Genomic DNA, 60,998 nt, shown 5'->3' with positions numbered 1-60,998 from the left:
CAGCACTCCTGTATCCCTTGGGTAAATTCCTAGCAGTGCTATTGCTGGGTCATAGGGTAGACCTATTTTTAATTTTTTGAGGAACCTCCACACTGTTTTCCAGAGCGCTTGCAGCCCTTTGAAGAACCAACAGGAAAAGATTTACCTTGCATTCCCAACGGGAATAAGCCTATACCTTACTACCCCAGTCAGGAGAAAGAAAGATTTTTTTCCCTTCCTGGCAACAGCCTAGCCAATGAGAGACTGTCGCAACTCAGCCAATGAAGAGCCACTACAGTATGGACTTTTAGTTTATAACATCCTTCCCAACTAACCTTTTTCTCCATAAAAACAGGGTCCCTCTCTTCTTTGTTCTCTGAACTCATCTACATTTATGCCGTAACTCTTTGTCCCACATTGCAATTCTGTTTTATTACCAAATAAACCCATTTTTTTTCTGGTACAATAACTGGCAGGATTTTTTTTAAGATTAACATTACTTAATGATCAGAACCAACATCCAGAGAGGACCCTCCAATGACTGCAGGGTTTGTAAGCTAATAGGTACAGAACCCACAGACCTAAATGGGTTTTCTCAGTGACCCTGGAGTTTGATGGTAAATTTTCTCCAGGATTTCAAGTTCCAGGCCTTGTTCTGAGCTCTCCATGCTTTGTTCAGAACATATCTTAAGGCCTTGGTTGTGTTGTTGTTGTTGTTGTTGTTATCTCTGACAGTGCTTGTTTGGAGTTTAGATGGACTCCTTTCCAGAATCAGACTGTTCCTGATGGAATTGTGCTAGCCTTCAGCTTAATTCCTGCAGGGAATCAGACTGGTCCTTCCAGAACTGTACTAACCTTCTGTTTGGATTCTTTTTGGCACTAGGATGTTCATGTTAGAACTGTGCCAATTGGCAATGAGAAAGAATGAAATATGGCCCTTTATAGCAACATGGATGGAACTGGAGAGTGTTATGCTAAGTGAAATAAGCCATACAGAGAAAGACAGATACCATATGGTTTCACTCTTATGTGGATCCTGGGAAACTTAACAGAAACCCATAAGGGAAGGGAAGGAAAAAAAAAAGGTAAGAGTGGAAGAGAACCAAAGCATAAGAGACTCTCAAAAACTGAGAACAGATAAAACCGCCAGAAGACTAGCAGAACGGAGTCTCTACAGCGAAGCGCAGACGAGAGGCCCACGGAAGAGGGTAGGAAGGGCGGCGAGGTGGTGCGCACTACACGGACTGGCGGGAGGGAGCCAGGGCGGAGGGGCGGCCCGCCGGCTAAGCACAGCCCCTGAGTGTGGCTTGCAAAACCGGAGGGGCCAGACGGAGTGTGTTCCAAAAGCAAGCGGGACTTAACATCTGGAAGGTTATAAGTTAACAGCTCTGCTCGGAGAGCGGGAAGGCTAGAGGACAACGGGAGGGAGAGTTGCTGAGCCCCTGGACGACAGAGGTCAGTTTAGCGGGGAACAAAGGTCCTCACCAGCGCCATCTCCCTCACCCATTCCCCAGCCAAAATCCCAAAGGGAACCAGTTCCTGCCAGGGAACTTGCATGCAGCGCACAAACGTCCAACGCTGTGCTTCTGCGGATCCATCCCTCCGGCGGGTCTGACTCCCTCCCGGTGCTGCAGGGCCCCTCCTGAAGCAGATCTCTGAAGGAAAAGCGAGCTGAGCCTGCCCCTCCTGCCCCTGTGCACCTTGCCGATCTACCCCAGCTAATACGCCAGATCCCCAGCACCACAAGCCTGGCAGTGTGCAAGTAGCCCAGATGGGCCACGCCACCCCACAGTGAATCCCGCCCCTAGGAGAGGGGAAGAGAAGGCACATAGCAGTCTGACTATGGCCCCAGCGGTGGGCTGGGGGCAGACATCAGGTCTGACTGCGGCCCCGCCCACCAACGCCAGTTATTCAAGACTGCACAGGGGAAGTGCCCCGCAGTCTCCCACCACTCAAGGGACTATCCAAAAAGACGAAACGGAAGAATTCCTCTCAGAAAAACGTCCAGGAAATAACAACAGCTAACAAACTGATCAAAAATGATTTAAACAATATAAGAAAAAGTGAATTTAGAATAATAGTCATAAAATTAATTGCTGGGCTTGAAAACAGTATAAAGGACAGCAGAGAATCTCTTGCTACAGAGATCAAGGGACTAAGGAAAAGCCAGGAGGAGCTAAAAAATGCTATCAATGAACTGCAAAATAAAATGGAGACAACTACGGCTCGGATTGAAGAGGCAGAGGGGAGAATAGGTGACCTAGAAGATAAAATTATGGAAAAAGAAGAAGCTGAGAAAAAGAGAGATTAAAAAAAAAATCCAGGAGCATGAGCAGAAAATTAGAGAACTAAGTGATGCACTAAAGAGAAATAATATACGCATAATTGGTATCCCAGAGGAGGAAGAGAGAGGGAAATGTGCTGAAGGGGTACTTGAAGAAATAATAGCTGAGAACTTACCGGATCTGGGGAAGGAAAAAGACATTGAAATCCAAGAGGCACAGAGAACTCCCTTCAGACGTAATTTGAATCGATCTTCTGCACAACATATCATAGTGAAACTGGTAAAATACAAGGATAAAGAGAAAATTCTGAAAGCAGCTAACGATAAACGTGCTCTAACATATAAAGGGAGACCTATAAGACTCGTGACCGATCTCTCTACTGAAACTTGGCAGACCAGAAAGGAATGGCAGGAGATCTTCAATGTGATGAACAGAAAAAATATGCAGCCAAGAATCTTTTACCAGCAAGTCTGTCATTTAGAATAGAAGGAGAGATCAAGGTCTTCCCAAACAAAAACTGAAGGAATTTGTCACCACTAAACCAGCCCTACAAGAGATCCTAAGGGGGATCCTGTGAGACAAAGTACCAGAGACATCGCTACCAGCATGAAACCTACGGACATCACAATGACTCTAAACCCATATCTTTCTATAATAACACTGAATGTAAATGGAATAAATGCGCCAACCAAAAGACATAGGGTATCAGAATGGATAAAAAACCAAGACCCATCTATTTGCTGTCTACAAGAGACTCATTTTAGACCTGAGGACACCTTCAGATTGAGAGTGAGGGGATGGAGAACTATTTATCATGCCACTGGAAGTCAAAAGAAAGCTGGAGTAGCCATACTTATATCAGACAAACTAGACTTTAAATGAAAGGCTGTAACAAGAGATGAAGAAGGGCGTTATATAATAATCACAGGGTCTATCCATCAGGAAGAGCTAACAATTATAAATGTCTATGCGCTGAATACAAGAGCCCACAAATATACAAAACAATTACTCACAAACATAAGCAACCTTATTGATAAGAATGTGGTAATTGCAGGGGACTTTAACACTCCACTTACAGAAAAGGATAGATCATCTAGACACAAGGTCAATAAAGAAACAAGGGCCCTGAATGCTACATTGGATCAGATGGACTTGACAGATATATTTAGAACTCTGCATCCCAAAGCAACACAACATACTTTCTTCTTGAGTGCACATGGAACATTCTCCAAGAGAGATCACATACTGGGTCACAAAACAGCCCTTCATAAGTTTACAAGAATTGAAAGCATACCATGCATACTTTCAGACCACAATGCTATGAAGCTTGAAATCAACCACAGGTAAAAGTCTGGAAAACCTCCAAAAGCATGGAGGTTAAAGAACACCCTACTAAAGAAGGAATGGGTCAATGAAGCAATTAGAGAAGAAATTAAAAAATATATGGAAACAAATGAAAATGAAAATACAACAATCCAGACGCTTTGGGATGCAGCGAAGGCAGTCCTGAGAGGAAAATACATTGCAATCAAGGCCTATCTCAAGAAACAAGAAAAATCCCAAATACAAAATCTAACAGCACACCTAAAGGAAATAGAAGCAGAACAGCAAAGGCAGCCTAAACCCAGCAGAAGAAGAGAAATCATAAAGATCAGAGCAGAAATAAACAATATAGAATCTAAAAAAACTGTAGAGCAGATCAACGAAACCAAGAGTTGGTTTTTTGAAAAAATAAACAAAATTGATAAACCTCTAGCCAGGCTTCTCAAAAAGAAGAGGGAGAAGACCCAAATAGATAAAATCATGAATGAAAATGGAATTATTACAACCAATCCCTCAGAAATACAAGCAATTATCAGGGAATATTATGAAAAATTATATGCCAACAAACTGGACAACCTGGAAGAAATGGACAAATTCCTAAACACTCACACCCTTCCAAAACTCAATCAGGAGGCAATAGAAAGCTTGAACAGGCCCATAACCAGCGAAGAAATTGAATCAGTCATCAAAACTCTCCGAAAAAATAAGAGTCCAGGACCAGATGGCTTCCCAGGGGAATTCTACCAGACGTTAAAAGCAGAGATAATACCTATCTTTCTCAAGCTATTCCAAAAAATAGAAAGGGAAGGAAAACTTCCAGACTCATTCTATGAAGCCAGTATTACTTTGATTCCTAAACCAGACAGAGACCCAGCAAAAAAAGAGAACTACAGGCCAATATCCCTGATGAATATGGATGCAAAATTCTCAATAAGATACTAGCAAATCGAATTCAACAGCATATAAAAAGAATTATTTACCATGATCAAGTGGGATTCATTCCTGGGATGCAGGGCTGGTTCAACATTCACAAATCAATCAACATGATACGTCACATTAATAAAAGAAAAGATAAGAACCATATGATCCTTTCAATCGATGCAGAAAAGGCCTTTGACAAAATTCAGCAACTTTCTTAATAAAAACCCTTGAGAAAGTCGGGATAGAAGGAACATACTTAAAGATCATAAAAGCCATTTATGAAAAGCCCACAGCTAACATCATCCTCAATGGGGAAAAACTGAGAGCTTTTTCCCTGAGATCAGGAACACGACAGGGATGTCCACTCTCACTGCTGTTGTTTAACATAGCGCTGGAAGTTCTAGCATCAGCAATCAGACAACAAAAGGAAATCAAAGGCATCAAAATTGGCAAAGATGAAGTCAAGCTTTCACTTTTTGCAGATGACATGATAGTATACATGGAAAATCCGATAGACTCCACCAGAAGTCTGCTAGAACTGAGACATGAATTTAGCAAAGTCGTAGGATAAAAAATCAATGTACAGAAATCAGTTGCATTCTTATACACTAATAATGAAGCAACAAAAAGACAAAGAAACTAATCCCGTTCACAACTGCACCAAGAAGCATAAAATACCTAGGAATAAATCTAACCAAAGATGTAAAAGATGTGTATGCTGAAAACTATAGAAAGCTTATGAAGGAAATTGAAGAAGATATAAAGGAATGGAAAAACATTCCGTGCTCATGGATTGCAAGAATAAATATTGTTAAAATGTCAATACTACCCAAAGCTATCTACACATTCAATGCAACCCCAATAAAAATTGCACTACCATTCTTCTCGAAACTAGAACAAGCAATCCTAAAATTCATATGGAACCACAAAAGGCCCCGAATAGACAAAGTAATTTTGAAAAAGAAGACCAAAGCAGGAGGCATCACAATCCCAGACTTTAGCCTCTACTACAAAGCTGTAATCATCAAGACAGCATGTTATTGGCGCAAAAACAGACACATAGACCAATGAAATAGAATAGAAACCCCAGAACTAGACCCACAAACGTATGGCCAACTAATCTTTAACAAAGCAGGAAAGAACATCCAATGGAAAAAAAAGACAGTCTCTTTAACAAATGGTGCTGGGAGAATTGGACAGCAACATGCAGAAGGTTGAAACTAGACCACTTTCTCACACCATTCACAAAAATAAACTCAAAATGGATAAAGGACCTGAATGTGACACAGGAAACCATCAAAACCCTAGAGGAGAAAGCAGGAAAAGACCTCTCTGACCTCAGCCGTAGTAATCTCTTACTTGACACATCCCCAAAGGCAAGGGAATTAAAAGCAAAAATGAACTACTGGGACCTTATGAAGATAAAAAGCTTCTGCACAGCAAAGGAAACAATCAACAAAACTAAAAGGCAACCAACGGAATGGGAAAAGATATTTGCAAATGATCTATCGGACAAAGGGTTAGTGTCCAAAATCTATAAAGAGCTCACCAAACTCCACACCTGAAAAACAAATAATCCCGTGAAGAAATGGGCAGAAAAGATGAATAGACACTTCTCTAAAGAAGATATCCAGATGACAAACAGGCACATGAAAAGATGCTCAATGTCGCTCCTCATCAGGGAAATACAAATCCAAACAACACTCAGATACCATCTCACGCCAGTCAGAGTGGCTAAAATGAACAAATCAGGAGACTATAGATGCTGGAGAGGATGTGGAGAAACGGGAACCCTCTTGCACTGTTGGTGGAAATGCAAACTGGTGCAGCCGTTCTGGGAAACAGTGTGGAGGTTCCTCAAAAAATTAAAAATAGACCTACCCTATGACCCAGCAATAGCACTGCTAGGAATTTACCCAAGGGATACGGGAGTGCTGATGCATAGGAGCACTTGTACCTCAATGTTTATAGCAGCACTTTCAACAATAGCCAAATTATGGAAAGAGCCTAAATGTCCATCAACCGATGAATGGATAAAGAAATTATGGTTTATATACACAATGGAATACTACGTGGCAATGAGAAAGAATGAAATATGGCCCTTTGTAGCAACGTGGATTGAACTGGAGAGTGTTATGCTAAGTGAAATAAGTCCTACAGAGAAAGACAGATACCATATGTTTTCACTCTTATGTGGATCCTGAGAAACTTACCAGAAGACCATGAGGGAGGGGAAGGAACAACAAAAAAAGAAAGGTTGGAGAGGGAAGGATCCAAACATAAGAGACTTTTAAAAACTGGGAACAAATTGAGGGTTGATGGGGGGTGGGAGGTTGGGGAGGGTGGGTAGTGGGTGTTGGGGAGGGCACCTGTTGGGATGAGCACTGGGTGTTGTATGGAAACCAATTTGACAATAAATTTCATATTAAAAAAACAATAACTTTTCCTAAGCCTGTTGATCAGAACAAAATTCAGGCTTGCACACCAAAGCTTGATGAATGTGTTAATGATTATTACAATCAACTCCAAATTGTCTTTAAGTAAAATTCTGATCTTCTTTTAGATGTTGAATCCACCTAGGTAGCATTTAACTCTATGTTTATCAGAGGGTTAAGCTTTTCTCTTTTAGTTAAAGAGGAGCAGAATGGAATGGGAAGTAACCCACTCCAAATATACTTAATATGGCAAACCAACTCACGCCCTACATGAGGCAACTAGAAGAAAGATTGCTAAAATTCTCAATGTTCAACTCCAGAAAATGAAGACCCTTGAACAAAACCAAATAGCCTTTCTGCTATTATTGAATTTAAAAAAAGAGAGAGATTGTTCCAAATTTAAATGTTCCATGCATCCTCAGCCCTCTGGTCAGTCTTTCCAAAGCCCTCTGAATTGCCGGTGACATGGTCCAGGGAACTACAAGGGCTCTTCCCAATCCTTCTTCTTAATCAGCTCAGAAAAAAACACTTTTCAGATTGGTAATTAATCTCTCCCTGTCCTTATTGACATCAGACCTACACTCTCAGCGCTTAACACCCCTGATATAAAGCAGTCCCTGTCTTGGAGCACTAAAACAGCTCAAATACTGGGGGTGTCTAATAAGCGTCAATAGTTTCCTGCCTCTGAGCATATTTTCTTTTATCTAGGCCCCTTGAGAGACACCCATCCTTTTTTCTCCTTTGTTCTTATGCCCTTGTTCATTTATCGGACCAAGATTTCTTAGAAAAGTATCATAGCAAAATCTCTCCCAAAAGGGGGAAATCATTCCAGAACTTGACAGTTGTAACCAAAATAGCCAACTAGGGGAATTAAATGACCATTCGACATCTTTTGTTTGTTCTGTCTCTGACAGCACTATTGCTGAGTCTGCGGACACTGATTATTTATTCTTATTAGATCTGATACCATCCTCTTTATGCAAGAAAATCCTCAACTTATATGGGCAGAATCTACACTGCATCTCCCATCAGGATTTAAATAGATCCTTTAAAGGCTCCTCCCATAATAATCAATACCTTATAAAGAAGTCCTTCAAGGCATCAGGCCCATTATAAAAGATTATAAAGCTCAGGGTCTAATTACCCCTTCCAATGGTCCCTGCAACACCTCTGTTTTACCTGTGAGAAAACCCCATGGCCACGGATGGAGGTTTCTCCAAGACCTCTGAGCAATAAATACAAATAACCACAGTTATCCCTCAGTACCCTAAAGTTCATAACTCCCGTGTGCTAACATCCATTCCCACTGAGAGCAAACTCTTCACTATAATTGTTTTATGCAGTGCATTTTTAGTATTCCAGTTGATAAAGATAACCAATATATTTTTTGTCTTTTACAGGAAAGAACAGGAATACACCTGGACAATAATGCCCCGGGGATTCACAGAGAGTCCTTCCCACCTTTACAAATCTTAAAAGCTGATTTAGATGATATAAAGTCTTCTACAGTCTCTAATTTATTACGGTATACAGATGATTTGCTTCTCCCTTCCCCTTCCTCAAACCTCTTCACAGAAAAGTTCTTGGCCTTAAAGGACACAAAGTCTCCAAAGAAAGATTACAGTTTACTCAGGCTCAGGTTAGATACTTAGGGAATTGGATCTCAAAACAAGGACTGCATTTGATCCAGAAGAAACTCCTCACAACTGCTTAATACTGACAGGTTACCTTTTCAATCCCAATGAAAATTTACAGATAACTCCTCTAACCAATACACGTTGTTCATAGTTTCCTGATGGTTCTTATTTAAAGGATAAAAATGGTAAATATTGTCCTGGGTATGCTATTGCAACTCTCTTTGAAGTCATTGCAGTCATTGCAGCACTTTTACCTTTGGCTATTACAGCTGAATTATACACCCTTACTCAAGCTTATACTTTAGCCAAGGATAAAACCACAAATATTTATTTTTTTTAAACTTTTAAAAAATAGCTTTATTGAAAGAGGATTGACAACTAATAAACTACACGTATTTAAAATAAATAACTTGATAAATGTATTTGGTCATCTTACCCATTAAGTGTGCAAACCACAAATATTTATACTGATAGTCAGTATGCCTCTGGAGTAGCTCATGATTTTCAAATATTATAGAAACAATGAGGTTTCTTTACCCCCAATGGGGATAAGATTTAAAATGGCTCCTATGTACAACATTTATTAGATGTCATACTTTCGCATGTGGCTCTAGCTGTTATTAAGGTTCTGGGGTATTGCAGACTCAACTCCATAGATGCCAACAGAAGCCACCTCACTGATATATGTACCAAAAATGCTGCTTATAATGAGACCAATAGCCAAATCTCTGTCATGTTCCAAAGGGATGTTCTCCCAAATGATAAGTTTTGGGAAAATTGACCAGAAAAAAATTGGGGAAACATGACCACAGAAAAGGAGAAGCAATATTGGAAATTTATTAATTTTTGGTTTGATAAAAAGAGAAAGAGAGAGAGAGAGAGAGAGAGAGAGAGAGAGAGAGAACTCTGGTTTCAGCCAGATAACAATCTGGTCATTCCAGTAATTCTAAAATTCTCAATACTTGTAATTGTAACATGCATTAAGCCATTGGTGTACTGACAAAATGACAGCATTCGTGGACCCATATTGCTGGAGAACAGTTAATAAGACCATAAGAATGGCCTACCTTACTTGTGCCACTTGTCCAAAGCATAATCCAGGAAAAGCTGTTCATACGGATGGATTTCATACAACTTCTCCATCTCGTAGTTTGTATGTTTTCTCACTGGACCAAATCTTTTCCTTCGTGGATAGGCTTGCATCTCTTCCGTGGCTAAAATTCTGTTAGAAGAAATTATCCCTACCTGGGGAACCCCTCTAAAACTTCATGGTGATCAGGGAACCCATTTTACCGGTCAGGGGGTTTGACAAGTTTGTGCTGTTTGGCCAGTTTTACAACACTTTCACTGTGCAGTGATAAAGGTATCTTCTGTTACATTGCTGAGGTGACTTTGAAAATCACCTAAGGGTAGGGGCTAGTTGCCAGTAGGTACAACAATGTGTTCGGAACTTTCAGGTCCACCCTGAAATAACAACATCCCGGGAAGGAAGAGGGGCTAGGGTTAAACCAATCACCAACAGCCAATGATTTGATCATGCCTATGTAACAATGCCTCCAGAAAAACCCAAAGGGGTGGGTTTGGAGAGCTTTTAGTTGGTAAACACACAGAAATTTAGGGAGAGTGATGAAGTTGGAGGTGGTATAGAAGCTCTCACCTTTTCCCAAACCTTACCACATGTATTTCTCCTGTCTCACTATTCTTCTTCATATCTTTTATAATAAATCGGTTACCTGGAAAGTAAAATGTTTTTATGAGTTTTGTGATCTGCTCTAGCAAATTAACCCAATGGGGGCGGGTTGCTGAAACCTCCAGTCTATAGTCTGTTGGTCAGAAGCACAAATGATAAACCGGACCTACAGTTGGCATCTGAAATGGCAGTAGAGGGCAGTCTTGTAGGACTGAATCCTTAATCTGTGGAATCTCCAGGTAGATAGTGTCAAATTGAGTTGAATTGTAGGGCACACAGTTGGTGTTGAAGAATTGCTCATTTGTGGGAAAACATCACACACAAACTTCATTGGGATTGGGATGCTCAGAACCATTATAGCTACACTTAAAAAATAATTAAGCAACACATTTAATAATTTTTTCAAATCAGTGTGAAGGAGGATGTGTTTCCCATCTTTCACCAGAATGATTTCTGCCTGCCTCAGTAATGGAAATCATGCCCGCAGGTCCACACAACTTAATTTCCACATCTAGTGTGTGTGTGTGTGTGGGGGGGGGGGGGGGTTGGTCCCTACTTTTTATTTGATTAAACGAGAAAATCCTGATGAAAATTATAAGTCAACAGGATAGTAGCATGTGTTGACAGCTGTGTATATTTCTATATTTTCAGATAAAATGTAAACCCTAAGTTATGGAGAAGTCTCTGAGATCGCTTTCAGAATTTTCTTAGGCTTTAAGTCAATGAGAATTCCAAAGAGAGAAGTTTGGGTGCTGAGATTCAAGGATAGTAGCAAATGGATTCCTAGCCCTGTCTTTGATTGCATTTGATCAAAGATTCTATGCTGTGCTGCACCATTTGGATGTGTGTTAAAATATGTCTAACAATGCATCACTTGTTTCTTTGTCTTTCTTTGATGAGTAAAGAACATCTTAAAGTCAGGGGGAAAGTTTGTAACACAATTTGGTCTTAAGAAATTCCCAAAGCTTTTCCTTAATATTTAAAATTGTGCTGTTTTGGTCCTAGCGGGACAGGTTTAGTCTCTTTAATATGTGGAACAATATATTGCTAAGATGTGAAGCTTGAAAAAACTACTTGAAATTTTAAAACTGGACCTACAAGTTATCTTCTGACTCTGATAAAATGCTTTAAGCCGCATTAATTTTTAAATTCCATATGATTACAATGGAATACTACTCAGCAATAAAAAGGAAAGAAGTATTGATACCGACAACAATATGGACGAATCTCAAAATAAAATCTTGCCTTTTGCAACAACGTGGATGGAACTAGAGTGTATTGTGCTAAGCAAAGTAAGTCAGTCAGAGAAAGACAAATACCATGTGATTTCACTCATATGTGGAATTTAAGAAACAAAACAGATCAACATAAGGGAAGGAAGAAAAAACAAGATGAAACAGAGAGGGAGGCAAACCATAAGAGACTCTTAAATACAGGGAACAAACTCAGGGTTGCTGGAGAGAAGGTGGGGAGGGGGGTATCTGCTAACTGGGTGACAGCATTAAGGAGAGAGGTTGTTGGGACGAGCACTAGGTGTTATATGAGCGGTGAATCACTGGGTTTTACTCCTAAAACCAATACTACACTGTACGTTAACTAATTTCAATATAAATAAATAAACAAACAAATAAATAAATAAAGGTAATTATCTTGAGTGAAAGAAGCCTAATGAAAAATAACAAATTCTATGTGATATGATGTATAGAAAGTCTTTTTAAAATGCAAACTAACATATAGTAACAGAAATAAGATCAGTGGTTGCCTGAGGATGGAAGAGAGAGGATTAAAAAGAGGCACAAGGTTGCAAAACTGGATACCCACATCTAAAAGCTTGAAGCTGGCCCCTTACCATTGCCTAAGTGGCCTTAAAAGGGGTGAACTTGATGGGGAGTGTGCTCTCAGAGCCAAAGATTGGCTGGAATAAATGAAGACCATGGTGCAAGGTCTTTTCCCCTTCTGACATACTATCATCCTTTGATTGTATTATATACTCAAATTTTGTCTGTCTATTGCTTTACAAACTAACCCTACTCAAGAATATTTCTTCAGCTAGCCTTAAGAAGAAAAAATATATTTTATTTAATAAACAAACATGTGCCCAGATGCAATGCCGAGGAGACAATTATTGTATATCTTTATAATTAGCTCAAAATGGCTCAAACATGTACAAAAAATAACTCAAATGGCTCAAAGACCTAAGTGAGTTAGTTAACCTACAACACCCTTTGAAAATAGGAGAAGCTGGATTCCTGAAAAATTCATTACATTGGATTTGGCAATCGTTTCATGGATATGACACCAAAAGAACAGACAACAACAACAAAAAATAGATAAATTGAACTTCATCAAAATTAATTCTGTGCATTGAAGGACACCATCAACAGAGTGAAAAGATGGAATAGGAGAAAATATTTGCAAATCATATATCTGATAAGGGGTTAATATCCAGAATATATAAAGAACTCTTACAGCTCAACAGCAATAACCACAATTTTTTAATGGGCAAAAGACATTAAATAAATATACATATATAATATATTTATAATATATATATTTAATATAATATATAGTATAAATATATTTAAAATTTATAATATATAAATATATATTATATATTTAATAAATTTAAATATATTTAAATACATTAAATATTATATTATATTATATTATATTATATAATTTGTATATAATTTGTATATAATTTGTATATAATATAATATATATTCCAAAGATATACAGATGGCTATAATATATATATTATATTATATTATATTATATTATATTATATTATATTATATTATATATATTCCAAAGATATACAGATGGCTAACAAACACATGAAAAGATGTTCAACATCACTAATCATTAGGGAAATGCAAATCAAAGCCACAATGAAAAACCACCTCACAACCATTAGGATGAACATTGTCTTTTTTAAAATAGAAAATAACAAGTTTGGGGAAGGATATGGAAAAGTTACAGCCCATGGGCACTATTAATGAAAATGTAAAGTGGTGTGGCTTCTATGGAAAGCGGTTTGGTGGTTCCTCAAATAATTAAAAATAGAATTGCCATATGACATAGGAATTCTACTTCTGCTATGTACCCAGAAGGTATTGAAAGCAGAATCTTGAAGAGATATTTGTACACTCATGTTCATAGAGATATTATTCACAATAGCCAAAGGATAGAAGCAATCCAAGTGTCCATCAATGGATAAATAAAATCCTAATGAAATCGTGCTTATTCAGCCTGAAAAAGAAAGAAATTCTGACATATGCTATAATGTGGATGAAACTTGAGGACGCTATGCTAAGTGAAATAAGCCAGACACAGAAAGACAAACACTCTTTGATTCCACTTAGGTGAGGTACCTAAAATAGTCAAATTTATAGGGACACAAAGTAAGATGGTGGTTACTAAGAGCTGGGAGTTGATGGGAATAGGGAGTCATTGTTTGATGGATATAGAGGTTCAGTTTTGCAAGACAAAGAGAGTTCTGGAGAAGGATGGGAGGAATGGTTGCACAAAAATGGGAATGTGCTTGATACTACTGAACTATACACGTAAAAATGATTAAGATGACACATTCCATCTTATGTGTACTTTACCACAATTTAAAATAAAAATAAAAATTCATGGGACTGGGGGCGCCTGGGTGGCTCCGTAGGTTGAGCGTCCGACTTCAGCTCAGGTCATGATCTCATGGTCCGTGAGTTCGAGCCCCGCGTCGGGCTCTGTGCTGACAGCTCAGAGCCTGGAGTCTGCTTCACATTCTGTGTCTCCCTCTCTCTCTGCCCCTCCCCCATTCATGCTCTGTCTCTCTCTGTCTCAAAAATAAATAAACATAAAAAAAAAAAATTCAAAGGACTGTATTTCTCCCTAACATTACTTTAGTGTGAAAGGAGTCTCCTACTAACGTATATTTCCATACAGCGCTGCAAAGATGAACACCAAGAGGCCATGATTTTATCAGATTTAAAATTTTCTCTCTCTCCTTCAGCACTTAATCAAGGTTAAAAGGTATATTGTTACAAACTGCACCATCCGCAACAAATAAAGTATATGTAGACCAACCTCTTTAGGGAAATGCTCCATCAGCAGTGATCCCACCCAGTTTTCTGCCACTCACAGGGTGAGCATTAATTGCAAACAAACAACCAAACCTCATTTTCTGTTACTTGGGTTTTCAGCAATAAACAAAAATTCATCAAGCACGTCTCCCTCATATATGCACTGCAAAGAACCTAGGGCTGATTCAGACTTTCAACATCATTGATTTAATCTAATCCAAGTATAAAGTGGTGTGTCTATTCTGCCACACATGATTTAGTCATTGATATTCCACCATATACTTCTGAGACTATACAATGTCCAAGCTGTTCCTTGGTAAAGGGATTTTGGCCTTACCTTATTCTTCAGGCATAACATTTGCCAAATGCTCAGGGTAGCCTATTCAATAGCCATCAGTCCTGCTATTTCTTCCTGGCTAGCACAATTACTTCTATTATTAGGCTTCTAAAAGGCAGGTGACTACTCTCTCAGCACTCATGTAATCTAGGGATGGAACTTACTTGAATCAAGGTCCACAGGACCTAAGGGGGAATCTGAGGATCTATGGAAAAGATTTATTTCCCTAGTAATAAAGATGAGAGGAGAAACTGCATGGGTTTTCAAACTTGGGAATCGCCAGGATGAACTCTGAAAATTGCCCCTGTGCACAGAGGGTCAGGAGAGACTGAAGAAAGAGGTAGGCTGCTCCAGACTGGTAGGTGGCAGGGTTAATAAGCAAGAGATTGTTTTGGCAGCCACAGGACAAGTATATCTCCACACCCACCTGCCATGATTTAAGAGTTTGTGTACAGAGGAGGGAGTTAAGATGGAGGAGTTGTACAGGGACTCTGAGTTTGTCTTGTCCCTGAAACATGGCTGGATCAGCATCAAACCATTTTGAACACTTAGGAAACTTATCCAAGGATTAACACAACAATCTTGCATAATTTGAGTCACAGAACTTGACAGGTATGTGGTGTGAAGGGTGAGTTGGGGGAGAGAAATGCCACAAAGATGCGGAGGGTAGGGAGCTGTTTTTTTCAGAGAGAGGACGAGACAGAAAGAGAAAGAGGGGGAATGCAGTGTATCAGGATCGTGCAAGAAAATCACTCCACCCAATAGTGCCTGGAGAGAAAGTGAGAAAGTAAGAGTGAAAGCACTTGCAGGGGACTGGACAAGAAGGGTCCAGTGATGGGGATATAGGAGAGGGTTTCAATACCACCAGGTTTTGTTCTATTATTATTGTTCTATAAGCAGTGGAGTGCAGAGTCTTCAGGTTCAGAGCTTAGTGCCTGGCAGTGCTCTGGTAAGGAAATAGGTTGAATCCCCAGGAGCAGGCAGTGTAGTCTGAGGGGTCCAAGTGTCACATGGGAAGTGATTAGAGTGCATTTGATAGAGGCCATACATCCTCCCCTTGGGCAAAATCCTGGCGGACTCCTGAGAAGGACCACGTTTGCTGATATTGGGACAAAGACGTCAGAGTGTGGCAAAACTTGGTGCCAGCTGTGTGTTGCGATTTGCCATGAACTCTGAACCTCTGCCACTGCACGATCATGCAAATATTTTCTGGGACAAGCTGGCACCTGGCCATTGCTCCACAAGACCCTCCCCCAGAGAATCAGCACGGGTCTAAGATGCGGGTGGCTCTAAAGTGTGGGGTTTTGAAACACAGCCCCATCTGAGATAAAATTCTGGAGGGAGGTGCCACTTGGCAGGGAGACAGCTTGGACATGGAGAAGGTAGATGCGGGGAGTGGGTGGCGGTCTGAGACAAGCGAGGGGTGCTTGATCACAGATCAGTGAGAGCACAAAGTTCCTGTACCAGAGACTAGGGGGCTGAGTGAATCAAATTTCACCCTGAGCACATGTGGGCACATGTGCACCCACATGTGTACTAGCACACACAGATGCACCACAGTAGCTAAGCAGTGCCACCAAGTGGAAGATGGAGCTGTTACACCAAGTCCTTCCCAACTTCACCCTCTGAGCACATCCTCAGAAAACCAGCACAAATCCCTCCCACCTGCTTAGTCTAAGACTATAGTGTGCTTCAAAGTTTCAGTCCTAGGGGAAATTGGATGTAACTTCATTCAGGTCTCATTCTGTTTTTTTTTTTTTAATAAAATTTATTGTGAAATTGGTTTCCATACAATACCCAGTGCTCATCCCAACAAGTGACCTCCTCAATGCCCGTCACCCACTTTCCCTCTCCCCCACCCCCCCATCAACCCTCAGTTTGTTTTCTGTATTTAAGAGTCTCTTATGGTTTGTAAATTCTGTTTGCTGGTTCATTTATTTGTTCATTTTCTTTATTTCTGTTTTTGCTTAAATTGTTTTCTTTTTTCTTTCTCTTCTTTCTTTCTTGGATATGGAAAGAGCAAATTCTTTTTTATTTTTATAAAAATTTTTAAATTTTTAAATTTTATTTTATTTCCTTTATTTTATTTTATTCTTTTCTTTTCTTTTTTTTTCTTTTTTTTTTCAATATATGAAATTTATTGTCAAATTGGTTTCCATACAACACCCAGTGCTCATCCCAACAGGTGCCCTCCTCAATACCCATCACGCACCCACCCCTCCCTCCTACCCCCATCAACCCTCAGTTTGTTCTCAGTTTTTAGGAGTCTCTTATGGTTTGGCTCCTTCCCTCTCTCTCTCTCTCTCTTTTTTTTTTTTTTCATTCACCTCTCCCATGGTCTTCGGTTAAGTTTCTCAGGATCCACATAAGAGTGAAGACATATGGTATCTGTCTTTCTCTGTATGACTTGTTTCACTTAGCATAACACTCTCCAGTTCCATCAACGTTGCTGCAAAAGACCATATTTCATTCTTTCTCATGGCCACGTAGTATTCCATTGTGTATATAAACCACAATGTCTTTATCCATTCATCAGTTGATGGACATTTAGGCTCTTTCCATAATTTGGCTATTGTTGAAAGTACTGCTATAAACATTGGGGTACAAGTGTCCCCTATGCATCAGCAAGCCTGTATCCCTTGGGTAAATTCCTAGCAGTGCTATTGCTGGGTCATAGGGTAGATCTATTTTTAATTTTTTGAGGAACCTCCACACTGTTTTCAAGAGTGGAAACAGTTCCCATTTGTCCACATCCTCGCCAGTATCTGTATTCTCCCGATTTGTTCATTTTAGCCACTTTGACTGGCATGAGATGGTATCTGAGTGTGGTTTTGATTTGTATTTCCCTGATGAGGAGCGACGTTGAGCACCTTATCATGTGCCTTTTGGCCATCTGGATGTCTTCTTTAGAGAAGTGTCTATTCATGTTTTCTGCCCATTTCTTCACTGCATTATTTGTTTTTCGGGTGGGGAGTTTGGTGAGCTCTTTATAGATTTTGGATACTAGCCCTTTGTCCGATATGTCATTTGCAAATATCTTTTCTCATTCCGTTGGTTGCCTTTTAGTTTTGCTGATTGTTTCCTTTGTCGTGCAGAAGCTTTTTATCTTCATGAAATCCCAATAGTTCATTTTTGCTTTTAATTCCCTTGCCTTTGGGGATGTGTCAAGTAAGAAATTGCTGCGGTTGAGGTCAGAGAGGTTTTTTTCCTGCTTTCTCCTCTAGGGTTTTGATGGTTTCCTGTGTCACATTCAGGTCCTTTATCCATTTTGAGTTTGTTTTTGTGAATGGTGTAAGAAAGTGGTCTAGTTTCATCCTTCTGCATGTTGCTGTCCAGGAGACCTTCTTGACCATAATGATTTGTCCTCTGTATCCATCAAGGATGCTGAGGTGGGGCAGAAAACTCCTGAAGGTTACCATGTAACAAAATACATTTAGCTCCACTATAACTAGAGCCAACACTTTTTGTTTATTTCTGGGGAGCTATTGTAAGCTCAACATGAGGTCTCCAATTGCCTCCAATGGCTCTGACCTGGAGGCAGTCTTGTCCTGATTCCTATACCTGGAGAATAGGATGCATCAACCCTGAATATGACAATATTCTTGAGGCCTCTACTAGAGTAGACAGGGCTTCAAAGATGGTAGGGGACAGGTCTTAACTGGTGTCCAGGTTTTAAGGCACAGTATGATGTTTCCTGAGGTTTCCAGTCTCTTTTCAGGTGTGGTCCTAGCAGCAGTGAGATCAAACCACATTTGTTTCTGGGTTATTTTTTGTCAGAGTCACTATGGTTATATTGGGATAGTCTTTTTGCTTTCTGAGTTCCCTCTCTGTCTTGGGTCTTTCCCATAAACTGTACCTGTTCCCAGGATTTGTCAGTTTTCCCCAGATCAGCAATAGATTGTCCAACATCATCAAAATATCTTGTCTTATGACTGGACTCTGCATGGATATCAGTGTCCCATACCAGGTGCACTGAGGGTGGACTGTGTTATCCTGGTTTTAGTTCCTGCAGTGAATGTCACCTAATCAGAGCTTTTAAAAACTGGTCAAAAACAGCCTGTCTCATTCCCAACTCCTTACGAATTTGTTGTAACTCCTCCATAGATCTATAGATTACCAGGATCCCACATGCCTAGGGAGATTCCCTTTCATTGGGCCAAGCCTCCCTGCAGGCTAGAATAATCCAATCTATAAGGGAATGAGTAACTTTAAACCCCTGAGCACCAGGCCAGCACTGCTGGAAGACTGTGTGTGTGTTGTTGTTGCTCATTTTCTCTGTCTCCTACCCGGTCAGAGAAATGCCATCACCCACCATATCCCATAGCTGCAGTAACCATGCCAGGATAGTTTCCCTGGTCTTTTCCTAAACTTAGCAGCTACACCAATAAGCTCAGGGGGAGTATATTCTCTCATCATGAATGTTTCCTGAACTGTGGGCTGCCCCACTGCCTGGGATTGCTGTTGCTCTGCTTTTGCTTTCCTGTGTATTAAGGATCAAACAGCACCAGGTGTTTCATTCATTTCACTGCTAATCACCATAAAATCGTCCTCCTCATTTTCCTCACTTTCCCAGGTATTCCACCTCTTTGTGTCCCAATCAGGCTTTGTCATAAGCACTTGGACCTTACTCCATTGCAGCTTGTCATCTCCTAGTTTGTAAAGAAGAATGCTAGGATCTCCAACTAATTATCCTGCTCTTGCATCCTGTCTTCCAGCCCTCAAAGCCAGCAGAGTAGTGGAAACCTGCCCATCTTTCTCTAACCTCAGCTCTTCTTCCAACTTTATAACACAAGTTTCAGCCTCTAGTTGGGTACTAATGGCCAGCCCACAGTAGAAGCCAGCCAACTACACAGCTGTGCATTTCTCTTCTCTGCTGCACTGCACTCTGCACGGTTCCTCAAACAAAAGTATCAGACCAGTCACCATTTAGGGAACATCCTTGTACTCATGCACTGGTCCACAAGCCTCTGACCTATGTCTCATCCCTCCCCACAAAAAGGTCACGAACAACTCCCAAGACCCATCTTTCAGTCTCTTGGCTGGCTAGCAAGTTGTTGGTTTGCAACCTCGGGTATTCCCAGAATGAAATTTGAAACCAGCCCCCATATGGAAAGCAGACAGAAAGAGGCAGGCTTTAGCAGGGTTAATAAGTGAGGGAAGTAAGAGGCCTGACTTGGGCAGCTTCAAGAAAAGTAGATCTTTACACTGGCCCACTAGAATCTTAAGTTTATATAGAGGCTTTAACTAGGTTCAGGTACATGTACCATCCAGATAGACTCAATAATGCATTGTTCTCTCAGGGCTGTGTCTTTCAAAATGGTTCCCACTTTGGAAATGGTAGGCAGAGTATACATTCCAAGGACAGGGCAGGGAGTGAGAAGCCTCTATATACCCAGAGCCAACCAATGGTCATGTCCTCTCGATGACCTCCTCCAACAAACCGCTCCTCTTGCTTTTAGGTGCTATTATCCAAGGACAAAATGCCTGGAACAATGGCAGTCATCTTGCAACAATGAGGGGCATGGTCTAAGACAAAAGCATCACAAGATGGCTGCATCTTAATGTCATTATCGAGGAACTGAATTAACCAATGACTATATCTGAACTTCATGTGGGAAGACTTTGGATTGTCCCCTGTTACTTATAGCCAAGAGCAACCTTCCAGCATAAACATTAACTTTATTGCTGCTTTTATAAGCTTCTTTGAAATTATGTGACTTGTACATACTTTTGCTGTAAGAGCAACTTTGATTTATGCCACTGTAGTTTTGCTGTCTTCTCTGTATTTAATGATAAAATTATTGCTTTGGGATGGGAAAGCAATATGTTGCAATCATTCTAAGAAGTCTCTGTTGCCTTGTCTGTGAGGTCATTATGTCATGTGTGAAAATGACACAAAAGCTTTGATAGCTTCAAGCCATCTAACAAAGTTTCATAATGGACAACACCCTAGGAGAAAAAAGATATGTGATCCAATAAAATACAGTTTCAATGGTATAATATATTCTAGATATATTTAAATTTTGCTCAGAACCACTCATCCCACCATTTACACATCCCGATACTAAATGTGCACTGGAACCTCATTGATTTTGATGATATTATTCTAAGTTGAAGCAATTTACTTTTTTTTTGGAACCTCAACTTTTATGCTTCAAAGAAAAATTTTTAAGCCATTGATCCATTTTTATGATTTGGGGATATAACACAACACAATGGCAACCCTGAAAAATGTTAATAAAATTAATGTAAGCAATAATATGCACAGAAAATATGTGAAAATAACACCTGTTGCCTTCATTTTATTTTTTTAAATTTTTTAAACATTTATTTATTTTTGAGAGACAGAGAGAGGCAGAGCATGAGCAGGGGAGGGGGAGAGAGAGAGACACACACACACACAGAATCCTAAGCAGCCTCCAGGCTCTGAGCTGTTTGTTAGCACAGAGCCCGACACAGGGCTCGAACTCACAAACTGTGAGACCGTGACCTGAGCTGAAGTCGGAAGCTCAACTGACTGAGCGACCCCGGTGCCCCTGTTGCCTTCATTTTAGACAAGAGATTGCTGCAGTCCTTAGAGTCTAGGAACACCTTTAGGAACATAATTACTTAAGTATATGGCAGGATTTCCATGAAAGTCTATTCATGGAAAGGATTTCTATGAAGGGTTATTTTCCAGCTTCTCCTAAATCACTCATCAACTGCTTCACCCTTCTGTGTTTCTAATGCAACCATACACATGGCCCAAACACCTAAGGGGTGGCAGCAGCAGTGGGATCTCTCCAGGCAAGGAATGGCCTGCTATGTGTTGACCCCCAGCTCAGTGCCATGCACCACTTTGTGCTTTATGCTAAGATTGGTGGCATAATAGTAAGAATGGCCTTATTTGGGGCAGCAGGTCTCTGATATAAGACTTCAAAGTGCTCTCCAATCACTTACCATATGCAAACAATGTCCCCTTCACTACATCCTAGGATTTGTAAGAAACACCTGTGTGTTGATCCACTCTAATGACCTTTCCAGGTAAGCCCCTTCTTCATGCCCCTGTCACAGCCCCATCAGCCTCCCATCAGTGACAGCTTTGAGAATCGAGTGAGTAGATGAAGAAGTCAGGTTATCCAACATAAGAACATTAATAATCCTCACTCTATTTAACTTACTTGTCCTGGCCTCAGGCTTCAGGGCTGGCAGGTGTCCACCATGGTTAGGGGACACCATGGACTGACCACTATACATGACTCACATCCCTAAAAGGCCTTAATTTTATACCTTTGACATATTTTCCAATGAAGGTGCATGCATTGTTTTTGTGCAATGTGTTAAATTGTTAATGCAAACTTTAAAATACACAATTTTTAGAATAATGCTTTAGCGTTTCTTCATTCGCTATATTTGGAACCTCAAAAAAATGGAAGTATCCTGGGCATCTTGATCTCTTGAGAGATGCTGGAGCTAGTTGAGCCAGAGTGACATTGGGGCAATACCCCTGCTGGGGTTCTACTTCTCCCTCCAAGCCAGCAATGCTGACAAAGGCTGGAAGCCATGTTTACAAATTTCAATGTGTAGACATTTTATTCCCAATTCAGTTTCAAAATGCGGGCTGAAATTTCTGAGACAAAAAGCTGCTTTGACAGTATTTACTAGGAATGAGGATGATAGGAAGGCACAAAGCAACTCATGGTGTGTACATCAAAGCCCACCTTCTGGAAATTCAACTGGATTCCTAACTTCAAGTTGGAGAGTTCAGGAGTTATCCTATGTTAATAGGGAGCCACCAAAGATAGATGAGGATTGTGGCTTGTTTAGTATTGTATTTTAGAAAGATCATTGGTAGCTAGTGAAGAGAGACTGGAGCCTGAGGCTATTGTTCATGTACTTCTAGGTAAAAATCAAGGGCATGGTGAAAATCCTGTTCTGGGGTTTCCAGTTGCAGACTTGACAAAACAAATAGCCCTTCCCTGGCAAGAACTTTCAGTGAACACAATGCATCCCCCCAAAGGGAGAAAGCTGGCCTCCCTCACATGGAGCATTTCTCTCCCTGCTGGCCTAACTTAGCTGAGAGTAAGAGGGCCAGGAAACCTCTCAGAAGAGAACAGGTTCAAGGGAGAATAGGAGGTAATTTCTTATTGGGAAGCTTGAGGGTCTGGTGTCCCATTTTCTGGGATAGTCTGTCCATTTGCTTCCTCCATCATTTCCTTATACTGACGTTTGAAGAAGCCAACCTGTGGAGAGGAAGGAAAAGAGAATTAGGAAATCCAGTGGAAGAGAGGAAAAGAGATGATTGAGGAGGGAGAGGGATCACCATTGCTGGAGCCCCTACTATGTTCCAGCACTACACTAGAAACATTAGACACACTGTGTCATTTAGCCTTTACCAAAATTCTGTGAGTTGGATGAAATCACCTTCAGAATGAGAAGTCAAGACCCAGCATGGACCAGTCACTGCCTACAGTCACAGAAAGAATCAGTGGTAGTGTCAGCACCCAATCCAGTGCTGTGCTTTATTTTATAATTTGCTGTGAAGAGAAACATGTAGTGATAAAGAGGAGAGTGGAAAAGACAAGGAGAGCAATTAAAGGCAGTCTGACTAAAATTAACAACACAAGAAACAACAGATGTTAGCAACAATGCAGAGAAAGGGAAGCCATCCTAAACTGTTGGTGGGAGTGCAAACTGGTTCAGCCACTCTGGAAAACAGTATGGAGGTTACCCAAAATTTAAAAAAAAAAAAAACACACAACTACCCTCTAATCCAGCAATTGTGCTACTAGGTACTCAAGGATACAAAATACAGATTCAAGGGGCGCCTGGGTGGCTCAGTCAGTGAAGCATCTGACTCTTGACTTCGGCTCAGGTCATGATCTCACGGTTCATGAATTGGAGCCCCACATCGGGCTCCATGATGACAGCGTGGAGCCTGCTTGGGAGTCTGTCTTTCCTTCTCTCTCTCTCTCTCTCTGCCTCTTTCTGCTCGCTCTCTCTCTCTCTCTCTCAAAATAAATAAAAAACTTTAAAAAATTAAAATTGAAAGAAAAAACAAAAAGACAAAAAACAAAGGGATACATGCACCCCAATGTTTACAGCAGCATTATCACTAATAGTCAACTATGGAAAGAGCCCAACTGTCCATAGGCTGATGAATGGATAAAGAGGATTGTAGATATCAAAAGAAATGAAATCTTGCCATTTGCAATGACAAGATGGAGCTAGAGTATATTAATCTAAGAGAAATAAGTCAGTCAGAGAAAGACAAATATCATATGATTTCACTCATATGTGGATTTAGGAAACAAAACAGATAAACATACGAGAAAGGAAAAAAAGGAGAGGGAAGAAAACTATAAGAGACTCAACAATAGAGAACAAACTGAGTGTTGTTGAAGGGTAGGTGAGTGGGAGGTGGGATAAATGGTGATGGGCATTAAGGGGAGGAATTATGATGAGCGCTGGGTATTATGTGAAAGTGGTGAATTACTAAATTCTACTCCTGAAACCAATACTACACCATACATCAACTAACCTGAATTTAAATAAAAATTTGGAAGAAAAACACATAAGGAGGCCTGAGAATCAGACAGGAAGGCATGAGGGAGTGTTGGGGACTGGTGATGTCATATGTGGGAGGGGATCTCTCATACGCAGTGCATTAGCAAGAATGTGTATCTATATCCAAGGTGAGTTCTTCCCTACACTGCAGAAAGAATGGGATCAAAAACTGATGGCTCAGTCAGTTAAGCGTCTGACTTCGGCTTAAGTCATGATCCCACAGTTCATGGGTTATAGCCCGCGCAGGGCTCTGTACTAACAGCTCAGAGCCTGGAGCCTACTTCGGATTCTGTGTCTCCCTCTCTCTCTGCCCCTCCCCTGTCTCTGTCTCTCAAAAATAAATAAAAATGTTAAAATAAAAAAAAAACCTGGTAGTGTCAAGAGCAGGATGAAAATACTCACCTTATACAGAATGACTGTGATGAGAGCCAGCAGCAGCAGTCCTCCCAAAGAGCTGCCCACAATAATGGGGACAGGGTTGTAGACCTCATACTTCTCCAGTACCATCTCCATCTGGAGTGGAGGTGACCTCATCAGAAAGTATCAGAACTCTTGCTGTCCCAGACTCTTCCCAGGTTCCCCAACCTTTAACTCTCTCCCCTCCTTCCTTTACTCCAAGGGGTGACAAAGAGAAAAATTCATAGGCTTGGGGACACCTCTCCTGCTGAGGGACCTTCATCCTTCCTCCCTCCAGGCTTGTGAGCCTCACAGCACCACAGATTTTGCATTAGGAGCCCTCTTACCAGCCTGGCCACTGCCTACCACACAGTCACTACCTGAGCTCTCAAGAATGCCTCCTGTCCTGGAAGCTGGGCATACACAGATGTGTTGAACATGATTTCAGCCACACTCACAATCAATACCTTCTTCTGCAATGTCTACAAAACAGAGGGGGCACAGATGAGGAACTAGCACTGGGAAAGGCACAGAGTTCAAGAAATGTCCTGGCTGGAGGATGGACACAGACATCATCTGGTGGCACCTGAATCTTGTGGTGGGGCGGTGGGGGGTGGGTGGACTCTGCTGTTGGGCCTACACACCTGGCTGACCCAGCCAAAGCTGAGGTTGCCCTTTAGGATGAAGTCAAGTTCCTCCTGGACGCCAAAGGAAGGCAGGTCACAGTGGAACCTCAGGCAGTCAGCAATTGAGCAGTTCTAGGGACAGAGAAGTAGTAGCATTAGGCCAGAGAAAGGTGGTTTTGAAGGCAGATGACAGCATAAAACTGATTGATGTGAGAGGAACAGTCACAATTGAATTCAAGAGGGCTGTTCAGCAGACAGCCATCTGAATGTAATACAGGTTCTTGAATTAAACTCTTCTGGTGTGTGGTTTGAAGTGGAAATGGCCCAGAGCCCTCCTTTTACCAGCACGGGATTCTTCTGAATGTGGGTCAGGAAGTCAGACTCTATGGGCACCATTCTCTCTGAAGAACACTGAATGGAGGGGTTCTAGGAAAAAACACAGAGAACAAGCATCTAAGGGGGTTGGGCATCAGGAATTCATGAGGGACAGAGAGATCCAAGTAAAGGGCATTAGCTGGGGAGCTGTACACAGTCCTTGAGTACCTGGGGGTGGAAAACCTCTAACTCTGTCCACACAGGCACCCCATTCAGCTCCACAGGCACAGAGAAGTTGATGCTGACAGGCAGGTCCCTCTGTCCCAGATTGTTCACCTGCACAGAGGGCAGTGAGAGCAAAGACCATGCCAAATGCCATATCCCTCCCTAGTTGCTGGCTGCTAGCCCCCTGCCACAGCCCATGCTCTTGAGTCAGTATCACTTGCCTGGTATCTATGCTGAGCCTGGCTGCTTTCCTCCCAGTCCAAGGCTGAGAAGTTGAGGTACTTGGTGGACTGTTCATGGCTGGGGAGAAAAGAGGCACAGATGGATTTGAAGTTCCTTGAGGGACTCCTAAAGAGGCTCAAGTTAGCATCATGACAGGATAGGTAGCCAGTGGGGCCTTGGGGTGGCCTTCAATGAATTCTGTGACTGATCTGAGGTAATGGGAGGATTTAGGGAGCAGGGCTGGGCTTCAAGCTGGGTGCAAGCTTCTTGCAGAAGCTGTCAATGGAGTAAACTGCCAAGGAGGCTGGCAGAGAGCACCGTGAAAGGGACCCAGAGCTATGCCATTGACTCACTAGAGAGCAGGGGCCAAACCATCCCTCTTTGTGTCTCTGTTTTCCTTTCAGGCCTTCATGGGCACAGAGGATACAGGATATGCATGTGAGACCCAGCAAAGTTTTGGGGAGACTTGGACTTATACTATTGGTAAATGTTTACTGGACACTACCACTGTCTGGCCTCCCACAGACCTTCCTTCCTCTCCTGTTTCCTTGGCTTTTCTTGGTCCTGGGACTTAGAGGTGAGGGAAGGCCTAACAGTACTCTTTACTGGATCTCAGCGTAACAATTCCTCCTGAGCCCTACCCAAGCCCATGTGTGGAGACCCAGTGGCCAGCCTGGCTCCTCACACAGGTGGGTGGGCTCACCTCTGGCCCTTCTTGCTCCACTTCTTGGGTACCTGTCCTTTGCCCACACAGTCCTAATTCTAGACCACTTCCACTCTAAACTCTCATCCCTCCTCTGTGAGGAGCTTCCCCAAAATGCCCCAGCCTCATCCTGTGGGCCTCTCTGAATGCTCCCACCCACAGAGTCAAATCAGCTGAGTACAGCTGAACTGTAGGGCCAAATATGCCTAGATATGCCCTGCCCATGGGTTTCCAGTACACACTCCAGCAAACAAGCTCAGAGCATGCACCTGGCTGGGCTGCTGAGACCTCCCAATGTGGAGATGTGAATTAGAATGTGACACTGGGCAGGAGGAGGGTGTCCAATGAGGCACAAGGGCAGAACTAGCACAGGGAAAGGTACCCAGGCTAAGCCACACAGACTTGTTGCATATCATGGATGTATACATCCCACAAGGGCAGGAGATTGTGTCTAGTTTTGATTATACAATACAGACTCAATAAATTTTTGTTGAATTTCAAATGAATTTATGGAAAGCAGCCAGAGCACTGTGCTTAGAACACAGGAAATGCTAGGAAGCTATTTACTGAAAGAAGGTGTCTGCTCCAACACATGACTTGACTCCTGAGTTTTAAACACCTCATCTATTACCCTTCCTGGAGCAGCATTTTAAGCTCTTTTTCTTTTATCTAACTTCTCCCTGAAATTTGACCTCTACAGCAAGCAGGTCATTTGTCTCTATACCTCCCAAAAGGGACTGGGAAGAGGAGGAGTAGCAGGTCTAACGCCCTGCAGGTGTAAATCTGTTCCTTTCAATGAAGAGTTGTCTCACCCAAATGTCAATGACTCCTTTGAGAACCACTGCTGGCTAATCCCAATGCCATGGACTCTCACATTTAGCAGAGGCCTCCCCTGACAGAAGGCTCTAGCTGCTCTTGGAAACTCAGCCTCAGAGTACAGAACCATGGAGAGGTCCTTGATGAGATTCTGTCTTGGATCAGAGTAACCTCACTTCCAAATAAAGCTGTAGGAATCTTGAGACATGGAAATGTCTCATATTTCTCAGGAAACCCAGGAAAATCTTGGTGTTTCTAAAAAAGCCTTCTGAGAACTGTAACCTCTATTAAATGTATAACAATAATATTATTACAATTATTATTATCATAGCTATCCCGCAATAAACACTCGATATTTAATTAGTAAGTGCTAGCAGTATCATCTACCAATTGAAAAGGTGGTGATAAAACCTGAATGTTCCAGATGTTGAAATGCTGCAGGGGATAAAATCCTTTCCTAGCCCCATCAGAGTGATAGAGAAGAACGCTTTTGAGCTGGTGGTATGGTACCTGCTGATCACAGTGTAGATGGCATACTTCACCATGAGCTCCATCTGAAAGGTGGTCTTGCTGGTCCTGGGAGTAGTATTTTCACTGGAGAAAGAGGAGGAGCCTAATTGGCAAGGACCCCAGAGGAGGAGGCTAGGGGCAAGGAGGCACTGCCCCCGGCCTGGCCCAGCTCACCTGCTCACATTAGCTGTCAGAAGCAACCTATCACCCAGTATGGCCTTGGGGGAGACGTCAAAGGTGACCATGAAGGTCATCTGAGGAAGAGGCAAGAATGAGGGAGTCACCAAGAAATGAGACAGGGTAGGGGCAGGTAAGCAGTGGGTGGGCAGAAGCAAGGCTGACCTTAGCACCCTCACGGAAGATGAGGTGGTTGATGCTGCAACGGGTGCTCTGAGTACTCTGGCCCTGGGCTGGGGTGCCATCACAGGTCAGGCTTGGGGAGTGTGCCTGCAGCTGGTTCTAGGCAAGGGCAAGTAAAGAAAAGGCAGGTGAGCATTGTTTAATATTCTAAAGAGACTCCATGAAGTAGTGAGTTTCCTGGTATGTATCTTAAGGTTATGTTTTTTAAAATATCTTCAGACACTGTCTGGTCAAATTTCTTCCTAATGTAGAAATGCCAGATTTATTAGAGTTTACCCTCTTTATTTTTTGTTCTTTTAAAAGAGCTTTTTATTATGGAAATTTTCAAACATACTCAAAAGTAGAAAGACAGACTAGATAAGTCAACCCTCTTTGTTTCCATCACTCAATTTAAATTTCTACTCTTGTTTTATTCAGCTGCTTGACAATTTTTTCTGAATAATTTAAAGCACATTCTGGATATCACACCATTGTATCCAGAAACACTTCAGTGTATGCCACTAACAGATAAGGGTATTTTTTAACATAACCACAAGACTTAAGAAATCACACTCAATAAAATAACTCCTTAATACTAGCTAATATCCAGGTCATGTTCAGTCTTCACATTTTCTCCAATAATGTTATTTTGCAGCTCATTTTTATTTATTTTTTACAGCTATTTTTAAAATCAATATCCAACGAAGGTTCACATATTGCATTTGGTTGACACATCTAGTAGTACATTCAATGATAGGGTGCTCAACCCTCACACAGCCAGAATTTGCCATTCCTAGTGCATTCCTTCATACATAAATCAAAATATGCTCCCATTGGGAATATCACTAGCCTAAGAGAGACATCGGAGACCAACCAACCAAATGGAAAGTATAGACCTAGTTTAGATGTTTGTTCAAATAAACCAGCTGTAAAAAAGATATTTTTGAGACAATTAAGGAAATTAGACTATGGTCTAAATACAAAGGAATCATTCATTTTGTTGGATGTGATCATGAGATTGGGGTCATGTAAGATGTGTGGGAGGAATGCAATGACATGTTGTCTGGGACTTGTTTTAAAATACATCAGCAAAGGGAAAAAACCCAGATGAAATAAATGTGGTCAAATGTTAATAATTGTTGAATTTGGATGATAAATTGTGGGGAGGTTTGTTGAACTACCTCCTATTTTTGTAAATGTTTAACATTTCATAATAAAATTTTCATTAAACAACCTGTTTCTCTTTGACTCCCTGTTGTCCTAGTTCTATCTTCTAGAACAGAGATTGCCAAATGACAGCTCACCATCGATTTTTATAAATAATTTTTTATTGGAAAACAGCTATGCTCATTCATATACATACTTTCATTGTCAATGGCTACTTTCATTCTACAACAGCAGAGGTGAATAGATGTGACAGACACTGTGTGACCCACAAAGCTGAAATATTTATCATCTAGTCCTTCATAGAAAAAGTGAAATCAGTAACCAAATGGTTAACAAGACTAATATGTGCAACTACAACTTTTTACCCAAATTTGCTTGTTCTCAGAATGTGGCCTACCACCACGTTTCTGTAGAAACAGTCTTGCCTAAAACCATGATAACAAAACACTTGATTTAGGTGTTTTGCAGAGACTCAGGCCTCATCAAGAAACTGGCCAGAACTGATCAGGACCACTGACTGCCTCTTTGACCATGCACAAATGCACAAGGGGTGAACTTTTGGCATAGAAGGGCCTAAAACTCCACTCTTGAATCATGCTAAGAAAACCATCTTCTGGTAATACGTAACATGCATGACAGCTTATGCAAAAGCTTCTCACGGTGCAGATAACAAAATGACCGCAATCCTCCCCTACTTATTAACTTCCTTTATCTGATTCTAAAGTCATATCACTCTTCTCCCCTATAACCAGACCTTGTTTTATTTGCCTTTAAATATCCCTGACTCTCCCTTTCCTTATGCAATGTCTCAATGATTGGCTTTACTGCACATTGAGGGTATGGACTTGGATTTGGTTACAAATTTGGCAAACCAGCCAGGAACTCTGCCTATGATTTGTCTACTCTCCAGCCAGTAAAAGTAACAGGAGGTTGGTGATAAGTCCAAGGAGTGTCCTAGGCTCTTTTGTTCTAGACACCATCCCAGGGGCACCACCCCAACTTGGCACCACTGACTTTCTATGTTTAATTTAACTCTGTGGCAAGGAAACATCTTTTGGTTTGGACAGACATCTTTTCAAGAGTATTTTGGTATGATAGCACGTGAGCTTATTTCTTATTCTCATTCAGTTGCCTCAAAATAGGTAGGGGCATTTGGTTTGGTTCTCTTAGCCTCCTTTTCTTGCTTAACTAAGAAAAGTTTCCTAGGGTGCTAAGTGAAATAAGTCAGTCAGAGAAAGACAATACCATATGATTTAACTCATATGTGGTACTTAAGGAACAAAACAGATGAACACAGGGGAAGGGAAGGAAAAATAAAATAAGATAAAGACAGAGGGGGAGGCAAACCATAAGAGACTCTTAAGTAATAGAGAACAAACTGAGGGTTGCTGGAGGGGAAGTAGATGGGGGGGGATGGGATAAATGGGTAATGGGCATTAAGGAGGGCACTTGTTGGAATGAGCACAGGGTGCTATATGTAAGTGATGAATCACTAAATTCTACTCTTGAAACCAATATTACGCTATATGCTCTATATTAAGTAACTTGAATTTAAATAAAATCTTGGAAGAAAAAAATAAAATAAACATAAAAAGAAAAGGTTGACTAGAAAACTTTTTGGTTCAGTCAGTGAAGACCCAACTTTCAGAGAGGAACTAGAGACTAGGAAGCCATTTGGTTCAGTAGGTGAAGCCCCAACTTTTAGTGAGGAACTAAATGCTCACAGTAGTACTCTCTGAGCTTCATCTGGTATGTTTGTTGCTGCAGCTTTTGGCATCTTTGCATAATACCAGCCATGTTCTAATTAGAAAATGAGAAATGACTATTTGATTTCTGCATGTAGCCCTTTGGGCTATACTCTCCAAAATTGGGCAGTGTTTAGTTATGAAACTATGAAAAAATTATCTTTTTTTGCAAACTGCTTGGCCAAGATATGTTACATTCTGGAGAAAAATGGCCATTAATTAATGGATTCATAAATTATAATACCATTTTACAGTTAGATATTTGTAAAAGGGAAGGTAAATGGGACGAAATACCTTCTGTTCAGTCTTTTATGATTTTGTATCAGAATAAGCTGGCTCAGAAAAGATGTAAAATTTTACTTCAACAACATAGTGACACTAAAAAATCTGTGTTGCCTGAATCCAACTGGAGAAAAGAGGATAATTTACTGATTATTGAATTAAACCCCCAAAGGGGGTGCCAGAGCAGCTGCCCCTCCACAGCAGCTCCATTCCAACAACTTGAGCACCAAAGGGACCCTGAACCAGGTCCCCTTACCTTCGGGGGGGGGGGGCAGAGTTTGGAAAGATTTCCCCTTCTCATATGCAGCAGGGTGTTTAATTCATCCAGGGAATCACTGATTCCTGAGGATGGCAATATCTGCTAACACAGGTCCCAATTGGATGTTCAGACGCTGGAAGAATGATTTGGGTCCACTCTCCATTCTCTACCTCAGATTTGTTTAATTGAAAAAACAATATGCTTACTTATAGAGATGACCCCAAGAGGATGGAAAATTTGTTTTCATCTATTTTTGCCACTCACAACCCACTTAGGTAGAGGTACAAAATCTGTTAAATACTTTCCTCACTTCTAAGGAATGCTGCATGTGGCCAGGAAAAGGCTAGAGAAGAAGCTAATCAGCTACATGCTGAAACCCCAGTAACCCCTTAAGAGCTGATTCCATGATGGCCATTGCTGCTGTGGATCCCAACTGGAGTGTCAACGTTGGAGACTGCAGTTAGCTTGAACACTATCAGGATTGCATTTTAGCTGGATTAAGAAAAGGAGTCCCTAAGCAAAGGAGTGTAAATAAGAGTCAAGAAGTTAAAACTGAATGAGAACCCTTCAGAATTTCCTGAAAGAATTTTTGAGACACATCAGAAATAAACTGATATTGATCCTGAGGCACCAGAAATTTTTAAGATGATCAATATGATGTTTATCAAACAAAACGTATCTGGAAATTCAAAAAAAAAAAAAAAAAAAACTCCAAAAGCTGCATTGGTAATGCCCTTCACAATTGTTTGAAACTGTCTTTGAAGTTTTTAACAGTATCAACAGAGACCAAGCACAAGAAATAAAAGAGCACCAGAAAATGAAACAGCATGTTGCCTTGTTAACTGCGGCCTTAACTCAAGGAAATCCAAGACCAGGCCAGGGACCCCTAGAGGGTGAGATCGACAACAGATAAGAAATTCAGGTGCCCCAATTTGGGTCTTGTCAATATGCCTATTGTAAAGAAGAGGGCCATTGGAAAAGAGAATGCCCTAGGCTCATGAGTTCTCTTAAGGGGACAGAGTCCCAAAATGCCCACCAGATACCTTAACTGGCTGATAGTGACTAACAATGAAGGGGATCAGGGGTTCCTTTAAATCTTGTAAAGCCTATCATCATATACCACAAGGAACCCCAAATAACAATGGCAATGGGAAATAGACTCATGGACTTTTTACTGATGTGAGGGCCACATATTCAGTACTCTGGGTTCTCTCTGCTATAGCTGTACCAAGAGTTTTGGGAGAAGTATTGACTAAAACCTTCCCACAACCACTAAACTGCCAAATGGGACAAATTCACCTTAAACGCAGATTTCTGAATATGCCCGAATGTCCCATCCCTTTACTGGGCTTTGATCTATTAACTAAACTGAATGCTAGAGTTAATTTTGCTATTGGATCCATAGATATAAAGGTACCACCAGAACAAGCTTCATCAAGGTAGAGAAGTTCTATTAGAGCTGCCTGAAGAAATCATCTGAAAAGTAAGATCAGATGTTTGGATGGATAGGAAGCCAGGACAAGCAAAAGCAGGGACACTTGTACATATTAAGTTTTGTGATGGGAATTCCAAACTTCAGATAGTACCCATTAAAGAAACAAACTAAAAGGGGGAATTCAGCCTGTCCTCTCTGCCTTCTTAGAATTTGGCCTTCTCCACTGTTGCCAGTCCACATACAATGCACCTATTTTTTTCTGTTTATTTATTCATTTTGAGAGAGAGAGAGCATGCAAGCACATGTGAGTGTGGAGGAGTGGCATAGAGAGAGGAAGAGAGAAAATCCCAAGCAGGCTCCACACTCAGTGCAGAGCTCAACACAGGGCTCTATCCCACGATCATAAGATCATGACCTTAGATGAAATCAAGAGTTGGATGCTCAACCAACTGAGCCACCCAGGCACCCCTACAATACACCTATTTTGCCTGTACAAATTTAAGAGCCATTAACCAAACTGTAGAAGATATCCACCTGGTGGTAACTAATTCATATACTCTCTTAACAACCTTGCCGGAGACTTTCAATGGTTTACTTTTCTAGATTTAAAAGATGCATTCTCTTACATCCCTCTCAGTTCAGACTCCCAAAAACTGTTTGCATTTGGAAAGAACCTGAGACTAAGAATAAGCATCAATATTGCTGGATGGTCCTTCCCTAAGGTTTTAAGAACTCTCTCTGCATTTTGAGGAAAGTCTTAGCCACAGACTTAAGGGACCTCCAATTATAAGGGGGAACCTTCCTTCAATATGTAGTTGATATTTTGGTTGCAAGCAAGACTAGAGAAACCTCAGACCAAAATATGATTTTGACCCTAAACTTCCTGAATTAGCAAGTCTATAAAGCCTCAAAGAAAAAGTCCCAAATCTCTCAAACATGTGTTAAATATCAAACTGTCAAAGGGACAAAGGAATCTGCTCCAGACCGAAGGGAAGCATTAGCAAAGGGTCACAGTGCTCATTACCAAAAGACAGTTGCATGGATTCCTAGGCATCACTGGATTTTTCCACATTTGGATTCCTGATTTTTTAAAATATAATTTATTGTCAAATTGGTTTCCATACAACACCCAGTGCTCATCCCAACAAGTGCTCCCCTCCATGCCCATCACCCACTTTCCCCTTTCTCCCACCACCATCTACCCTTAGTTTTTTCTCAGTCCTTAAGATTCATCACTAAACCTCTCTATGAAATTCTTAAAGGAAGAAATAATGAACTTCTTGATTGGACTGGAGAATGTCATTAGGCATTCCAAGTTGTTAAAGAAAAGCTACTCACAGCTCCTGCTTTGAGCCTTCCATATATCAGGAAGCCTTTTGATTTGTCTGTCCATGAGAGTCAGGGGATCAGTCTTGGGAGTGCTAACTCAGAATTTGGGCAACATAAAAAGATCTGTCGCTATTTTTTCTAAATAATTAGATCTAACAACCAAGGGATGGCCAATGTGTGTGAGAGCAATAACAGCCACTTGTAATCTATTACAAGTAGAAAAATTTGCTTTGGGGTATCCTACCACACTGCATACTCCACATTTACGTACTCTTCCTACTGGAACAAAAGGGTGGCTACTGGCTCACCTCTAGAAGATTAGGCAAATATCAGGTTGTCCTATTGTACAACCCCAATGTTACTTAGAAAGCGGTCTCCACCTTGAACCCAGCCACATTGCTCTCCAACAACACTGAGGGACACATACATGACTGTATACAGATAATTAACAAGTTTATTCCAGCCATCCTGATTTTATGGATCTGACACTGGAAAATCCAGACTTTGAGATGTTTGTGGACTGGAGCAGTATATCATGGATCACGGACAATAAAGAGCTGGATATGCAGTGATGACCCATCAGTAGAAGCTCTCTCACCAGGTACCTCCACTCAGAAAGCTGAAGCCATAGCTCTCATAAGAGCCCTCCATTTAGGTATGACAAGACAGTGACTATTTTTACTTATTCTAAATACACCTTTTTACCAGTCCATGCACATGCAGAGCCATTTTGAAGGAAAGAGGTTTGTTAAATTCAGGAAATAGGGAAATTGAACATGACAAAGAGACTTTACAAGTACTAGAAGCTGTTTTGGAACTCAAGGAGGTAGCTATTGTCCCCTGCTGAGGACACCAGAAATTGGACTGTTTTCTTGCCAAAGGTAACAATCAGGCATGATCATACAAAGACTTCAAAAACCCTCTATAACAGCTTTAGTACCAGACATAGACTTAACTAAATACCAACTCTAACCTTCCTCTGAAGACCTAAGAAGAGCTAAGAAATGGATATTTGGACATATTTCTGGCATTGAAACTGGCTGGAAATATAATAAATAAGGAATAAACCTTAACCTAGAACATCTTATGGAAGAGATAATTAGTGATATTCACAAAGCACCTGTTATGGACATAATGCTGCTCTTTAATCATATATTATGGATCCCAATATTTAGAAAACTGTTCAAAAATAGTTGAAAAATGTGACATTTGTGCTAAAAAAAAAAATCCTAGGACCGAACCCCCACCAGTCCTAAAAGATATAGAACTTAGAGACACCAAACCTGGAGAAAATTGGTAGGAAGATTTTACCATGATGCCGAAAACAACAGGTAACTTTCAATATTTGCTAGAATTTACAGACACCTCTACAAGTTGGGTTGAGTTTTTTTCATGCCATTCAGAGAAGTTTTCAGAAGTTTTCAAAACACTTTAAAACCAATCCTAGGTTTGGATTGCCACTAACAATTCAGAGAGACAATGAAGCAGCATTTGTGGCTAAGGTCACACAAGCAGTATCTAACGCCTTGGGCACTTGATGGAGACTACATACTTCCTAGAGACACCAATATTCTGGGAAAACAGGAAAAAAAATGAACCATATGCTTAAAAAACTTTGGTAAAAATCTGCCAAGAAACCAACTTAACTGGGAAAAAAGGTCTTGTCAGTTGCCCTGCTTCAGTAAGAGTGGCTTCTAGAAGTAGGCTTGGTTTAATCCCCTATGAAATGTTTTATGAAAGACACTTTCTGTATTCTTTTCATGACTTAGGAGTTCCAGGTGGGGCTCGTGTTAGGGATTTGGATACTATCGGGTACATTGATTCTTTGGGAAATATTCTAAGTGCTATACATACATTTGCTTCTATCAGGTTGATGCATTTCACAGATGTATTCTTACACCGCTTGAATCTTGGAGACTTGGTGTTATTAAACACCTTGAATAAGAAGCACCTGGAGGATCAACTCCAACCTCAGTTGACAGGACCTTATGAGGTGCTGTTGACCACCATTCTTCAGTGAAACTGAAGGGAATTAAGCCATAGATTTACCACACTCAAGCTGGTTCCACAAGAATCCATTGGTTCCCTATGTCCTGTCAACAAGAACATAGGGAAAAACTCTGCTTGGACCAGAAAGCCTGAGATGGACCTGAAACTGCTACTTGGGAGAACTGGTCTAAAGAAACCAATAGATAAGTAACAAATGACCTATTAATAGTTTATACACTATGAATGTTATTCCATTTTCTATTTGCATTTTCCTGTTACATTTCCTATTTATATTTCCTATTTACATTTCCTAAGTAATTTCCTATTACAATCTCTCGAGTTTGGAAAGATAACTCCATGATTAGGATTTCTCAAATGTCATATACCTATTGGATATGTCACCCTAAACCACACTCAGTGTACAACCACAATGACCCAATAGTAATGCCTGTAACCAACTTTTCTCTGATCCCTAATTTTTCAATACATCTAAATCAATGCACTCCATTAGCTTAGAGTCAGGTTAATCAACTTGGCCTCCCTCATTTTCCTTATCCTTTATTTTTCTCCCAACTATCCCAAAATATGGGCCTCTCACATTCAATGATTGGAATACACCCCAGAAGCTTGTATTTCTCCTTTTGTTTACAATATAATCATAACAGTTAATAATTTCACCTCTTGTTAAATTAATTGACCCTTTTTCCTTTCATCACCTTTTAGAGATTTTTGAGAAACATGCTGTTTTAAAAGTTACTCATCTTGAGCACTGAGTGTTGTGTGTAAATGATGAACCACTGGAATTTACCCCCAAAACCAAGAGCACACTGTACACACTGTATGTTAGCCAATTTGATGATAAATTATATTTAAAAAACAATAATAAAATAAAATGTGTACTTAAAACAAAAACAAATAAACTTTTAAAAATTGAAAAAAAAAAAGTTACTCATCTTGTCCTGCTCCTCTCTGTACAATACTGAAAACTAAAAGAACTTGACAACATAGGACCCCCACACCCTTCTGTGTTACTCTCTTACCAATTACACCAAACTTAACTATACTTGTTCTTGGTTTCAAATAATACAATGATTCTGCAAAATGAAAGTATTGACCCCAATAAACTAAGAGAAGTGCTATGTGAACCCCAGGTTACATTTTTGTTTGTGGATATCAACACTTCCCTTGGCAATATGAATGTTTATGTGGCTAGCACATGGGAGGTACTTGTCTCCTAGGACATTTGGTCACCCCTTTTTTCATATATAATTCTAATAAAAGCAGACGTTTGACAAGTCCTCTCAACTGTTCTACAGGTTAAAGAGAGAAATCACAAAATATTCTGATTATTTTCCCAGAAGTCAGGAAGATGGAATTTGGTACATGTTTGGGAGACCATTATTGCCAAGGTGTTGAAATGACATCACATGAACATATGATAAGAAATTCTTCAGTAACTTTAGGAATTATTAAATAAAATAAAACTTCCCAAGCCATAGCGGCCCAACAAAAGGCCTTGGGCAGGAATAGTTTTATATAATATAATTTAATATTAATATAATTTGTAAAATATATAATTTTATATAATATAATATATAATAGTTTTATATAACATAATTTAGATTATATTTTAGCAGAGCAAGGAGGTGTTTGTGTAAAAGCTAATTCATCATGCAGCATATACATTAGCACTTCCTCAGAAATTGAAGCTTGTATTTACAAAATAAGACAACAAGCTACTTGGTTACAACAAGTCTCCCCTAATGTCCCAGACTCAGATTTGGACTCGTTTTCCAGGTTATTTTCTTGGATCCTCCAAGAAATTAGATAAATTTCCCTAGGATTATTCATATTCCTACTTCTCCTTTGCTACTTAATCATAAAATGTGGTATAAAATGTACAAAAATTATTAACCAAAGTACAAAAATTTTGGTAATGCAAAATGTTAGCTTACAACATGGAACAAAGGATATTTCCAAATAAGTGCGAAAAGTTTCCATTCCTCTAACCCTGATCTACACACTATTTCAGCAGGAAGTAGCTAGAGTAGTCATCATCCCAGTTCCCTCAAGAATGAGGAATAATCAAAAGACAGTGGGCATGGAAACCAGTAACCAAAGAGTTAACAGGACTAATAAGTGCAACTGCAACTTTTTACCCAAATCTGCTTGTTCTCAGAATGCAGCCTGCCACCATGTCTCTGTAGATAACAGTCTTGCCTGATGCCATGATAACAGAAGGTTGATTTAGTTGTCCTGCAGAGACTCAAGCCTTCACTAAGAAACTGACCAGAACCAGGGAATACACATGGCAGAGAGGTAGGGGGACCCAAAGCTTCCTAGTCCCTCAAACACAGCAGTGTTGAGGCCAAAGGACTTTGAATTCCAAGAGTCCGGGCCACAGAGTGACAGAGACATCTCCAGGGGCCCACAAGGACAAACTGGTGGGCCATAGGTGTATGATTGTGAACTGGGAGAGATAAAATGGGTGGCATAGGCATGAAGGGGAGGGATCCCCTTCTGTGGAGAGACAAAGGGGAGAGAAAGAGAGGCTGTGGAAGTGTAAGACTATATTTGGACAAGAGAGAAACCACAGACCTGAGATCAAAAAAAAAAAAAAAAAAAAGAAAGAAATATCCAATTTCTAACTTCGAGGCTTTCTCTGGACTGGAGTCAGCTGCCCTGTTCTCGCACCTGGAAAGGAGGGGAGCCCACCCAGGGCTCAGTAACTAGTTCAGCGACACAGTCCACAGTGGGAGAAAGCAATCCCCTCCCTCATGTGCTGTGGGAAGAATGTATACAGCCATTCAAAGGAAAAAGCACCCTGCCTGTGCCCACCAGCCAGAAACCATTTATCGGTGGGGTGGAGCGGCACTTCTCCCGGAACTGAGGTGCACAGAGTGGGACCCTTTAAGACATCAGGGTTTGAATCCCAGCTGAGCACTAGGGAGGCATAGGAGTCGAGTCAGTGGAGCAAAGAAAAAAAATAGGCCTGCTTATGCCCACACAGTGCTGCGAGGACTACCTGAGCAGAGTGGTTTGGAACACCTGGTCTGGGGAGGAGAGACTGGGGTGTCACCATTTTTCTCCCCATCACCAACAAGGTGGGGCTTCAGAGAAGGGACAGCAGGCCCACAGTGGAGGCGGGACTCACCTACACCAAACCATACCCTTCAACACCAGATAACTACATATCTACCAGAGATTGACATTGACCAACCAGGCACCCCCTCTTCCAGATGAGCGCTGCCACCGGTTCCAAGGCACCCAGAGGTTTTGCCTTTCCAAATTTAATTCTTGGACAATTCTTAGTTTATATATTTTTTCTTCCTTTTCTCCTTATTTCTTCCCTTCCCTAGTCTGGGTATTCAGGTTGTTGGTTTGTTTAAGCAGACATATTTAATCTATTTTCTTTATACCTGTTCTATATCTCCCTCTTTATTTTCCCCTCTCTCTTTCTCTCTCTCTCTCTCACTCTCTCTCTGAATTAAGCCATATAGTTCTCTGCCTGGTCAATTTTCTTTTCTTTTCTTTTTCCCTTCCACGGTCATTTTTCTCTTTGTATGGGATAAGGCCTGTTCCACCACTCCCACCACCCCCTTTTTTAAAAATTTTTTTTCCAGGGTTACTTTAATGAACAAATCAAAGCACACCTGGTACAGAGTCCAAAACATCACTACGAGGAGGGAAATAAAGAAGCTAGAGTCACAACAACAGAGAGTACATAACACACTCCAAAAAAACACCTCCTGAAGGTCCAGGTCCTGGACAGTGTATAGTAGTGCTCGCAGGTGCAGGACACAAAAGTTTCTAAAACACAGAAGGGACAGAAAACTAGCCAAAATGATGAAACAGAAGGATTCTCCTCAAAATAAATTCCAGGAAGAAATGACAGCTAAAGAATTGATCACAACAGATATAAACAATATAACTGAACAAGAATTTAGAATAATAGTCATAAGATTAATCACTGGGCTTGAAAAAAAAACATAGAAGACAGCAGGGAATCTATTGCTGCAGAGATCAAGGAACTAAAAAATAGTCATGATGAATTTAAAAATGCTGTAAATGAGGTGCAAAATAAACTAAAGGTGCTGACACTGAACACTGAAGAGGCAGAGGGGAGATTAGGTGAAATAGAGGATACAATTATGGAAAAAGATGAAGCTGAGAAAAAGAGAGATAAAAAAAAATTCTCGACCATAAGGGGAGAATTAGAGAACTAAGTGATTCAATGAAATGGAATAATATCCATATCATAGGAGTTTCAGGATAAGAAGGGAGAGAGATAGGAGCAATTTGAACAAATCATAGCTGAGAACTTCCCCAATCTGGGGAAAGAAACAAACATTGAAATCCAGGAGGCACAGAAAGCTCCCTTCAGATGCAACAGGAATCGATCTTCTGCATAACATATCATAGTGAAACTGTCAAGATGAAAAGATAAAGAGAGAATTCTAAAAGCAAGAGATCTTAAAGGGGACTCTGTGAGGAATGTTGCAAAGACTACAAAGGACCAGAGACATCACCAAAAAGATGAAACCTACAGATAACAAATTAACATTAAATCCACATCTTTCAATAATAACACTGAATGTAAATGGACTAAATGCTCCAATCAAAAGACATAGGGTATCAGAATGGATTAAAAAAAAAAAAGACCCATCAATTTTCTGTCTACCTTTAGACCTGAGGACACCTTCAGATTGAAAGTGAGGGGATGGAGAACCATCTATCATGCTACTGTAAGTCAAAAGAAAACTGGAGTAGCCATACTTGTATCAGACAAACTAGATTTTAAACTAAAGGCTGTAACAAGAAATGAAGAAGGGCATTATGTCATAATTACAGGGTCTATCCATCAAGAAGAGCTAACAATTATAAATGTTTATGCGCCCAATTTGAGAGCTCCAAAATATATAAAACAATCACAAACATAAGCAATCTTGTTATAAGAATATGGTAATTGCAGGTGACTTTAATATTCCACTTACAACAATGGACAGATCATATAGGCAGAAGATCAATAAAGAAACAATGGCCCTGAATGATATACTGGACCAGATGGACTTGACAGATATTTTCAGAACTTTTCATCCAAAAGCAGCAGAATACACATTCTTCTCGAGTGCACATGGAATGTTCTCCAAGATAGATCATATACTGGGTCACAAAACATCCATCAATAAATATAAAAGAATTTAGATCATACCATGAACATTTTCAGATCACAATGCCATGAAACTTGAAATCAACCACAGGAAAAAGTTTGGAAAACCTCCAAATGCGTGGAGGTTAAAGAACATCCTACTAAAGAATGAATGGGTCAACCAGGCAATTAAAGAAGAAATTTAAAAATTTATGGAAACAAATGAAAATGAAAACACGACAGTCAAAACCATTTGGGATGCAGTAAAGGTTGTCTTAAGGGGAAAACACATTGCAATCCAGGCCTATCTCAAAAAACAAGAAAAATCCCAAATACAAAATCTAACAGCAAACTTAAAGGAACTAGAAGCAGAACAACAAAGAAACCCCAAGGCCAGGAGAAAAAGAGAAATAATAAAGATCAGAGCAGAAATAAACAATATAGAATTTAAAAAAAAACAAAACCAGTAGAACAGATCAATGAAACTAAGAGCTGATTTTTTGAAAAAATAAGTAAAATTGATAAACCCCTAGCCAGACTTCTTAAAAAGAAAAGAGAGAGGACCCAAATAGATAAAATCACGAATGAAAATGGATTTATCACAACCAATCCCTCAGAAATACAAGCAGTTATCAGAGAATACTATGAAAAATTATATGCCAATAAACTGGACAACCTGGAAGAAATGGACAAATTCCTATACACCCACACACTACCAAAACTCAAACGGGAAGAAACAGAAAATTTGAACAGATTGATAACTAGTGAAGAAATTGAATCAGTTATCAAAAATGCCCCAACAAACAAGAGTCCTGGGCCAGATGGCTTCCCAGTGGAATTCTACCAGACATTTAAATCAGACTTAATACCTATCCTTCTCAAGCTGTTCCAAAAATAGAAATGGAAGGAAAAGTTCTGGACTCATTCCATGAAGCCAGCATTACACTGATTCCCAAACCAGAGACCCCACAAAAAAGGAGAACTACAGGCCAATATCCCTGATGAATATGGATGCAAAAATTCTCAACAAGATACTAGCAAATCGAATTCAACAGCATATAAAAACAATTATTCACCATGATCAAGTGGGATTCATTCCTGGGATGCAGGGCTGGTTCAATATTTGCAAAGCAATCAATGTGATACATCACATTAATTAAAGAAAGGCTAAGAACCATATGATCCTGTCAACAGATGCAGAAAAAGCATTTGACAAATTACAGCATCCTTTCTTAATAAAAAAACTCTCAAGAAAGTCGGGATAGAAAGAACATACCGGAACATCATAAAAGCCATATATGAAAAGCCCACAGCTAATATCATCCTCAATGGGGAAAAACTGAGACCTTTCCCCCTGAGATCAGGAACAGGACAAGGATGTCTACTCTCACCACTGTTGTTTAACATAGTGTTGGAAGTCCTAGCATCACCTATCAGATGACAAAATGAAATAGAAAGCATCAAAATTGGCAAAGAAGTTGAGCTTTCACTTTTCGCAGATGACTTGATATTCCACATGGACAACCGGAAAGACTCCACCAAAAAGCTGCTAGAACTGATACATTAATTCAGCAAAGTCACAGGGTACAAAATCAATGTACAGAAGTCTGTTGCATTTCTATACACCAATAATGAAGCAACAGAAAGAGAAATCAAGACTTCGATCCCACTTACAATTGCACCAAGAACCATAAAATACCTAGGAATAAACCTAACCAAAGATGTAAAAGATCTGTATGCTGAAAACTATAGAAAACTTATGAAGGAAATTGAAGAAGACACAAAGAAATGGAAAAACATTCCGTGCTCATGGATTGGAAGAATAAATATTGTTAAACTGTCAATACAACCAAAGCTATCTACACATTCACTGCAGTCCCAATCAAAATCGCACCAGCATTCTTCTCAAAGCTAGAACAAACAATCCCAAAATTTGTATGGAATCAGAAAAGACCCTAAATAGCCAAAGTAATGTTGAAAAAGAAAACCAAAGCGGGGGGCATCACAATCCCAGACTTAGGCTCTACTACAAAGCTGTAATCATCAAGACAGTATGGTACTGGCACAAAAAACAGACACATAGACCAATGGAATAAATAGAGACCCCAGAATTGGACCCATAAATGTATGGCCAACTAATTTTTGACAAAGCGGGAAAGAGTATCCAATGGAAAAAAGATAGTATCTTTAACAAATGGTGCTGGAAGAACTGGACAGCAAGCAACATGCAGAAGAATGAAACTGGACCACTTTCTTACACCATACACAAAAATAAACTCAAAATGAATGAAAGACCTAAATGTGAGACAGGAAACTATCAAAACTCTAGAGGAGAAAACAGGCAACAACCTCTTTGACCTCAGCCGCAGTAATTTCTTGCTTGACACATCTCCAAAGGCAAGAGAATTAAAAGCAAAAGTGAAGTATTGGGACCTCATCAAGATAAATAGCTCTGCACTGCAAAGGAAACAATCAACCAAACTAAAAGGCAACTGACAGAATGGGAAAAGATATTTGCAAATGACATACCAGATAAGGACTTAGCATCCAAAATCTGTAAAGAACTTACCAAATTCAACACCCAAAAAATAAATAATCCAATCAAGAAATGGGCAGAAGACATGAATAGAGACTTTTCCATAGAAGACATCCAGATGGCAAAAAGACACATGAAAAGATGCTCAACACACTCATCATCAGGGAAATACAAATCAAAACCACACTGAGATACCACCTCACACTGGTCAGAGTGGCTAAAATTAACAACTCAGGAAACAACAGATGCTGGCGAGGATGTGGAGAAACGGGAACCCTCTTGTACTGTTGGTGGGAATGCAAACTGGTGCAGCCACTCTGGAAACCAGTGTGGAGGTTCCTCAAATAATTAAAAATAGAACTGCCCTACAACCCAGGAACAGAACTACTAGGAATTTATCCAAAGGAAACAGGAGCGCTGATGCATAGGGGCACATGTACCCGTATAGCAGCTCTTATGGGTGCTATATAGCCAAATTATGGAAACAATAGCCAAATTATGGAAAGATCCTAAATGCCCATCAAGTGACGGATGGATAAAGAAGATGTGGTTTATATGTACAATGGAATGCTGCTTAGCATTGAAAAAGAATGAAATCTGGCCATTTGCAGCAACGTGGATGGAACTGAAGGGTATTATGCTAAGTGAAATAAGTCAGTCAGAGAAAGACAGATACCATATGTTCTCACTCATATGTGGATCCTGAGAAACTTAACAGAAGGCCATGGGGGAGGGGAAGGGGAAAAAAAGTTACAGAGAGGGAGGGAGGCAAACCATAAGAGCCTCTTAAATACTGAGAACAAACTGAGGGTTGATGGGGGTTGGGGGAGAGGGGAAAGTGGGTGATGGGCATTAAGGAGGGCACCTGTTGGGATGAGCACTGGGTGTTGTATGGAAACCAATTTGACAATAAATTATATTTAATAAAAAATAAATAATAAAAATAAATAAATAAACATTTAAATTTTTTTAATTAATAAATAAAAGGTTTAAAAAGAAAAAGAAACTGACCAGAACCAGTCATGACCACTGACTGTCTCTGAGAATGCACATATGTCCAATGTATGAACTTTTGACATAGAAGGGCCTAAAACCCTACTCTCAGATCATATTATGGACACCAATCTCTGGTTGTGGATTGCATGAAAACATATGTAGAAGCTTCTCGCAGGCACAGATGACAAAATGACTTCAACCTTCCCCTACTTATTAATTTCCTTTATCTGATTTTGAAGTCATGTAGCTCCTCTCCCCTATAGCCAGACTCTTTTTTTGTTTGTTGCCTTAAAAATCTCTGACTCTCCCCCTTAGAGAAGGTGGATTTGAGGCTGGATTTCCCATCTCCTGGTTGGGCTGCCTCTCGAATAAACCCTTCCCATGCTGCGTATTCAATGTCTCAGTGACTGGCTTTGCTGTGCACTAGGCATACAGACTGAGGTTTGATTACCAAAGTATCCAAAGCCCTGATCTATAGAAACCAATAAATTCAACTCTTTCTTCTACAGAACAGTGTTTTAAACTATTTGAGGGCCAAGCTGTTTTATTTAAAGAGGAATACTTATATGGTGTGGAAAACAAAGAAATTTAAGGCAGGGTCCCCTTTCTCTCCACATTTGCAGCCTTGTGGGAATTAATTTCTGATAGTATCTCTAAAATACAATACCCAGAGTTGAACACAGCATGAGCCAAGGCAAGCTCCAGCAATATAACCATATTCATCCAACTATGATCACCCCAGTCCTCTTGGCTTACAAGAGGCTGCTAAGCAATGGTGGCACCTGCCTGAGCTCTAAACCAAGCACAGGAGTCTCTGCTGACCCCCAGCCATCAGCTGCTTTCTTCCCCAGATACCTGGCTCCCTGCCACACGACGATAAGACAGCCCTGGAGGGTAGAAGAAGGTGATTGTGGTTCCATAGGAGTCTTCACCATCATTCCACACTGTCACTTTCATATTCAGCTCCAGGGTACTCCCCACCACCAGAGTCTTCAAGCTAGTTGTTGGGGTAGAGGGCAGGAGATAATTCTGGGACTGGGGCTAGAAATGGTCTGGGGATAAAACACAGAGTGAGGAAGTAGGGAAGAAATGGGGTACAGGTTGTCTGTTTCTGAGCACAGGGTAGAAATGTTAGGGAGAGCCAGAGCAGGAGCTCCAGGTTCAAGAAGAGGGGTTGGGGAACCAGGGCAGGTCTAAGGAGTGGTAGCTCACCCTGAGAAGTCAAAGGAGATGCCAAGGTCATCCTGACAGACATGGTCAGTTCCACAATTCTTCTCAAAGGGAAGCTGAAAGGGAAGGCAAATGAGGTTTTCCCCAAGTTCTGGAGTCCACACCCTCCACTCCTTTCTGGAAGATTCCAGTACCAGGACTCACAGAGGCCACGAAGTATCGCTGAGCATCCACAGCCAAGACAGGCTGGAGGTTTCCAAAGGAAGGGATAGGTTTGCCCACCAGAGAGAAGTTGAGACGCAAGGTGATGGGGGTCACTGAGTCCTCCACACAGGCCTAGAGAATGGACATTGAAAACAGCAGTGGCTAAGGAATGCATCCTCACAGTCACTAGCTGTGTCTTGTTCCCTCATCTGTAAAATGTAAAATTTGTGTGCAATGACTATAATTCCACCATGCAGAACCTCTGCTTTGCCTATTTTCTGCCTTGAATTCCTTACCCCCAGCCTCCTACACAGCTCATTCATTCTATTCAGGATCTCCCCAAACTCTACCTGCTCAAGAGGTCTCCCCAATACCTTCTCTGCTCTCCTCCCTGACTTTATCCTTTTTTTTAATTTTTAAATGTTTATTCTCTTTTTTTTTTTTTTTTGAAAGAGAGAGAGAGAGAGAGCAAGTGGGAGAGGGGCAGAGAGAGGGAGACACAGCATCCAAAGCAGGCTCTAGGCTCTGAGCTGTCAGCACAGAGCCTGACACAGGGCTCGAACTTATGAACCACAAGATCATGACCTGAGCTGAAGTCAGATGCTCAACCGACTGAGCCACCCAGGTGCCCCGACTTTATCTTTCTTCATAGCATTCATCACTATCTGACATCTATTATCTAGGAACTTGATTGCTTTTGGCCTTCCCCTAGAGTTTCCCATGATCATGCTGTGTCCCCAGTGCCTCAGACAAGGCCTGTCTCAGAGAAGCAGTTCCTAAAAGAATCCCAGTACATCAACCCATAGCTCTCTAAACCAGTGGTTCTATCCTAAAATCCAGCTATGTAGCCTTAGCAATTACAGGTGACCCATCCATTTATTCGTTTGCTCACTCACTCATTCAGCTAACAATGTTATGCACCTCCTGTATGCCAGGTGCTGTGCTGGGGCTGAACCACAGTGAGAATCAGAACACACTCTGTTCTTTCCCTGCCCAGCCCACTGCCAGCCTCAGAATCTCTGCCATCCCCAGGACTTCAAAGTCCCCTTACCAGGAGGAGCAACCTCACGGTCTCACAGTACTGTCTCAGCCCAAGGACTCGGATATGAGTCAGATTCCGGGCTTTTGTCTCCTCAAAGATGGCACGGGGATTCTGGCGGCCAGGGTCGAGGGTCAGGTCAAAGGTCACAGAGCTTTGGAGGTCACCTGCAGGGGAAAGGAGGGGATAAGGAGAGATGAGAGAGCCAGAAATGCCTCAGGTGGACAAGGTTCAAGGTAGGAGACAGGAGTCCTGAGCTGAGGGATTCCAAGTGTCAGGGTATCTTGGGTCAAAGAGGAGAGGACTCACCCAGCCGATTCTTGGGACTTTCATAAATACGAAGGCAGACGTTGGCATCACCCAGTGCCTTGACAGAGGCTGTCTCTTCCCGACATTCAAACACAGACCTGGCAATCTCTGCAGATGTGAATTGGATATTCATCCACACCCTGAGCACAGGTCTGGTCCTATGAGTGGAAAACTGAGCTGATGGCAGGCCCTTGATCCCAGGAAGACAACGTGGGATGGGGATTGGGAGGCTGGAGTCCTACGTGGACTTAGGATACCATCTGGAAGTGTCTGAGAAAGGCTTTCTCACCTTAGCAACACCACCTGCCCCTGGGCCCCCACAGCCAGGTCCACCAGTCCATCCAGGGTAAGGTCCTGACCCCCACTCAGTGACTGCCCAAAATACTGGAGGCTGGGGGAGAGCTGGGAGCCTGAGATCCGCTGGCGAGAAAGGGAACGGCAAGTCAAGTTGAGGGTGAGGGAAACGAGTTGGAAATTAGCAACAAGAGGAACAGGAAGGTATGAATGTGGGAGACAGAAAGAAGAGGTGAGTAGTGAAAAGATGTCACCAGAAGTGCTTAAAAAGAGGAGGTGGGGTGGGGCAATGATGACTAAAGAAAAGGAAAGATCCCTAAGACATAAGTGAAGACATGGTGATTGAAAGGCTGGCCTGGCGACCTGGGTCTCATTCATTCATTAATTTACTTAGTCTCAGGTTCAATTATGGAGCCTCCACTCATGAGCATGAGGCCTTGGGCCAGGATCTGATCTTACTGTGCCTCAGTTTCCTCATGCTTCATATGGGGATAATAATACCTCAGAGTTTAGCTGTGAGTAGTAAATGAATTAATGCATATAGTTCTTTGAACAGCACCTGGAAAAGTCACTAGTCAGTTACTGATTATGATGAGTATTAGGGCTAAATGGGACCTCAGAGCTCATCTGACCCCACCTCCTACTTTTCAGACAGTGCCAAGGCCACATGACCTTTAAGAGATCAGCTCCATATCTGAAATCAGATCCTCTGACACCATGCCCAAGGCCCCTTTTTGCTCCCAAGGGCGACCATATCTCTTCAGAGGACAAGGGATGGGAAGTGGCTGTACCCATAATAAAATGCTCTGGAAACTTGCCTCCCCTGTGCATTCCTTCTCTTTTATTTCCATTGCCCCTGTAATGACAAATCCCTTGAAGAATGTGTCCTTTAAAATCTCTGGACACTGCTGGGACTGGAAGACATTAAGCATAGTCATATTAAATAAAGAGTAATTTACCAATTACTAAGGGTGTCTAGAAAGGAAGAGGCAGGAAGTGATATACAAACCCAGTCAAATGGCTTCATGCTCAAGAAAACTGATCTTACCACCATATCCTCAGGTTTGTGTGGGGCCCAGTGGGAACAGGGTAAGTCCTTCCCAGTCAAGTATGTTGTGGGATACATCATGGTGGGAAGGAGGAAAATCATGGTGGGCCAGCAAATCTGGAAAGGTCTCCTCTTAGAGTCCTTATACCCTCTTGGGTATAACTCAAGTGATATTTGCAATTGAGATTTTTCATAGATATGCTTCTAAGCAGCTGTAGCAACGTGAAGTTAAACAGGTGGTGTGGAATGAATGCAGTTTCTTGACATCTGGTGTTATTGTCAACAAAGCCTTTCACCCTCTTCTTAAACTTCCAAGTTCTTTAGTGGCGCCTGGGTGGGTCAGTAGATTAAGCGTCTGACTCCTGATTTCAGCTCAGGTCATGATCTGCTAGCTTGTAGCAATGCAGAACCTGCTTGGGATTATCTCTCTACCTCTCTCTGTCTGCCCCTCTACTACTAGCACACCCTCACTCTTGCTCTCTCTCAAAATGAATAAGTAAACTTAAAAAAAAATTCCAAGTTATTTAGAACCCCTCCCATTGTTAAACTGTATTAACAATAGTTGATTATAATACTGTAACACCAATTATATGCCAGGCACATGTGTATATTTATACTATGTATGTACTCTATATGTACTAACTCATTTAATCCTCACAGAAGCAGCCAAGTGAGGTTGGTTCTCTTATTATCACCATTTTACAGATGAGGAAACTGAACACAGAGAGATTGTAATGACTAAGACCATGTAGCTGGGAAGTAACAGAACTGTAGAGACCTTCTTTGACATTTTTGTTGTAACAACTTTTTGAGATATAGTTCACACACCATACAATTTACTCTTTTAAAGCATACAAGTCAGTGGTTTTAGGATGTTCTCAGAGTTATGCTACCATCACCAAATCAATGTTAGAACATTTTGATCACCCCCCAAGAAAACCCATACCCCTTATCACCCACACCCATGTTCCTCATTTTCCTCCATTGCCAGTCCCTGACAACCCCCAATCTACTTTCTATCTCTGTGGATTTACCTATTCTGGACATTTCATATAAATGGAATCATACAATATGTGCCCTTTTGTTTCTGGCTTCTTTTTACTTAGCATTATGTTTTCAAGCTTCATCCATGTTGTAGCAAATACTAGTATTTCATTCCTTTCATGGCCAAGTAATATTCCATCATATAGGTATTTATTTACAACAGAATTTATCTGCTCATCAGTTAATGGATATTTGGATTATTTCCATATTTTGGATATTATGAATAATGCCCCTATGAACATTGATGTATAACTTTTTGTGTGGACATAAGGTTTCAATTCTCTTGGGTGGAATTGCTGAGTCATACAGTAACTCTACGTACAACCTTTTGAGGAACTGCCAGATGTGTTCCAAAGTAGCTGCAGCATTTTACATTCACACCAGCAGTGTTTACGGATACCAAACATTCAACATTCTCACCAACACTACTTATGATCTATCTTTTTATTCTAGCCATGCCAGTGGCTGTGAAATGGTATCTCACAGTGGTTTTGATTTGCTGATGACTGATGACTAATGATGTTTGACATCTTTTCATGTGCATATTGGTCCTTTGTATATCATCTTTGGAGACATGTCTATTCAAATCCTTTGCCTATTTTTTAATTGAGGCTTTCTTTAACTTTTGCCATGAGAAGAAACCCTCCCTTTTCAGGAGAACCTGCCCCAAGGATGAAGTACTCCTGCCTAGACAGATATTTGGCAGGATTACTAATGACATGAGGAAATAGTCATAAAGCATCAAAGGAGAAGGGGTGAATAGACAGGCACACAGAGGCAGCCCAACCTAAACTGGCAACAGGGAGCCACCAAGAGAGCCAGCACTGGGTTAGAAGTCAGGAAATTGAAGCCTCCCTCATCACCATTCCTAATCCACAATAAACCTTGGACAAATCACTGATTTTCTCCATGCCCCAGATTTCATCTCTAACATAGGTTTGCTAATGCCTGGCTTATGTACCTTGTAAAGCTGCTGGGGGATTAACAGGTCTGGATAGAGAGCTCACTCAAGAATCAAGTCCTAGATTTACACAGGAGAAGATGGTGGCATAGGAGGACACTGGGCTCACTGCGTCCTGCTGGTCACTTGAATTCCACCCACATCTGCCTAAATAACCCAGAAAACTGCCAGAAGACTAGCAGAACGGACTCCCCGGAGCCAAGCATAGACAAGAGGTCCACGGAAGAGGGTAGGAAGGGTAGAGAGGCGGTGTGTGCTACACGGACTGGTGGGAGGGAGCCAGGACGGTGGAGGGGCAGCCTGCCTGGCAAGGTGGAATCCCCTACTCTGGCTTGAAAAAGTGGAGGGGCCAGACTTCGTGAGTTCTGACAGCCAGTGGGACTTAACATCTGGAATGTTATAAGTCACCAGCTCGGCTCAGAGAGCAGGAGGGCGAGAGGACACCAGGAGGGAGAGGTGTTGAGCCCTGGAAGACAGAGCTCAGCTCAGCAGGGAACAAAGGCACTGGCCAGCGCCATCTCTCCCTCCCATCCCCCAGCCGAAATTCCAAAGGGAACCATTCCCTGTCACTGAAATTGCTTGCACCACGCAAACACCCAATGCTGTGCCTCTGTGGATCCATCCCTTCGACGGGTCTGCCTGCCTCCCTCCCAGTGCTGCAGGGCCCCTTGTGCAGGGGAACACTGATAGCAAAGTGAGCTAAGCCTGCCCCTCCCACCCCTGTACACCTAGGGGATCCACCCCAGCTAATATGCCAGATCCCATCAAAGCAGCACCACAAGCCTGGCAGTGTGCAAGTAGCCCAGACAGGGGCCACACCACTCCACAGTGAGTCCTGCCCCTGGGAGAGCGGAACATAAAGTACACACCAGTCTGACTGTGGCCCCAGCGGTGGGCTGGGGACAGACATGAGGTCTGACTGTGGCCCCACCCACCAACTCAAGTTACTCCAGACAGCACAGGGGAAGTGCCCTGCAGTTCTGCGCCACTCCAGGGACTATCCAAAATGATGAAATGGAAGAATTCTCCTCAAAAGAAACTCCAGGTAATAGCAACATCTAATGAATTGACCAAAAATGATTTAAGCAATATAACAGAACAAGAATTTAGAATAATCATCATAAAATTAATCGCTGGGTTTGTAAAAAGTATAAAGGACAACAGAGAATCTATTGCTACAGAGATCAAGGGACTAAGAAACAGTCATGAGAGCTAAAAAAAAAAAAAAATGCTATAAATGAGGTGCAAAATAAAATGGAGGCGACCACAGCTCGGATTGAAGAGGCAGAGGAGAGAATAGGTGAATTAGAAGATAAAACTATGGAAAAAGAAGAAGCTGAGAAAAAGGGAAATTAAAAAATCCATGACTATGAGGTGAAAATTAGAGAACTAAGTGATGCAATGAAACGGAACAATACCCGTATAATAGGAATTCCAGAAGAGAGAGAGAAAGGGGCTGAAGGTGTACTTGAACAAATCATAGCTGGGAACTTCCCTGATCTGGGGAAGGAAAAAGGCATTGAAATCTAAGAGGCACAGAGAACTCCCTTCAGACATAACTTAGATCGATCTTCTGCATGACATATGGTGAAACTGGCAAAATACAAGGATAAAGAGAAAATTCTGAAAGCAGCTAATGCTAAATAGGCTCTAACTTACAAAGGTAGACAGATGAGAATAGTAGCAGACCTATCTACTGAAATTTGGCAGGCCAGAAAGGAATGGCAGGAAATCTTCAATGTGATGAACAGAAAAAAATATGCAGCTGAGAATCCTTTATCCAGCAAGTCTGTCATTCAGAACAAAAGGAGAGATAAAGGTTTTCCCAAACAAACAAAAACTGAAGGAATTCATCACCACTAAACCATCCTTACAAGAGATCCTAAGGGGGAATCTGTGAGTGAAATGATGCAAGAACCACAAAAGACCAGAAAAATTACTACAAGCATAAAACCTACAAACATCACAATGACTCTGAACCTATATGTTTCAATAATAACACTGAATGTAAATGGACTAAATGCTCCAACCAAAAGACATAGGGTATCAGAATGGATAAAAAAACAAGACCCATCTATTTGCTGTCTACAAGAGACTCATTTTATTTTATTTATTTTTTTTTTTTATTTTATTTTTTATTATTTTTTTTTTATTTTTTTTTATTTTTTAATATATGAAATTTACTGTCAAATTGGTTTCCATACAACACCCAGTGCTCATCCCAAAAGGTGCCCTCCTCAATACCCATCACCCACCCTGCCCTCCCTCCCACCCTGCCCTCCCTCCTACCCCCCATCAACCCTCAGTTTGTTCTCAGTTTTTAACAGTCTCTTATGCTTTGGCTCTCTCCCACTCTAACCTCTTTTGTTTTTTTTTTTTCCTTCCCCTCCCCCATGGGTTTCTGTTATGTTTCTCAGGATCCACATAAGAGTGAAACCATATGGTATCTGTCTTTCTCTGTATGGCTTATTTCACTTAGCATCACACTCTCCAGTTCCATCCATGTTGCTACAAAAGGCCATATTTCATTTTTTCTCATTGCCACGTAGTATTCCATTGTGTATATAAACCACAATTTCTTTATCCATTCATCAGTTGATGGACATTTAGGCTCTTTCCATAATTTGGCTATTGTTGAGAGTGCCGCTATAAACATTGGGGTACAGGTGCCCCTATGCATCAGTACTCCTGTATCCCTTGGATAAATTCCTAGCAGTGCTATTGCTGGGTCATAGGGTAGGTCTATTTTTAATTTTCTGAGGAACCTCCACACTGCTTTCCAGAGCGGCTGCACCAATTTGCATTCCCACCAACAGTGCAAGAGGGTTCCTGTTTCTCCACATCCTCTCCAGCATCTATAGTCTCCTGATTTCTTCATTTTGGCCACTCTGACTGGCGTGAGGTGATATCTGAGTGTGGTTTTGATTTGTATTTCCCTGATAAGGAGCGACGTTGAACATCTTTTCATGTGCCTGTTAGCCATCCGGATGTCTTCTTTAGAGAAGTGTCTATTCATGTTTTCTGCCCATTTCTTCACTGGGTTATTTGTTTTTCGGGTGTGGAGTTTGATGAGCTACAAGAGACTCATTTTAGACCTGAGGAGGTCAGGTCCATTCATGCTACTGGAAGTCAAAAGAAAGCTGGAGTAGCCATACTTATATCAGACAAACTAGAATTAAATTAAAGGCTGTAACAAGAGATGAAGAAGGGCATTATATAATAACTACAGGGTCTATCCACCAGGAAGAGCTAACAATTATAAATGTCTATGCACCAAATACGGGAACCCCCAAATATATAAAACAATTAATCACAAACATAAGCAAACTTATTGATAATAATGTGGTAATTGCAGGGAACTTTAATACTCCACTTACAGAAATGGATAGATCATCTAGACACAAGATCAATAAGGAAACAAGGGCCCTGAGTGATACATTGGATCAGATGGACTTGACAGATATATTTAGAACTCTGCATCCCAAAGCAACACAACATACTTTCTTCTTGAGTGCACATGGAACATTCTCCAAGAGAGATCACATACTGGGTCACAAAACAGCCCTTCATAAGTATACAAGAATTGAAAGCATACCATGCATACTTTCAGACCACAATGCTATGAAGCTTGAAATCAACCACAGGAAAAAGTCTGGAAAACCTCCAAAAGCATGGAGGTTAAAGAACACCCTACTAAAGAAGGAATGGGTCAACCAGGCAATTAGAGAAGAAATTAAAAAATATATGGAAACAAATGAAAATGAAAATACAACGATACTAATGCTTTGGGATGCAGCGAAGGCAGTCCGGAGAGGAAAATGCATTGCAATCCAGGCCTATCTCAAGAAACAAGAAAAATCCCAAATACAAAATCTAACAGCACACCTAAAAGAAATAGAAGCAGAACAGCAAAGACACCCCAAACCCAGCAGAAGAAGAGAAATAATAAAGATCAGAGCAGAAATAAACAATATAGAATCTAAAAAAAACTGTAGAGCAGATCAACGAAACCAAGAGTTGGTTTTTTGAAAAAATAAACAAAATTGACAAACCTCTAGCCAGGCTTCTCAAAAAGAAAAGGGAGATGACCCAAATAGATAAAATCACGAATGAAAATGGAATTATTACAACCAATCCCTCAGAAATACAAGCAATTATCAGGGAATACTATGAAAAATTATATGCCAACAAACTGGACAACCTGGAAGAAATGGACAAATTCCTAAGCACCCACACACTTCCAAAACTCAAACAGGAAGAAATAGAAAACTTGAACAGACCCATAACCGGTGAAGACACTGAATCAGTTATCAAAAATCTCCCAACAAATAAGAGTCCAGGACCAGATGGCTTCCCAGGGGAATTCTACCAGACGTTTAAAGCAGAGATAATACCTATCCTTCTCAAGCAGTTCCAAAAAATAGAAAGGGAAGGAAAACTTCCAGACTCATTCTATGAAGCCAGCATTACTTTGATTCCCAAACCAGACAGAGACCCAGCAAAAAAAGAGAACTACAGGCCAATATCCCTGATGAATATGGATGCAAAAATTCTCATCAAGATACTAGCAAATCGAATTCAACAGCATATAAAAAGAATTATTCACCATGATCAAGTGGGATTCATTCCTGGGCTGCAGAGCTGGTTCAACATTCCCGAATCAATCAATGTGATACATCACATTAATGAAAGAAAAGATAAGAACCATATTATCCTGTCAATCAATGCAGACAAAGCATTTGACAAAATTCTGCATCCTTTCTTAATAAAAACCCTCTAGAAAGTCAGGATACAAGGAATATACTTAAACATCATAAAACCATTTATGAAAAGCCCACAGCTAATATATCCTCAATGGGGAAAAACTGAGCTTTCCCCCTGAGATCAGGAACATGACAGGGATGTCCACTCTCACCGCTGTTGTTTAATATAGTGTTGGGAGTGCTAGCATCAGCAATCAGACAACAAAAGGAAATCAAAGGCATCAAAATTGGCAATGATGAAGTCAAGCTTTCACTTTTTGCAGATGACATGATAGTATGCATGGAAAACCTGATAGATGCAACCAAAAGTCTGCTACAACTGATACATGAATTCAGCAAAGTCGCAGGATACAAAATCAATGTACAGAAATCAGTTGCATCCTTATACACTAATAATGAAGCAACAGAAAGACAAATAAAGAAACTGATCCCATTCACAATTGCACCAAGAACCATAAAATACCTAGGAATAAACTTAACCAAAGATGTAAAAGATCTGTATGCTGAAAACTTTAGAAAGCTTATGAAGGAAATTGAAGAAGATATAAAGGAATGGAAAAAGATTCCGTGCTCATGGATTGCAAGAATAAATATTGTTAAAATGTCAATACTACCCAAAGCTATCTACACATTCAATGCAATCCCAATCAAAATTGCACCAGCATTCTTCTCGAAGCTAAAACAAGCAATCCTAAAATTTGTATGGAACTACAAAAGGCCCCGAGTAGCCAAAGTAATTTTGAAGAAGACCAAAGCGGCAGGCATCACAATCCCAGAATTCAGCCTCTACTACAAATCTGTAATCATCAAGACAGCATGGTATTGGCTCAAAAACAGACACATAGACCAATGGAATCCAATAGAAACCCCAGAATTAGACCCACAAATGTATGGCCAACTAATCTTTGACAAAGCAGGAAAGAATATCCAATGGAAAAAAGACAGTCTCTTTAACAAATGGTACTGGGAGAACTGGACAGCAACATACAGAAGGATGAAACTAGACCACTTTCTTACACCATTCACAAAAATAAACTCAAAATGGACAAAGGACCTGAATGTGAGACAGGAAACCATCAAAACCCTAGAGGAGAAAGCAGGAAAAAAACCTCTCTGGCCTCAGCAGCAGCAATTTCTTACTTGAAACATCTCCAAAGTCAAGGGAATTAAAAGCAAAAATGAACTATTGGGACTTCATGAAGATAAAAAGCTTCTGCACTACAATGGAAACAATCAACAAATCTAAAAGGCAACCAACGGAATGGGAAAAGATATTTGCAAATGACATATCAGACAAAGGGTTAGTATCGAAATCTGTAAAGAGCTCACCAAACTCCACACCCGAAAAACAAATAACCCAGTAAAGAAATGGGCAGAAGACACTTCTCTAAAGAAGACATCCAGATGGCCAACAGGCACATGAGAAGATGCTCAACGTCGCTCCTCATCAGGGAAATACAAATCAAAACCACACTCAGATATCACCTCATGCCAGTCAGAGTGGCTGAAATGAACAAAACAGGAGACTACAGATGCTGGAGAGGATGTGGACAAACGGGAACCTTCTTGCACTGTTGGTGGGAATGCAAATTGGTGCAGCCACTCTGGAAACCAGTGTGGAGGTTCCTCAAAAAATTAAAAATAGATCTACCCTATGACCCAGCAATAGCACTGCTAGGGATTTACCCAAGGGATACAGGAGTGCTGATGCATAGGGGCACTTGTACCTCAATGTTTATAGCAGTACTTTCAACAATAGCCAAATTATGGAAAGAGCTTAAATGTCCACAAACTGATGAATGGATAAAGAAATTGTGGTTTATATAGACAATGGAATGCTACGTGGCAATGAGAAAGAATGAAATATGGCCTTTTGTAGTAACATGGATGGAACTTAGTGTTATGCTAAGTGAAATAAGTCATATAGAGAAGGACAGATTCCATGTGTTTTCACTCCTATGTGGATCTTGAGAAACTTAACAGAAGACCATGAGGGAGGGGAAGAAAAACATGGTTAGAGAGGGAGGGAGCCAAAATATAAGAGACTCTTAAAAACTGAGAACAAACTGTGGGTTTATGGGGGGTGGGAGGGAGGGGTGGGTGGGTGATGGGTATTGAGGGCACCTGTTGGGGTGAGCACTGGGTGTTGTATGGAAACCAATTTGACAATAAATTTCATAATAAAAAAAAAGAAAAAAGAAAAACAGAAAAAGAAAAAAAGACACATAATAATTAAAATGGCAAAAAATAAAGAGAGAACCTTGAAAGCAGCAAGAGAAAACCAAACAAGAATATTTTATCCAGAAATGTTAACATTCAGAATTGAAGAAGAAATAGTTTCCCAGGCAAAATTTAATGGCCCTACCTATGGCATATCATTTTAAGTATACATGTGACAGTTATTTAAAATACTGGAAATGTCAAATACATGTTATCATTATAAAATCATTTCTAAACAAAAGTTTTTAGCTCAACTTACTTGAGCTGATATTTAATGAATAGAAAAAATTAATTAGAAGCTGGGAAGGGCACTGATGCAGGGAACGGGGCCAAATATTATGATTGCTGGCTTTGAGGCTGACTTACCTACTTCCTGCAAAGAATGTCAAGGACAAGTTGAACAATACCCTTCTTCCTCTTGTGCTAAGGGGTCCATAGCAAATAGCACCCTCCATCAGTTCTGTGAATCTGTGAACTTCTCTTTGTGTTTAGAACCACAAAATGATTTTTGATTATTTTCCTTAACACAAAATGTAAAGATATCTTCGTTTCCTCCATCTACAGTACACCTCATCTTTTAGACACAATTTTGAATGAATTAACATTTCATACATAATTTTTAATTTGGGACTTCCCTTCCCAAGCAAAGCTTGAGGGTAACTAATATTTCGCTGAATTCAGCAACTGTAAAGATTTCCAACTGCCTCAATTGTATTATCATTTGTCTCAGCAAAATTTTTGCTTGTTTTGCACTCATTAAAAAAAACAATAAGGGCATATTGCAAAAAGATATTAAAATATTTATAAAAACCACACAGTGTCATAAAAGTATCTTTCTCCTAGGCCTGGTGATGAATGTTCCAAGGTTCTGATTCCTCCAACTTGCTGCAGGTGATATTCCTCAACTCTAGGTATCTTCAGGGCACTTAATGGGGGTTCTATACTTGGCAGAACCACCAACTCTCTGTAAATTTTTTAAAGTTTTTGATATGGTAATTTATAATAAATACATATTTGGTCTTTGTCTTTTTTCTGGCACAGAGCTCCTAAAATTCTTGGAATTCCCAAGTGATAAGAACAATATAGGTGTCTCATGTTACAAGGTGAGGTTTGGAAAGCACCTAAAAGTGGGAACTGGTTGCCAGTAGAGTCAAACATGGAATTAGAAGGTTAGAAGTTTCAGTCTCAACCCCCCCTCCCCAATTTCCTGGGAGGGGAGAGGGGCTCTAGTTTGAGTTCAACCACCAAAGAGCAATGACTTAATCAATCATGCCTATGTAATGAAGCTTTCATAAAAATCCAAAAGCAGAGTTCTGGTAGCTTCTAGGTAGGTGAACAAGTAAAGATCTGGGAAGATTGCCATGATTGCCATGAAGCCTTCATGCTCTTTCCCCATACCTTGTCCTATGCATCTCTTGCATTTGGCTGTTCCTGAGTTACAACCTTTTTAATGGATCAGTAGTTTGGTAAGTAAAGGGTTTTACTGAGTTTTGTAGTTGCTCTAGGAAATTACTCAAATCCAAGGAAGGGATTGTTGCAGACCTTCAAGCTATAGCCAGTGGGTCAGAAGCACAGGATTTATGTATTGGTTTAATATGATTTTAGATCCACTAGCAAGACAAAATAAAACTTGCTTTCATAAGTAAAGTTGTTTTGATAAAAAAATAAAAGAAAATAAAAAAGTTGTTTCAGGATGTCATTATCTCATCTTTTCTCACTAATAAAAACTCAGTAGCTCAGCTGTTGAGGGCCCTGCTGGAGGCTTATCAGTAAAAATATGTGAAGAAGCAACCCTGAAAAGGGGACATTAATACAACAAATACCAAGAGTTTGTGAGGACTATCCAAGAGTGTTTAGTATGGTCAAGGTTACAATTGGCTGATCTAAATAGCCTTCTGAAGACCTTGGGGGAAGTTAGCTCCTGCCATGGTAAAACCAGCAGTGATGAAAGCCATGCAGCAACCTAATGTAGAAGATCATCTTGCCCACTTACACCTTGCCATTGTTCCCTATCACATGCTGTAGCACAGGGGAATTTTACCTTTGCACTGGTAGCTGGACATCAGTTCTTGGTTGGCTAACCTATCTCTGCTGAGTATCATTTTGCCCTGTATTTTATCCTTATAAATCTATTCCTGGACTTTGATACTTTGGACCTTTTTTCATGTTTTTGAGAAACATTTGTGTATGCTTAATTATAGAATATTCAAAACACAAAGGAAATTACAAAGAATAAATACCCTTATCTACCCTTATCCCATTTAACAAATGTTAAAATATTAAAGTATTAGATACCAAATATCAGGAGTTGAATGTTAAGTTTAACAAATTTAGAAGTTCCCTTTCCACCTCATCTGAGGTAATCATTGTTCCATATTCTATCCTCATAGATTAGTTTTGCCTGTTCATACAAAATGAATCAAACATTTTGCAGTCTGGTGTTTGACTTCTTTTCCTAATGACAAAGTTGAGATTCATCCATATCGTTACATCAATCTGTAGTCTGTTCTCTTATTATGGACTAGTAAACCCCTTGTATGACTACTAAGCCTATTTGCCAGTTTGATTATACATTTTCCTCTTGATGGAATCTGTTTTTTAATTTATTTTAATTTTTTAAATTTAAATTCAAGTTAGTTAACATATTGTTTATTATTGGTTTCAGTACAATTTAGTGATTC

General features: G+C 40.7%; 1 protein-coding gene across 1 annotated transcript; it reads right to left on the bottom strand.

Moving 5' to 3' along the window:
• Positions 1 to 21,140: 21,140 nt before the first annotated feature.
• On the bottom strand, positions 21,141 to 49,699 carry LOC122209730 (integrin alpha-X-like). The gene is made up of 16 exons (XM_042921854.1): positions 48,277 to 49,699; positions 47,988 to 48,145; positions 47,691 to 47,845; positions 46,640 to 46,771; positions 46,478 to 46,551; positions 46,121 to 46,262; positions 28,382 to 28,498; positions 28,214 to 28,293; positions 28,040 to 28,123; positions 26,010 to 26,088; positions 25,792 to 25,899; positions 25,591 to 25,674; positions 25,267 to 25,380; positions 25,003 to 25,104; positions 24,629 to 24,739; positions 21,141 to 22,902 (listed from the first exon to the last, which is right to left on the bottom strand). The coding sequence occupies exons 1-16, from the start codon at positions 48,657 to 48,659 to the stop codon at positions 22,804 to 22,806; spliced, it is 2,022 nt and encodes a 673-aa protein (XP_042777788.1). The 5' UTR covers positions 48,660 to 49,699; the 3' UTR covers positions 21,141 to 22,803.
• Between the last annotated feature and the right edge of the window lie 11,299 nt (positions 49,700 to 60,998).

Source organism: Panthera leo, chromosome E3 (genome assembly GCF_018350215.1).
Source record: "Panthera leo isolate Ple1 chromosome E3, P.leo_Ple1_pat1.1, whole genome shotgun sequence".
In the NCBI taxonomy this organism is placed as follows: Eukaryota; Metazoa; Chordata; class Mammalia; order Carnivora; family Felidae; genus Panthera; species Panthera leo.
The sequence above is the reverse complement of the archived record's forward strand: the minus strand, read 5'-3'. Positions and strand labels throughout refer to the sequence as shown.

Bases quoted from the DNA above. Each gene is read 5' to 3' on its own strand.
- LOC122209730 (XM_042921854.1), bottom strand. From the start codon at position 48,659: ATGAATGAGACCCAGGTCGCCAGGCCAGCCTTTCAATCACCATGTCTT. The intron at 28,499-46,120 runs GTATCTGGGGAA...GCCCTTGCCTAG, and splicing joins GTCGTGTGGCAGGGAGCCAG to AACCAGCTGCAGGCACACTC. The intron at 25,381-25,590 runs GTAAAAGGAGGG...CTCTGTCCCTAG, and splicing joins TTCAGAAGAATCCCGTGCTG to AACTGCTCAATTGCTGACTG.